This window comes from Solanum lycopersicum, chromosome 4, assembly GCF_036512215.1.
Source record: "Solanum lycopersicum chromosome 4, SLM_r2.1".
Taxonomy (NCBI): Eukaryota; Viridiplantae; Streptophyta; class Magnoliopsida; order Solanales; family Solanaceae; genus Solanum; species Solanum lycopersicum.
Window position 1 is genome coordinate 42,913,798 of NC_090803.1, and position 72,089 is coordinate 42,985,886.

Sequence of the window (72,089 nt, forward strand, 5' to 3'; positions counted from 1 at the left end):
TTTCTGTTGAGAACATGTCGTGGTTTTCTTCCCTTGAGCAAGGAGGTTTCCACATAAAGTTGTTTGATCAATTTTTACTATTAGCACTTATTTTACTGTCTGTTATTGTAACTGTACTGAGGACCTGGTCCCATCAAAACAGGTGGACGCTTACTTTTAGTTACTGTTCTTGCCAAGTCAAGGTACCTGGTACTTGGCCGATAAGTGGACACATACATTCCATCAACATATTTAGTCTCATTACTAAAAAATATCATGCATCATATCAGTCTTACTAGTTCACTTTTAATAGTTAGTGAGCCCAATAATGAGGTAGTAATTGAAATTAGAGAAAAGAAAGTGTGTGAATAAGACTTCACTTTCTTCTTCTTTTATGAACTTACAACTTGAGAAACACTGATTGAGTGCCTCAAAAAAATTTCTTATATAATGAGTTTTGGGGATAAATTTGCAAAAGGGAAGACACCTCATAGTTTTTGATTAAGGAACAGTTAAAATTAAAGATGCAAAATCTATATTAAATATACCATCGAAAGCAAACAAAAGAACCATATATACATAGGATTCATAGTTGTAAAATCTCAAAAACAGGAAATGAATTTTGATCGGCCAAACTAACAATTATTTTTGCATTTTTTTATTTTCTAGAATCACAAAAGAATAATTGAAACGACTGATGCATTACTTTATTTTAAGAATCACTTATACATGAATCAATAACATCTTATTGATTTAAATTTCAAGTATTTATAAAAGTGTAATTAATTTTTTGCAAAAATTTTACCTAAGTTGCCTAACAACATGCCATGTTTTTCCATCTTACATGGCAACATAGGACCTCCTTGCAGGCGATGATATCATCTTGATTCACTAGAGGTGTGTTGATTTCTACTCAGTTTTTCACTTTTGCATGTGAAGTAGACCTCCAGGATCATTTGGAAGAGAATAGTTGAATTTCAAAAAATAAATGCTATGTTTCAACATTATAAATATGTAATGAGAACACTCTAAAGTAACATATAAGAACTGGAAATTGTATTACTCTCTAGAATATAGAGCAAGAAGTATTTTATTAATGCATAAGAAGGAAATATACAAAGATCATGGTTAAAATTATATTACTCATTAGGTGTTTCAATCAAGATAAGATAAACTGACTTTCTACGGTAAGATTATTTGGTAAGTTTCTCCTAGATATTTCCCTGCTACAAACTAAGGAGGACAAACACTACCTCAAATAAGATAGACTCGAATATATCATAAAACATTTGAGCACATTTTCCATTTCAATATTTGAGCCAGTTATGTTGCTTTAAATTTTCACAAGATTGTATAGTTTTGCATCAATTAGTTAATAATTTAGGTACAACAATTTTCTAGGAAGATATAACATTTGAAAGATTTATAAACTAACAAACACAAATCAATTGTGATTATCAACAACAATAAAAAGGATCATGAAAAATCTTACCAATATTCACCAGTATTAACAAAATCTTGGAGGTGCAATCCAGAAGAGCAGACCGATTAAGGAAGAATTGCTTATGTGTGGTCAACTACACATCATTTGTTGATCACCAGATTTAATTAAGCCCATCAAAAACAAATAATACCATTCATATATAGCAATCACAGATGTTACATAGTTCCAAAATTCAACAGTTAACTGTCTCATTTGATTTGTTTTTTATTATCGATTTATTTTTCAAGGTTCTGATCTAATTGTAAATATATCATCCTTTTACCTTGTATTTTACTTAATTTAGAGATGTCTCTTAGTAGTTGGATCCTGCAAATTGTGTAAGATTAATTTGTACTTCACATATCTTATAGTTTAATGTCATAACAAGACAACACAAATATGCAATCTTGATAATAATGTCATTGAACCTTTGGCACGTAGAGTTTTATTATTTCATCGTACTACTCAAAATGAATGCACAAGAAAATTGAAGTAGGAATATTAAATTCTTATATTGACACAACCAACTAGGAAAAACTAAACTTAATTAAGTAGTCCATCACAAATATTTTCTGAAAGTTGCTTCAGACATCAAAGGAAGAATCCTAGCAACGAATTTTTTTTTTTTTTTGCAGTAGTCTCCTCTCCTCCTGTCGAAAGAATGAGTAGTATCTGTATAAGACCTTAACTAAGGCATTAAATTAAGAGGCATAATGACCGTAAATGATTAAACACAATTTTTGAGATAAATAATAAGTTCACATCAACTTATACGTTGATAGTTATCCTAGATACTAATGAAACAACATTAGATAAAATACTCAAGTAGCAAAGAAAGATTTGTCATGACAGTGAAAGAGCATTGTACCTTAACTTCTAGCATTTTGTTTTTGTTAGGTTAAGCAAAATATAAATGGAAAAAGAGAAGAAAAAATGGAAAAGTGAGGGAACCAATTTTGGAGCGAAAATGAAAAGTTATTTGCAAAGTGCAAATGAAAAGTCATTTCTCTCGTATTGGTAGAAAAAAGAAATTTTGTTGTCCTTATATAAGAAAACACTTACTATGCTTCTTAAAGGGTTAAGAAGAAGGTGCCCCCTCACGTCGTCACTGTCACTCATCCGACCTTGGATTTGGATTTGAATTTGACAAATAATGTGATTGATGGATAATTTTTTGGACAAAATTTATTTAATCGATTCTGTCAATCAATTTCTTTTCTCTTATAAACTAATACAAAATGTTAGTTAAATAACAGCATTAATTTGGGCACAACGGAATTAAATTTGAAATTCGTGCGCAACGGCAATAACTATCTGATTTCTGAAAAGTCATTATTTTTTCCCAAAAGATACATCTTTCCAAAAAGTTGTTATTTCTCCCAAAAGACAGAACTTTCTGAAAAAAAACAGGTTTGAACAGAATTTCCTGAACAGACATGTTTCTTGCTGAAAATGGTTATAAAAGAGAGTCATTTTTCAGTTTTTAGAACACTGGAAAAAAAATTCTTTCTGCATACATTTTCTCTCATAAACAAAATTATCGATCGACTGAGATAGTATGTGGCTTGTTATTTTCTTACGTTCACTGAAGTTATTGAAGTTTAAGGTACCGCTACTTCTTGAACAGGTTAATCCATTTTATCTTGGGAGAAATTAATTCATAACCTCGGGTACAGTGAGGAGATCAAACTTCTTAAGGAGACAGTATTTTCTATGGACTCGAATTATCTTTTCTGTCTATTTCATCTTCTTATTGTTTCTGTATTTTTGGCTAACATTAATGCATGATTAATTAAGAAACTTAATATGTTTTTGTATTTGAGGTTTCTGGAGATTAAAACCTTTATGGTTTTCTACTCTGTTTGAATTTCTAAATTCATTTGATTAACAATTAAAAGAACATACAAACTTTATCGTTAAAACAGAAATAGTCTGTGTAAAGATTTATTCTTTACTGTTAGTATTTCACATATTAAAATTATCTGCTATTTGTGACAGAAAAATGACTAATTCAAGTCAAGTAAATGTTGGAACAATGAGTGTTGCAACAGTAATTGCTGCAACAACATCGCTTGCACACAATCTTTCAACTGCTTCCTTAGCGCTGGCTGAGAAGCCTGCAAAGTTTTGTGGAGTCAACTTCAAGAGATGGCAGCAAAATATGTTCTTCTATCTCACTTTGTTGAGTCTACAGAGGTTCATTAATGAGAATGTTCCTGTTATGTTGGATGAAACTCCACTTGAACAATGATTCTTGGTAACAGAAGCATGGACACACTCAGATTTTTCGTGTAAAAATTATATTTTGAGTGGCCTGCAAGATGATCTGTACAATGTGTATAATAATGTCAAAACCTCAAAGAACTTTGGGATGCTTTAGAAAAGAAGTACAAAAAAAAGGATGCCAGTATGAAGAAGTTCATTGTGGCAAAGTTTCTGGACTATAACATGATATATAGTAAGACCGTCTTCACCCCAAGTTCAAGAACTGCATGTCATAACTCATGATCTCCTTGTTGAAGGTATAAAATTATATAATACCTATGTTAGAAATATTAAGTTTTTTCTTAATACTCACATAATCTTTAATATAGGATTGATTGTGAATGATGTCTTTCAAGTGGCTGCTATTATTGAGAAGTTATCTCCATTGTCGAAGGACTTCAAAAACTACTTGAAACATAAAGTCAGGGAGATGATTGTTGAAGATCTCATAGTAAGGTTGAGAATCAAAGAGGATGATAAGGCTGAATAAAAGAGATCACGTGGTAATTCAGCAAAATCTGGAGTAAATATTACTGAGGAAAATCCCACAAAATTAAAGAAAAGAAAAAAAATCATCTGGTCCAAAAAGCAATCCTCCTAAGAAGAAATTCAATGGAAGTTGCTTCAATTGTGTCAAATGTGGTCATGGGGATACTTAATGCCGGGGTCCCAAGAAGGACAAGAAGAAGGAGGATCAAGTAAACTTTGTTGAATTCAAAGGAGAAATGGATGATCTCTGTGCATTTCTTTCAGAAAGTAAATTGGTTGGAAATCTAAGAGAATGGTGGATAGATTTTGGTGCCTCATGTCATGTTTGTGTCATCAAAGAATTATTTTCATCATATACTACAACACCTAAAGATGAGAAGTTGTTTATGGAAAACTCTGATACTGTAAAGGTGAAAGGAACTGGCAAGGTCCTATTAAATATGACATAAGGCAAGGTGGTGACTTTGAACAGGATCTTGTATGTTCTGAAATTGCGAAAGAATTTAGTTTCTATTCTAGTTCTGACTAAGAATTAATTCAAATATGTATTTGTTTTTTATAAAGTGATAGTGAATAAGAATGAAATGTATGTAGGAAAAGGCTACCTTAGTGATGACATTTTAAAACACAATGTAATTGCAGTTGATATGAATAAAGATTCTGCTTATTCTTACTTGTTGAGTCTAAATGTTTATGAAACGTTGGGGACACATTAATAACAAAACCTTGAAAAAACTTATTAACATAAATATTTTGCCAAAATTTGAGTGCAATAAATAAAAATGTCAAATTTGCGTTGAATCTAATTATGCTAAGCATCCTTATAAATCTGTTGAAACGAATTCAAATCCTTTAGAAATGATTCACACTGATATTTGTGACGTGAAGTCAACACCATCACGTGGTGGGAATAAGTATTTCATAAGTTTTGTTGATGATTGCACTAGATATTGTTATGTGTATTTTCTAAATTGTAAAGATGAAGCAACATATGCATTTAGGCAATATAAAACTGAAGTTGAAAATCAGTTGGATAGAAAGATCAAAATGATCAGAATTGATAGAGGTGGAGAATATGAATCTCCATTTGCAGAAATATGTTTGGAAAATGAAATAATCCATCAAACTGCTGCTCCTTACACTCCTCAATCTAATCGAATTGCGGAAAGGAAAAATCAAACTTTAAAGGAAATGATGAATGACTTACTTATAACTTCAGGTTTACCACAAAACTTGTGGGAGGGGGGGGAGCTATTCTTACAGCAAATCGAATACTTAATAGAGTACCTCACACAAAGACAGATGTTATTCCATTTGAGAAATGGAAAGGTAGAAAACCCAACTTAAAATATTTCAAAGTGTGGGGGTGTCTAGCCAAAGTCCAGGATCCTTTACCTAAGAGGGTAAAAATAGGGCGAAAACACTGAAAATTTTTCTTCTCTCTGCATACATTTTCTATTGTGATCGACTGAGTCAGTGTGTGGATTGCTATTGTTCTTATGTTCGCTGAAGTTATTGACGTATGAAGTATCACTATATTTTTTTAACATATTAATCTGTGTTATCTTGGGAGAAATTAATTTGTAACTTCGGGCACAGTGAGGGAATTAAATTTCTTAAGGAGACACAATAGTTTATGTGGACTCAGATTATTTTTTTCTATATATTTCATCTTCTTATTATTTCTGTATTTTTTTACTAATCTTAAAACAGGTATTAACAGGTTTCAACAATGTGCTCCCTTAGATTACGCACCTTACCATCCAACTAACAAAGTAAAACCAAAATCACCTTACCATGACAAGAAAATAAAAATAAAACCAAAATCACCTTACCATCCAACTAAGAAAGAAACAAGAATTTTGCTCAAATTATAACTTGTATTTTTCTATATAGAACCCAAAAAAATGAAGCATTCATCGGTAGCTAGTTCAAATAGGGTAATTTGGAGATTGGGTTTGAAAGATTTGATTAATCGATGTCAAAATTTAATGGGGTTCAGTGTTTGAATTTGAGGATAGTAACAATGGAGGGTTATTCCTAGAGGATTGAGCCACAACATCATTTATTGCATTGATTTATGTGGAAAACTCTTAAGTCATTGAATAGAAATTGAAATCAACTTTAGGAGAGGAAGCAGACGACCTTTTTAGTAATACTTGCAGATTCTTCGAAGCTACTGTGGCGAAGAGAGAGTGGAAAGATGGAGATTCTTCAGGAACGAACACATACCAAAAAATCTCAATGATTTTTAATATATTTTATAGTTACATTTTTGCCCTCATATGATCGGTTTAATTTCTCTTTTGTCCGGGCCGTCCTCATCATCACATTTCTGTATAGACATAATACAACATGACCCTTAACTTGACTTCAACGGACAATCATGCCCTCCAACTTTGAGTGTGTATAAATAGGCACTTCAACTTGTATAATGTAATCTAATGAAAGAAGTTATTTTCTATTCATGAATATATAAGGTATTTATACAATTACAAGAATCCTATAAAAGGAAATCAATCAAAATAAATAAAAGAAAATATTACACATTAACTCTTATTATTATATTCTATAATCACTCTGTTATTTGATACCATACTATGTAACACTCCCCCTCAAGTTGGAGCATAGATATTGATCATGCCCAGCTTTTCACAAAGATAACTAACTCGAGTTCCATTCAATGTCTTGATGAACAAATTAGCTAATTGCTCTCCTATTTTCACGTAACCAGTGGAAATAAATTTTTTCTGAATCTTCTCACGAATAAAATGACAATCAACCTCAATGTGTTTAGTCATTTCATGATACACCGGATTTGAGGTTATATGAAGAGCAGCCTGATTGTCACACCAGAGTTTTGATGGTGTATAGTGCTTCACTCTAGTTTCAGATAATAGGTGATGTATCCACATAATCTCACACGTAAACTGTGACATAGCTTTATATTCAGATTCAGCACTAGATCAAGATACAACACTTTCTTTCTCAATTTTCCAGATACTAGGTTCTCTCCAACAAATACACAATAGCTTGTTGTAGATATTTTATCAATCTAGGATTCCACCCAATCAGCATCAGCAAAACACTCCACACGAGTATGACCATGATTGTCATACAATATGCCACATTTGAAAGATTCTTTCAAGTAACAAAGAATTTGTTCTAAAGCTTCTCAATGTTTGACTGTAGGCATTGACATAGATTGGCTACTGCAAAGGCAATACTCAGACGAGTCACAATGAGGTAGTTTAACTTCCCAACTAGCCTCTTATATCTCTGAGGATCATCAAAATGATCACTATCATCTTTCATGAGATGCACATTAGGGACCATTGAAGTAGTACAAGGTTTGGCAGCAAATTTTTCCAATGTCTACAAGCAGGTCAAGAATATAGTTTCTCTGAGATAGAAAAATCTTCTTCTTGCTTATATTTACTTATACTCCTAATAAATACTTCAAATGACCCAAGTTCTTCATATGAAATCTAGTATGCAGGAAAGACTAGAGAGAAGAGATCCCCGAATAATCACTTGCTATGATGACAATGTCATCAATATATACATCAAGTACGATAGTGCCAGCTACAAGTGTCGGTGGAATACAAAATGATCACGTTTGCTAATTTTTAGTCCAAACTCTTGAACTACCTCACTGAACTATCCAAACTAAGCTCAAAGACTCTGCTTCAAGCCATACAGAGACTTCTTCAAGTGACAAACTTTTCTATACTCCCCCTGAGCAATAAAATCGGGTGATTCCTCCATATACACTTCCTCTTTAAGATCACCATGAAGAAATGTATTCTTGATATCAAACTGATGTAAAGGACAATTCTCATAAGCATATAGGGAAATGAATAGCCAACAGAATTTAGTTTGTCCATAGGAAAGAAGGTCTCTAGCTAATCCACCCCATAAATCTAAGCATAGCCTTTAGCCACAAGTCTAGCTACGACACAATCTGGATTGACTTTTAACTGTGAAGACCCACTTACATACCACTAATTTCTTTCCCTTTGATAAATCCACCAAATCTCACGTGTGATTTTCCTCTATTGCATGTATTTCTTCAAGCATTACCTCAGACTATCCAGAATGATGCAAGGCCTCCTTGATTGTTTTGGGTACTGATATAGAGTCTAGAAAGACAATCAAAGATCTAGATGCAAACAATAAGTGGTTATAAGAAACAAAATTAGCAAGAAGATATGTGGATTTGCAAGTACGTGTACCTTTGCAAAGAGAAACACGGAGGTCAAAGTTTTCTGAAGAATCAGATAGTAGAACATATGATAATGAAAGAACTGGCACAGGGTATGTTTCATTGGTCTCTCTCTGCCTTGAGTAAAGTTAAACAATTGGAGGTTTTTCTAGCATAGACGAAGCAGGTTCTAAAGGCAAAATATTCGATTGGTGCTCAAAAGAAAAACTGGGATATGGAGGAACATCATTTAATTGTTCTTTCAAAGCATCAGTAACTTGATAGAATAATCACTCAAGTTTTGCCTCCAGTATAGTAGAAACGGGAGGTGCATACAAAAATGGGGTACTCTTTGAAAATACCACATCAATTGACACTAATTATTTTCCAAGTTCAGTAGAATAACATCAATATCTCTTCTGAAGTTGAGAATAACCAAGGAAAACATATTCCAATGCTTTGGGATCCAACTTGGTAATAGATGGTCAAACATCTCGAACATAACATGCACTTCCAAAAATCTTAGGTTCCACCAGAAAGAGAGACTTGTTCGATAAAAGAACACTATAAAGCATGTTACCAACAAGAAAATTAGATAGCATCCGATTAATCAAAAACAAGTTGTAGAGACTAAATTTGTCCAAAATGTTTCGAAACCTTCATTTGGAATAAAAGTGCTTGATCTGTCTCAAGTAAATGCGTATTCTTCATCTCAGCAATTCCATTTTGAGATGGTGTATCAACACATGAAGACTATGGAGAATAAAATAGTCTCAAATATGACTGAAACAATTTTGACATGTATTCTTTGGCATTATCACTCCTTAGCATACATATCGAAGTAGTGAATTAATTTTTGACTTAATCATAGAAGGCACAAAAGTGAGTGAACACTTCAGAATGACTCTTTATTAGATAATGTCATGTCATTCTATAAAAATCTTCCACAAAAGAAACAAAATACTTATCCCCAATTTTGAAAGCAACAAGTCAGGGTTCCCAAACATCAGAATAAACAAATTCAAAAGCTAATCTAACCCATTTATTAATCGTTGGACCTACCAATATTTGATGGTGTTTTACAAATCGTCACGACTCACAATCTAAGGAAGAACCATTTTAAATTGGAGACAAAGAATTTGTACATAGGTAATGAAGGATGTCCTAGCCGACAATGTGCTTCGAATGGAAACACAACACAGAAGTAGGTACCAAATTGCGTCTCCTATTCATCAAGAATATAAAGATAATCAAATATATGCCCCTTACCAATTACTTGATTTGTTGTAAGATCTCTAAACAATAATGATCGGGAAAGAATGAGATACAACAACTAAGGTCTCTAGTAATTCTACTGACATATATCAAATTAAAGGCCAAATTTGGTAGACTTAATACATATGACAAGGTGATAGTTGAGGTTGGATTAACTGTCCCTGATCCCACAACGTTACAAGTTGCACCATCAGCTACTGTTACATGAGAAAGTGGTTTATGTGATCGAAAGCTAGAAAACATATTAGAATTACCTGACATGTGATTTGTGGCACCTGAATTAATCACTCATTTATTCGATGAGAAGAAAAGACATGTTTTCCTTGACTCCGAAAATGTAGTAACTGAAATGGGTAAGTGATTTTTGAAAATGAGAGAATTTTGTATACTCATCATTCGAAACAAGAATTGTATTCTCAGTCATTTTTTATATAAATATATATGTGTAATTCATGACAGAAAACAAAAATAGTTCAACAAGTCTAACCCACTGGTTCCTCTCAAATAAGTGTACCAAAAGAAACACACAATGTTTTGTGGAATCAACAAACTAGAAATATCAAGCAGCAAACCAAATAATATTCAACCATATAAGAGAGTTGATACATGAAACAAAAGCAACAAATGATCTATAACCAAAATGTCTAAATTTGACAGAACAGCGGTTGTTTAAACAATTCTCGAACCCAAATTTTTGAGACTCACAACAACAAAAGACGAAAACCCGAAAGAGAATATAAAGTACAAAGCTTGAAATATACATTCAACACTAGAAGAATACCAGTTAGTGTCGTGATTCATGAGAATATGATAGAGTAGTAACCCAAAAAATAGATATAATGGACCAAACACCAAGAGTGGAAGAAAGAAATGAGGTGCAAGTGGTGCATAAGGTTCACTTGTTGCCGCTTAGACCAGAGATGTCCTTTCCGACCAAAAAATCTCCCTCTATCTCTTCTTATGCTGGTGAGATAAATTTGTCACTCCTAATAAGTGACCCAACCCTTTCATAGGCTGCCAGGAAAAGAATCAAACTTCTAAAGAAATTTGAGTTCTAGGCTCTGATACCAAGTAATCTAATGAAAGAAATTATTGTCTATTCATGAATATACAAGGCATTTATACAATTACATGAATCCTATAAAAGGAAATCAATCAAAACAAATAAAAGAAAATATTCTACAATAACTCTTATTATTCTATAATTGTCACGACCTGCAAGTACACCCTAGAAGTTAGGGTGTCCTTGTGTCGCCACACGGCAAATGAGATTTCAAGAAGTCTCATCTAAGTCTCTCGTATCATTTATTTCATAATAAACATACTAAAATGAATAAGAATTTAAAACTTTCTTCATACACGAAGAGCTCTTTCATAAACATTACACAAGCGAAAGACTTTCATTTAAAATTAAATCTTTACAACTTTAGAGTATACAACACTTGGGACAAATGACACGACCCAAAACGGGCCGTGAGTGGCACCCACAATTATCCTCCTATGTGAGTGAACAAACCAATCTAAACCCCAACATTTCAAACATAATAAATTGAAAAACAATGCGGAAGACTTAAAACTCATTAACAGAATCAATAATCAACTTCTAAAACTCAAACTTATCATTATCCCCAAAATCTGGAAGTCATCATTACAAGAACATCTATCCTCAAATTACTAAAGCTAAGAGTATCTAAGAAACTAAACATAAATAATAGCTAGTCTATGCCAGAACTTCAAGGCATCACGACATGAAGAACAAGATCCAGTCCAAGCTAGAAGCTTTAGCTCACCCTGAAATCTAGTGTGATGAAGACAAGCTAGAGTTACGGTTGGGTTGAAGACGACGATACGTTCGCTGCACTCCACAATGAACAAAAAGAAAACATACAAGTAGGGGTCAATACAAAACACGAGTACAGAGTAGATATCATCGGCCAACTCAAAATAGAAAACAGTATATATCGGATAATATCATAAAATCAACTACAATACTCAACATGCGGCATTTACCATAACCCTTGGTCATAACACCAAGCACATCAATGAGGACGCAAGCCTCCATACCATACTCATTTGGGAATTAGGTTCATTAAGTTGAGTAATTAACATATTTCAAGATTCGTTCTCTTTTATTCCTCTTGTGTCGGAACGTGACACTCCGATCCCCTAATACTACTTGTCGGTTCATGACACCCGATCCCCTAATACTACGTATCGGTTCGTGACACCCGATCCCCTAATACTACGTGTCGATTCGTGACACCCGATCTCCTAATTTTACGTGTCGGTTTGTGACACCCGATCCCCTAATTCTACGTGTCGGTTCGTGACACCCGCTCCACTAATCTCATTCTATTAATTCATCAAGGCATCATCAATCTCATTACTTTAGTTCATCAAGCCTTATCTTATACCAAGGCATCATCAATAACAAGGTAAATTTAGGATTAGAGATTCAATAGCCTCATCATGCTTATTCATCACATTTATATAATCACATTCATGCAAGCATACAATTAAGCATATAGAAGGGTTTACAACACTACCCAAGACATATCATCCGCTATTAAGAGTTTACTACGAATAGCATAAAAACCATAACCTACCTCCACTGAAGATTAGTGATCAAGCAAGCAAATTCCCCAAAGCTTCGTTTTTCCTCTCTCTCGATCAATCGTTCTCCCTCTCTCTGTTCTTTCTATTTTTCTTATTCAAACCCTTTTTCTTTTACCCTAATTAGCATATAATTAAGTATAAAAGATGATGAATTAACCCAGTAATTAATTTAAGGTTATCTCCTTTAACCCTCAAGAAATTGGGTTATTAATATTCAACCATTAACTTTATAATTATAAGTAGGAATAGTCCAAAACTCCCCTTAAAACATTTAACTTAAATCCGACCCAGCCTGGGATTACGCAGTTTGTGACGGTCTGTAAAGACTGTGACGGTCCGTCCTTCACGTACGTCACAGAGTTCATAGACTAAATTTCTGTGGAAGATGTGTGACGGTTAGTCGTGCCCACGACGGTCCGTCCTGCCATTCCGTTACGAAGTTCAGAGAGTCGATTTCAGTACTCAAATTTCATAATTCTAGTGTTTTAAAATGAGACCCCCACGACGGTCCATAGTGCCCATGACGGCTCGTCGTGGGGTCCGTCGACTTAGCCAGTTTTTCCAGAAATAAATCTGCTGCTCAAAACGACTAAACAGGTCGTTACAATAGATACCAATTTACCCATCGTTCGTCCCCAAACGATCACAAGAAGAAAAAACAAGGGCGAAAGGGAGTACCTGAATCTGTAAACAGGTGTGGGTATCTTTCTCGCATATCAGCCTCCTTCTCCCAAGTGGACTCTTCAACTGGTCGATTCTTCCATTGAACTTTGATGGATGCAATCTCCCTTGATCTCAACTTGCGAATTTCTCTATCTAGAATGGCAACAGGCTCCTCCTCATAAGTCAAATTCTTATCGAGAAGAACCGAATCCCAACGAATGATGTAGTTTCCATCCCCATGGTATCTTTTCAACATAGACACATGAAATACCGGATGCGCTCCTGACACTCCTGGGGACAAGGCTAATTCATAAGCCACCTCCCCTACTCGCTTAAGTACTTCAAATGGTCCAATATACCTTGGGCTTAGCTTACCTCTTTTCCCAAACCGCATCACCCCTTTCATGGATGAAACCTTCAGCAAGACTTGCTCACCCTCCATGAACTCCAAGTCTCTAACCTTTCGATCTTCATATTCCTTTTGCCTGCTTTGAGCCGCTAAAAGCTTTTCTTGAATAGATTTCACCTTCTCTAATGAATCCCTCAAAAGATCAGTACCCCAAGGTCTAACCTCAAATGCATCAAACCAACCAATGGGAGACCTACATCTTCTCCCATACAATGCCTCGAATGGAGCCTTATCAATACTTGAGTGATAGCTATTATTGTATGAAAACTCCGCTAAGGGTAAGAAGTTATCCCAATGACCACCAATTTCTATCACACATGCACGAAGCATATCCTCCAACACTTGAATCGTTCGCTCAGACTGGCCATCGGTCTGAGGGTGAAATGCAGTACTAAGGTCCAACCTAGTACCTAATTCAGCATGCAATGTTCTCCAAAACTTAGAAGTAAACTGCGTACCTCTATCTGATATGATGGAGAGTGGAACTCCATGCAATCGAACGATTTCTGAGATATAGATTTTGGCTAACTTCTCTGCATTGTAAGTTACCTTGACCGGAATGAAATGAGCAGACTTAGTTAATCTGTCCACAATTACCCAAATAGAGTCAAACTTCCCCAATGTCTTTGGAAGACCAACCACGAAGTCCATTGCAATTCTCTCCCACTTCCATTCAGGAATGGGCATTCTTTGAAGTGTCCCTCCAGGCCTCTGGTGTTCGTACTTTACTTGCTGACAATTTGGACATTTGGCAACAAAATCAACAATGTCGCGCTTCATTCTGCTCCACCAAAAGTGTTGCTTTAGGTCACGGTACATCTTGGTTGCACCAGGATGTATAGAATATCCAGAACTATGAGCCTTTGTAAGAATAGTGTGGATCAAATCATCAACACGGGGCACACATACCCTTCCCTTAATCCTCAAAACACCTTCCTCATCCATTATTGCTTCTTTAGCCTCTACTCGCAACACCATATCCTGAATTCGGCTTAGTTTCTCATCATCAAACTGTTTTCCCTTGATCTTGTCAAGAAAAGAAGATCTCGCCTCCACACTGGCCAAAAATCCTCCCTTCTCATTTACTTCTAACCTCATAAAGTCGTTAGCCAGAGTCTGAACCTCTCTAGCCAATGGGCGTCTAGAAACTTGTAAGTGATCTAGACTTCCCATGCTCCCTTCCTTTCTACTTAAGGCGTCTGCCACAACATTAGCCTTTCCTGGATGATACAAGATAGTAACATCATAATCCTTCAGTAGTTCCATCCACCTCCTCTGTCTCAAGTTCAAATCCCTCTGAGTAAAGACATACTGTAGGCTACGATGATCTGTGTATACTTCATACTTAACTCCATATAGATAGTGACTCCATTGCTTTAAGGCAAACACTACCACAGCCAATTCGAAATCATGGGTCGGATAATTACGTTTGTGCTGCCTTGAAGCATAAGCAATTACATTCTTCTCTTGCATTAGTACTGCACCCAAGACCGAATAGGATGCATCACAATAGACAATGAAATTCTTACCTTCCACTAGCAAGGTAAGGATTGGTGCGGTAGTCAACAAAGTCTTGAGCTTCTGAAAGCTTTCTTCACACTCGTCCGACCATACAAATGGAACATTCTGTTTAGTCAAGTTCGTCAATTGGGAAGCAATGGAAGAGAATCCCTTGACAAATCGACGGTAATAGCTAGCTAAACCAACAAAGCTCCTTATTTCTAACATATTAGTAGGTCTTACCCAATTCTTAACTGTCTCAATCTTCGAAGGATCCACCATCACTCCATCCTTAGAAACTACGTGCCCTAAGAAGGACACTGAATCTATCCAAAACTCACACTTAAAGAATTTGGCATAAAGCCTTCTCTCCCTCAACATTTCCAATACAATTCTAAAGTGCTCCTCATGTTCCTTCTTGTTCTTTGAGTATACCAATATATCATCAATAAATATGATCACAAAGAGATCCAGATATGGCTTAAAAATACCATTCATCAAGCTCATGAAGGCAGCAGGGGCATTCGTAAGCCCAAAAGACATTACTAAGAACACATAATGCCCATACCTAGTCCGAAAAGCAGTCTTGGGCACATCTGCTGCCCGTATTTTCAATTGATGATAACCAGATCTCAAGTCGATTTTTGAGAAGTTACAAGCACCTTGTAACTGATCGAACAAATCATCAATGCGAGGAAGAGGATACTTGTTCTTAACCGTTACCTTATTTAGTTGTCTGTAGTCTATACACATCCGAAAGCTTCCATCCTTCTTCTTCACAAACAAAACAGGAGCACCCCAAGGGGATGCACTTGGTCTAATGAAGCCTTTGCTCAACAACTCTTGAAGTTGGGCCTTTAACTCCCTTAACTCAGCGGGAGCCATTCTATAAGGGGGTATAGAAATGGGGAGAGTACCCAGTTCAAGATCGATGCAGAAGTCAATATCTCTATCCGGTGGCATAATAGAAAGGTCTGCACGAAACACATCTAAAAACTCGCGGACTATCAAAACCGACTCAATTGAAGGTACTTGGGTAGTATTATCCCGGAGGTGTGCCAAGAAAGCTAAACAACCCTTACTAACCATTCTCTTAGCACGAAGAAAGGAGACGATACGAACCGGATTGGAAGTGTAGTCACCCTCCCACTCTTGAAGTTGGGCCTTTAACTCCCTTAACCCAGCGGGAGCCATTCTATAAGGGGGTATAGAAATGGGGCGAGTACCCGGTTCAAGATCGATGTAGAAGTCAATATCTCTATCCGGTGGCATACTAGGAAGGTCTGCACGAAACACATCTAAAAACTCGCGGACTATCAAAACCGACTCAATTGAAGGTACTTGGGTAGTATTATCCTGGAGGTGTGCCAAGAAAGCTAAACAACCCTTACTAACCATTCTCTTAGCACGAAGAAAGGAGACTATACGAACTGGATTGGAAGTGTAGTCACCCTTCCACACTAACGGATCTGTCCCAGGCTTGGCTAACGTCATAGTTTTAGCATTACAATCCAAGATTGCAAAATTTGGAGAGAGCCAAGTCATACCCAGAATTACATCGAAGTCAACCATTTCTAAGATAACCAAGTCTACATGAGTATTACTCCCCACAAAAGTCACAAGACAAGACCTATACACCTTTTCAACTATCACAGACTCACCCACCGGAGTAGAAACACGAATAGGCATGTCAAGCAATTCACAATGTAAATTAAGACCATTAGCAAATGCGGAAGATACATATGAAAATGTAGAGCCAGGGTCAAATAATATAGAAGCCATACAATCACAAACCAAAAGATTACCTGTGATAACAGCATCTGATGTCTCCGCTTCCGACCGCCTTGGAAAGCGTAACAATGGGCCCTATCACCAGTCTTTCCGTTGCCTCTAACAGGTTGCTCCGTACTAGTTCCCATTTGTCCGTCACCCCGGCCGTTTTGGTGACCACCATTACCTCGGCCACCACGTCCTCCAGAATAACGGCCTCTACCATGACCACCTCTACCTCTAGCTATTAGGGGTCTATAACTCTGTTTTGGACAATTCCTCCTAATATGTCCAGTCTCCCCACATCCATAACACTCTATAGAGTCAAGCATAGGTCTCTCAGAGAAGTGTTGATCGGTCTGAGGTGGACCCCCAACTACAGTCTGTAGTGAAGACTGAATTGGTCGGACTGAGTAACCTCCTGAACCCTGTCCTATAGAGTAAGAACCATTAAATTCACCTCCCTTTCGAAACCTTTTTGATGTCGATGCCATGGTGAAGTCATCTGGTTTCACTCCTTCCACCTCTATCACGAAGTCTACTACTTCTTGAATGGATTTTGCCGTAGCCGCTACCTGTAAAGCTGAAATCTGCAATTCTGACCTCAACCCCTTCACAAAATGGCGAATCCGCTCTTGTGGACTGAAACAAAGTTGGGTGGCATACCTGGATAATGCACGAAACTTAGCCTCATAGGCAGAAATCGACATCCTGCCTTGCTCTAGGCTCATGAACTCATCTTTTTTCCTATCCCTCAAAGTCCGGGGGATATACTTCTCCATAAACAAGCTAGAGAATGATGCCCAATTCAAAGGTGGTGCCTCTGTTGGTTGACACTCAACATGTGACCGCCACCACATTTTGGCGTTCCCTTGAAACTGATAAGTCACAAACTCAACACCAAACCGTTCTACTATACCCATCTTGTGTAGTAGCTCATGACAGTCAACCAGAAAATCATAGGCATCCTCAGCTTCAGCACCCTTGAAGACTGGAGGTTTCAATTTCAAGAACTTACTGAAAAGTTCATGCTGATCATTTGTCATCATAGGCCCTGCAGTCAGACGAGGAAACGTGCCTATTTCCAATGAGGCATCCATGCGGGGAGCCACAGTAGCTGCATGTTGTGCCTCCGGAACCTGAGGTGCTGGTGCAGAAAACACTAGAGGTATCTGGCCCTGATCAGATAACCCGCTAAGATAAGCAAGAACCTGATTGATCATCTCTGGGGTAGGTTAGGGTGGCAATCCCTCATTCTGTACTTGTTCATTCTCCCCTTCCTCACCCTCTCTTACCACTTCCCCTGTCGGTGGAGGAGTCACCGCCCTAGTATCAGATGGGCTAGGTGCTTGTCCTCTTCCTCTAGAGGACGTCCTCCCACGACCTCTTCCACGGCCCCTTGCCACTACTCCTCTTCGAGCTACAGCCCCAGTGGCTGGCTCAGACGCTTCTTGTCTTGCCAGTGTTGGTGTTGGCGCAGTCATTGCTCTAGTTCTAACCATCTGCGAAATAGAGTGAAGATGGTCAGATACCAATTTGTATCACCTAGATACCAATTGGACCTAAGTAATAGCACGAAAGAAAGAAAGAAAGAATAGAATTTTCCTAAAGTCTTATAGCCTCTCAAAGAAAAGTAAAGGTGTCCCCCTACCTATCCTTAAGACTCTACTAGACTCGTTCTTGTGTGATGAGACCAACGATCCTAATGCTCTGATACTAAGTTTGTCACGACCCAAAACGGGCCGTGAGTGGCACCCACATTTATCCTCCTATGTGAGAGAACCAACCAATCTAAACCCCAACATTTCAAACATAATAAATAGAAAAATAATGCGGAAGACTTAAAACTCATTAACATAATCAATAATCAACTTCTAAAACTCAAACTTATCATTATCCCCAAAATCTGGAAGTCATCATCACAAGAACATCTATCCTCAAATTACTAAAGCTAAGAGTATCTAAGAAACTAAACATAAATAATAGCTAGTCTATGCCAGAACGTCAAGGAATCAAGACATGAAGAAGAAGATCCAGTCTAAGCTAGAAGCTTTAGCTCACCCTGAAATCTGGTGTGATGAAGACTGGCTAGAGTTGCGGTTGGGTTGAAAACGACGGTACGTTTGCTGCACTCCACAATGAACAAAAAGAAAACATACAAGTAGGGGTCAGTACAAAACACGAGTACTGAGTAGATATCATCGGCCAACTCAAAATAGAAAACAGTATATATCAGATAATATCATAAAATCAACTACAATACTCAACATGCGGCATTTACCATAACCCTTGGTCACAACACCAAGCACATCAATGAGGACGCAAGCCTTTATACCATACTCATTCGAGAATTAGGTTCATTAAGTTGAGTAATTAACATATTTAAAGATTCATTCTCTTTTATTCCTCTTGTGTCAGAACGTGACACTCCGATCCCCTAATACTACGTGTCGGTTCGTGACACCCGATCCCCTAATACTACGTGTCGATTTGTGACACCCGATCCCCTAATACTACGTGTCGGTTCGTGACACCTGATCCCCTAATTCTACGTGTCGGTTCGTGACACCCGATCCCCTAATTCTACGTGTCGGTTCGTGACACCCGATCCCCTAATTCAACGTGTCGGTTCGTGACACCCGCTCCACTAATCTCATTCTATTAATTCATCAAGCCTTCTCTTATACCAAGGCATCATCAATCTCATTACTTTAGTTCATCAACCCTTCTCTTATACCAAGGCATCATCAATAACAAGGTAAATTTAGGATTAGAGATTCAATAGCCTCATCATGCTTATTCATCACATTTATATAATCACATTCATGCAAGCATACAATTAAGCATATAGAAGGGTTTACAACACTACCCTAGACATATCATTCGCTATTAAGAGTTTACTACGAATAGCATAAAAACCATAACCTACCTCCACTGAAGATTAGTGATCAAGCAAGCAAATTCCCCAAAGCTTCATTTTTCCTCTCTCTCGATCAATCGTTCTCCCTCTCTCTGTTCTTTCTGTTTTTCTTATTCAAACCCTTTTTCTTTTACCATAATTAGAATATAATTAACTATAAAAGATGATGAATTAACCCAGTAATTAATTTAAGGTTATCTCCTTTAACCCTCAAGAAATTGGGTTATTAATATTCAACCATTAACTTTATAATTATAAGCAGAAATAGTCCAAAACGCTCCTTAAAACATTTAACAGAAATCCGACCCAGCCTGGGATTACGCAGTCTGTGACAGTCCGTCACGACTGTGACGGTCCGTCCTGCACGTCCGTCACAGAGTTCAGAGACTAAATTTCTGTAGAAGATGTGTGACGATCCGTCGTGCCCACGACAGTCCGTCTTGCCATTCCGTTACGAAGTTCAGAGAGTCGATTTCAATACTCAAATTTCAGAATTCTGAGTGTTTTGGAACGAGACCCCCACGATGGTCTTTCGTGCCCATGACGGTTCGTCGTGGGGTCCGTCAACTTAGCCAGTTTTTCCAGAAATAAATCTGCTGCTCAAAACGACTAAATAGGTCCCATACAAGACAATAAAATAAAGACTATGACATAAGGGACATGTGGATATTGTCCTTGAATCGATGAGGACTCACCAATACTTCATATTCAAGCCTTACAAACCTATTCATCCTCCATGGCACATCAAGACTTTCAATTCCCTACACATTAGTCAAAAAGGGAAAAGAAGGGGTTAGCACATTAGATGTACTAAGTATGAAAGCCATGCAAAAACCATGAAAAGGGGACATTTAGTAAATAGCGTGCTTTTCATGAATTTCGATTAAAACATCATACTATAAGCATAAGAACAACATTTAAAAATTTAGAAACACATAAGATAACAATAAACCAAATATCATAATTTCAGAGTCACTGTACAGTAACTCCAACTCACTGTTACAGTGAATTCCTTCATTGTACACTGAAGTTGCTTATCTTCACTTTAGACGTCTTCTAGTATGTAATCATCCCACTTAAAGTTATCCTAATACTCACTTAAGCAACACAAAGAGAGATCGCCCATACAACCTCTTTAAGCATGCCTAAATGATCCTCAAGACTACTTATAATGAGTAACTATACTTACAAGACATGAAACATATTAACATATAGATAATATGACATTTTCTCATCAAAGGATATCAAAATACTTACTTAAGTAGATCAAGACGATAGCGTCCATGAGTAACCTTTTCAAGACTACCTAAATAATCCTTAAGACTTTCTAAGTTTGGATCATGTCCACATAAAAAATCATCTTCCCTAACTAGAGTCATTCTTCAGACTCATCTAGGTAAGATAAGAAGTGACCATTCCTATTCCCCCTTCATGCCTTAACTAGACAACCCTTAACTACTCTACATAAGTACTTATTCATTTTACATACTTTCTTAACTTAATTAATTACATTCATTAGTTCATTTAATACGCATTCATCACATAAAGTACATTCAAGTAATGATCTTGGACAAGACCTAAGGACTCCAACTAACACCTTCAAAGTCTATTGTGCAATGTCTAGATAGTGTCCCATACCACAACCTAAACTTCATAGAACTTCTCTAATGCTAGTAAGTATCCCATATGATAAGAATAGGCAATAACCAACATAGACATGATAGCAAAGCATGGAATTCAGAGTTCTATCCTACTTCAATGAGGTTATTCTACTTGCCAACGGTAGAACTTAGACACATCCCATGTAGGAACATGGTTAAGGAATATGAAGGGTATGCTTTGTTAACTAGTCTCATTCTTGACTAGAACTACTTCCCTTACCATACTCACTTGGTGCTAGCCTTTTTTATCATAGGTAATTCACATTAAAGGTTCATACAATTGGGTTTCATATCTAGTTCATCACCCAATAACATTTACCCTACTAAATTGGTCCTCTTAGGGGTACCTTCCAATGGCGACAAGAAGCTCATGATGACTTTTCTAAGGTTTGCTATGATGTCGTTCCATCCAATAAACCTTAAGTCCATCATTCCTTTACGTGAAGGATACCGTTACGGCTTTCAACTTCAACATCCATAACCTTACCACTAGGTTCAAGGTTTCACATAAGAGACCCACTTAACATCATTCAAGGTCACATATCTTTCATACATTCAAGACTTAGAGACTTTATCATCCTAAGTCAAGACATCACATATTCACTTTCATACATACATCAAGCAAGGGACACAAGTCAACCAAGACAAAACGCAACATACTTCACTCTAACACATATTACATGTCATTCTTAAGTCACTTAGGAATAACCATTATCATCTTTAATTCATACTATATACTAGCATATCATCATCAATATAATCATTATAGATTCATATAGTCAAGTAGGAACAACCATGCATCAACCCTAAGACTATACATACAAGCACATAGTCATAGTCTATATTATTTACTAACATACATAGAAAGAACACATATTTCACATTACTTAATATATAGATATACATGCTAATACTTCACATAAATTAACTACACAAATCATCATAATACTTCAAGTAGTGCCGACAAGGTCATGATCATCATATTGCATAATGTAACGCCGACAAGGTCACAACAATTCACATAGCACCGCCACCATAAGTGGAACATACCAATAACAACATAATTGAAGTCTAATTAAAATAAAATAAAAGGAATTAGTGCACCATACCCCCACTCCATCTTACCACTTCGATTTCAAAGCTAATTCATCCAATTCGATACCATAAGGCCCTTACCTATGGCCATGAACATCAATTCAATACATAAACCAAAATACTCAATGAATCTAAGTCAATTCAATATATATTTATCAATATAAAACCAATTAGACATCAATTGAATACAATTCTTACTTTATTTAATAGTCCATAGAAATCTATACTAGAATTCATAAGCATTAAGTCAATATCAATTCAATAGGTTTAATAGTCAAAAGATCTAAGAATATTCAATACTCAATTGATAAAATTGAAACATCCTATAAAACAATTAATCCTAATCCATACATGAATCAAAAGCCCATAACAAACAGATGAATTCATTAATATCAAAGCATGATCATATTACCCATATTTTAGTCAAATTGAGAGATTTGTGAAGGTCAAGGTTTCATGGATAATTTCATTGGAAAACACCAATTAAACATCAATATTATCATATCTTAGTGTTTGAAAATGTTTCATGCAAGAACCCAAGACTTACAGTAGATATTGGACTTTTCATCTTTTTGAAATCTTTGAGAATCATCTTTGAAATTGACTCTAAGGTGATAGAAACCCTTATATGAAGAACTCTCATACCTTATTAGAATAACCCAATGAAAATTGAAGAATGAACTCCATTGAAGAACCATCTTCAAGCTCTATCTTCACCTTGAACTCTCATAGAGGTTTTTGAAGAAACTTTGAGAGGGAATGTGTTTTGATTTAGGTATTAGGGTTATAATGAGAGTTTAATGAATTATATACTCTTAAAATACTCATAATCACTCAAAACAAACGTCCTCACATTTTATAAGACTTGGGTGAATTTACAACTTCACCCCTCAACTTAACAGAAATTTAGCAGGAAACACACAGCACCATTGTCGCCAGCATCGATGGTTCGTGGTCTCACCCATGCCCCGTCGATGGGGTCTCATGGGTTGCTCCTGCAACTCCTCAACCTTCAACCTTTCAGGATCCATCGACGGGTCGTCGCCTGGTCGACTGGACGTCGTTTGGATCGTCGATTGGCACTGTCTGGCAGTGTTGAGCTCCAAGTTGGGGTCCTCCTTTAGGGCCCCTTTGTGGGTACTATGTGGAGTCGTACCTGGACGTTTACAACCCAAATATGATCGTATACAAGTTTAGGACCTACCACATGAGTTTTATCCATAACAAACACGTAAAACTCGACGAAACATGTATAGACACACAAGGTCATATCAAGGCAAACCTTTTGAACGTCATGGACGTTCTTGGACGTTTGACCTCCAAACTTCACGAAACTTGACACACTGCCTATATATACACTATAAGAACTCATTTAAGGACCTTATAACTGCATGAATCACACATAAACACGTAAAACTACATATGAGGCACATAGGTCACTTAGTCGTTGAACGTCTCGATCGTCCCTTGACGTTTGACTTCCAATGCACCTAAACTCTTAGACACTGATCAAACCCATATTATAAACCATTTTAGGACCTTAGACCATCACAACAGTCATGTTTGGCTCTAGCTTCACCTAAATCATTTTCGGGGTCTTACAATAATATTCTACAATCACTCTATGATTTGTTACCATATTCTATAATATATATAACTGAGCAAGTAAACACATGTGTCCTGCATGGTATAATACATGTAGAACGCCACGTAGGACACAAAATTTTCATGTAGGGTGTCATGTAGGACAAATGTGTCTATTTGCTCAATTTTTTACAAGTTTATGTGTCTACTTGTGCACAACCAAAGTTAAAGGTCATAGTTATCAGGTGACGTCAAGTTAAGGGTCATGTTTATGTAATATATATATATATATATATATATATATATATATATATATATATATATATATATATGTTATTTATTTTAATTTATGTGATATAAATCGAATTAAGAGAGTCAACTAAATTTTTAAATATTTTTTGTTACTTTTCAAATAATATTTATGGTACATGTGATATTTTGTAAGTTAATCAACTTTTTAATATATATTTTAATATTTTAAGTTGTTAATAATGGCACATATGCAATTTTAGAGTTAAATCAATTTTTTAAAAATATTTAATGTTCTTAATAATTGTGATTTATGGTATTCTTAGTTAACATAATTTTCAAATAATATATGTTACTTCTCCAATCTCAATTCATATCACACTGGAGATATTTTGAAAGTTAAACAAAAAAACAAGTTATTAATTATTGTGATTTATAGTACTATTTATTTATAATTTTTTAATACAAAAATATCAAAAAAAATGTAGAAATATTAAATATTGTAATCATAGAATTGTTTTGTTCATTTTAAATACATAACATATTAAAAAATTAAACAAAGAAATACAAGATATCATATTTAAGAAATTTGAGGCGAAAAGAAAATCGATTAGTTGACCAACTAACTCTAAGCACCTCAAACAATCAATTTTAAATAGAGGAAGTTAAGGAGAAGGGCTAACTGATCAATTGATCGGCTGCTCTTAAGCATTCACTCTTATATAGAGTAATAAAAAATTCAGTATGTCTTTTTAATTATTTAAAGTCGTTAATTATTGTGATTTTTAGTGATTTTAAATAATATAATTTTTAAATAATATATGTTATTTCCTCTGTTCCAATTTATTTCACATATGTGAAATTTTGAGAATTAATCAAGTTTTTATTATGTTTTTAAACATTTTTAAGTTGTGATTTATAGTACTTTCAACATAACTTTCAAATGATATATGTTACTCACTCTGTCCCAATGTCACGACCCAAAACGGGTCGTGAGTGGCACCCACATTTATCCTCCTATGTGAGCGAACCAACCAATCTAAACCCCAACATTTCAAACATAATAAATAGAAAAACAATGCGGAAGACTTAAAACTCATTAACAGAATCAATAATCAACTTCTAAAACTCAAACTTATCATTATCCCCAAATTTGAAAGTCATCATCACAAGAACATCTATCCTCAAATTACTAAAGCTAAGAGTATCTAAGAAACTAAACGTAATTAATAGCTAGTCTATGCCAGAACTTCAAGGAATCAAGACATGAAGAAGAAGATCCAGTCCAAGCTAGAAGCTTTAGCTCACCCTGAAATTTGGTGTAATGAAGACTGGCTAGAGTTGCGGTTGGGTTGAAGACGACGGTACGTTTGCTGCACTCCACAATGAACAAAAAGAAAACATACAAGTAGGGGTCAGTACAAAACACGAGTACTGAGTAGATATCATCGGCCAACTCAAAATAGAAAACAATATATATCGGATAATATCATAAAATCAACTACAATACTCAACATGCGGCATTTACCATAACCCTTGGTCACACACCAAGCACATTAATGAGGACGCAAGCCTCCATACCATACTCATTTGGGAATTAGGTTCATTAAGTTGAGTAATTAACATATTTCAAGATTCATTCACTTTTATTCCTCTTGTGTCGGCACGTGACACTCCGATCCCCTAATACTACGTGTCGGTTCGTGACACCCAATCCCCTAATACTACGTGTCGGTTCGTGACACCTGATCCCCTAATACTACGTGTCGGTTCATGACACCCGATTCCCTAATTCTACGTGTCGGTTCGTGACACCCGATCCCCTAATTCTACGTATCGGTTCGTGACACCCGCTCCACTAATCTCATTCTATTAATTCATCAAGTCTTCTCTTATACCAAGGCATCATCAATCTCATTATTTTAGTTCATCAAACCTTCTCTTATACCAAGGCATCATCAATAACAAGGTAGATTTAGGATTAGAGGTTCAATAGCCTCATCATGCTTATTCATCACATTTATATAATCACATTCATGCAAGCATACAATTAAGCATATAGAAGGGTTTACAACACTACCCTAGACATATCATTCGCTATTAAGAGTTTACTACGAATAGCATAAAAACCATAACCTACCTCCACTGAAGATTAGTGATCAAGCAAGCAAATTCCCCAAAGCTTCGTTTTTCCTCTCTCTCGATCAATCGTTCTCCCTCTCTCTGTTCTTTCTGTTTTTCTTATTCAAACCCTTTTTCTTTTACCCTAATTAGCATATAATTAAGTATAAAAGATGATGAATTAACCCAGTAATTAATTTAAGGTTATCTCCTTTAACCCTCAAGAAATTGGGTTATTAATATTCAACCATTAACTTTATAATTATAAGCAGGAATAGTCCAAAACGCCCCTTAAAACATTTAACAGAAATCCGACCCAGCCTAGGATTACGCAGTCTGTGACGGTCCGTCCTGCACGTCCGTCACAGAGTTCAGAGACTAAATTTCTGTGGAAGATGTGTGACGGTCCGTCGTGCCCACGATGGTCCGTCCTGCCATTCTGTTACGAAGTTCAGAGAGTCGATTTCAGTACTCAAATTTCAGAATTCTAAGTGTTTTGGAACGAGACCCCCACGACGGTCCGTCGTGCCCATGACGGTTCGTCGTGGGGTCCGTCGACTTAGCCTGTTTTTCCAGAAATAAATCTGTTGTTCAAAACGACTAAACAGGTCATTACACCCAACTTATGCGGTACATATGAAATTTTGAACTAAACCAAAATTTTAATATGCTTCTTAAAATATTATTAATTGTTAATTATTGCAACTTATAGTACTCGTGATGAACATAATTTTAAAATAATACTCCTCCTGTCCCATTTTATGTGACACTTTTCATTTTTTGAGAGTCAAACAGCTTAACTTTGACCAGGCATTTGCGTATGGGATCTTCAATGTTTTTGAAACGAAAGTTATATATTTGTAAACTACGTAACGAGTACTATAATTCACAATAATTGATAATTCATAATATTAAAAGGATCTATGAAAAATTTATAATCAAAGATATTTGAATCTCAAAATGTGAAAAGTGTCATATAAAATATAACGGAGGGAGTATATGTTATTTTCCATTTCGAGATTTGTGTGACACTTGTCAATTTCATGAGTTCATCAATTTTTAAATACTTTGAATTTTTATCTATAATACTTTTAACGTAATTTTCAAACAATATATGATACCTCCTTAATTCCTATTTACGTGATATATGTGTAGTTTTGAAAGTTCATCACATTTGTGTATGTTTTCAAACATAATAAGTTGTTAATACAATGTGGGTAAACTTTTGAAAGTTAACCAATTTCATAATGTTTTAAGTTGGTTTTAAATATTATTTCGTAAATAGATAACATGTAAAATATTAAAATAAAAATAAATTAAAATTGATAAAATATGAAATATAAATAGAAGAAATTGAGGAGAAGAGCAAACCAATCCATTGACTGGGGCTAATCCTAAGCTTCTCAACATTAGCTTCTATAACATAGTTAAAGGAAAAATTATTTTGGTTAGAATGATATTTTATCTATGTTATTTTAACTTTTTGAATATTTTTATTCTTTTAATTTTAGTATATTTTAACTAAAAAATGAAAAAAAAAATAGTTTATTCTAAAATAAAAAATATGTATAATTGTTTTTATATTTTTGATCAAAATCTGATTAAAAAAAGCATTAGTCTATAATTAAGTATAAATAATATAAAATTCTCAACTTGTTTTTTTTTTTTTCCTCAACTTGTTTGAATATTTCAATTTGGGTGATACTTAAATTTGACAATATTTTTATATTATTCCTCTACTCTCAATTGTTTATTTCCACTACACACCAATACACATTCCCGATCGCATCTCATCAAAAAGTCAAAAGTCAACACTTGTAATTCACCACATCATTTTTCCTACGTGTCATATTCTAATTAGCCCACTCTTTGACAGAGACCAATCATGTAGTGAACGTGGACACATCAAATGTGATCCTACCAGCCCAAAGATCTATTTTCCTGTAATAAAATATACTATCCATCCTAAACTCAATTTATATTATTTATCTTACTCCTTTTGTTTCGATTAATCCGAAAGATTTAAGATTCTTAAATTAAAACAAATCTATAATTATTTAATGATTTATAGGCATATATCTTTTAAAGAAGTAAATTATCCATTATTGAAATTTATTTTATTTTTTATATAAATTATAAATATATAAATTTTACTTTTAGAATTATTAATCACATAAACAATTATTATTATTTTATATGACAAATTTCAAAAAGATTTCTTTCTCCACTTCCATACCAAATCAAATTAATAAATATAATATATAATATTAGTATATAGTATGTTTAAATTGAAAAGAAGGCGTAATCAGTAATTGTGGTGCAAAGTACAATAACTTTAGCATAGTGTACATCTCATATTGCGTGGAAATAGCAAAATTTGTCCTGGCAATATTTATTTTCAAATATTCCTATAAGTATGCAACTAAAGTGTGAAAACTTTGGTGCTTCAGTTTCAACTTGCTTCAGCAATGGCGATGAAGAAATATCTAATTCTCTCCATTTTTCTACTCAATCTCATCTTCTTCAGAACTGCTTTCTCTTCTGTTGTTGAAGAAGAAGAGGATCTCAGTTTCCTTGAAGAAGAGGATTCCGATGCTCATTCAGATTCCAATCCATATGGTGACCACCACGATTTTGAGAACTACGAAGATCTCGAGGACGATTCTTCCGATCACGGAGAAGACTCGTATGAGCCGCCAGCAGTGGATGAGAAGGATGTGGCTGTATTGAAGGAAGGGAATTTTAGTGAATTTATTTCGAAGAATAAGTATGTTATGGTTGAGTTCTATGCGCCGTGGTGTGGTCATTGTCAGGCACTTGCACCGGAGTATGCTGCAGCCGCGACTGAGCTGAAAGGAGAGAATGTGATGCTTGCTAAAGTAGATGCTACTGAGGAAGCTGAACTTGCTCAAAAGTATGATGTGCAAGGGTATCCCACTGTTTTCTTCCTCATTGATGGTGTTCACAAGACCTATAATGGTGAAAGGAATAAGTAAGTTGTATTTTTCACTTGGTTGACTTTGTGTGTTGGCATTTTTCATCAGTTGCAATTTCTTCTTCTATATTTATTGATCTTGCTAGTGGCTTGTGTTTTTTAGTTTTGTAAATATGTCTAGCAGAGAGATTTCTGGTGAGATTAGATCTTAGACTTTTCTGATCCCTAGTTTCATCTGCAATTTCATCAGAATTATTGGTGATGTGTAATAATTTGAAACCTATTAATTTTCTGTATGGTCAAAATGTTGATTAATCTCATAACATGTTTTCCTTAGAATCTTGAAGAGAAATTTCTTGCCCTATATAATTTACTCATTTCCTCTCGGATTTGATGTACATGTAACTCGACTCAATGTAACATGTCCTTTACCATATTGTAGTTGCTTTTAAATCACCTGATTGTGTAAATAATGTTTAAAAGTATAAAAGTTGAACTCTTTCCTTCTATACCATGTGTATTCCTATTTTCATATCCATTTTACTTTGTCATATTCCAAAGTAGATTTTCATTTCTTTCATTGCAGGGATGCTATTATTTCATGGATAAAAAAGAAGACCGGGCCTGTTCTATCCAATATAACGACTGTAGAGGAGGCAGAACAAATCTTGAAAGATGAGAAAAAAGTAGTGTTGGGTTATTTGAATGATTTGGTGGTAATTCCTCTATCCAGGCTAATGGTTTTCTTTTCCATATTGGGCTGTCATTGGACTTGAGTGCAATTCTGATTTTGGTGATTAATTAGTTTTACTTCCCTTCGCCAAGCTAAAATGGCATGGTACTATATGAACCATCAATTTCTCATAGATGGCAAGAGAAGTAAATTGGAGGAATTTTCTGTTGTCTCATCATATTCAACTGCTACATATTCTTACTACTAGATGTACCACCAGTTATGTAGGTGGATATGATTTTCTTAAATTTGATTGGTTTGGGGATTCAAAACCTTGCTGAAGGGACAAAACATTATTTATACCACAGAGTAAAAAAGAATATATATGGAAGCCAGATTTAGTGATATTTGTCAGGTAATACGGTGATAAACAAAGTTGGGATGGCAGTTACAATTTTATGGGTAATAAATATAGTCTGATGAGAAATACCATAGCTAGAGGGGAACTATAATTTATATTACGTTAGGATAAAAATGGAACACCAGCAAAATCAAAAAGGATATATGGCTGTTGAGATCTTGTTTTCCAGAACGTGTAGCATTATAATTTTGTTTAATTACATCTTTTCAGGGTGATAAAAGTGAAGAGCTTGCTGCAGCTGCTGCACTAGAAGATGATGTCAACTTCTATCAGACTGCCAATCCAGATGTGGCAAAACTCTTCCATATTGATTCTCAAGCCCAACGTCCAGCTCTTGTCATAATTAAGAAAGAAGCCGAGAATATCAACCACTTTGGTTAGTCTGGTTAATGCAATTATATATGCATTAACCATTTCATTAGAGAAGTATTTACCATGTCATACTTTCTTGCAGATGGTGAATTCACCAAGTCAGCAATAGCTAAGTTTGTTTTTGAGAACAAGCTTCCTCTTGTCACCAATTTTACTCGGGAAAGTGCCTCAGAGATATTTGAAAATCCCATTACGAAGCAGGTGATCAATTGAACTAACAATAGCATGCTGATCTTGGGTGATTTTTCTTTCTTCTGTTTACATGTTCTCTTTCTTGTTCGCAGTTGATACTTTTTGCCACTTCGAAAGATTCAGAAAAATTCTTACCAATATTTCAAGAAGCTGTGAAAGCTTTTAAAGGAAAGGTGATAATCTTATTTCTGCTTATAGATATACAGTATTATGGGTATTAATAAATGCCTCGTGCTTAGAAGAATATTTATGAATCATAGGTCTTTCTGCCTTTATTGAGTGAAGCCAGTCTCTTTATGAAGCATAGGTTTTTCTGCCTGTATAGTGTGCTTTTGCCAACTCTCTGACTCGAGATCATTTGTTTTTTTTTAAAACCTTTCCTTGTAGCTTATCTGTGTGTTTGTTGAAATCGACAACGAAGATGTTGGAAAACCAGTTTCAGAGTACTTTGGTGTTAGCGGTGATGCCCCAAGAGTAAGATATTTGTAGTACTGATCGTCGCATATATTCTGTTTTCGAACTTCCTAGAATCCAACTTGAGATTTGGTGCAGGTTCTCGCATATACAGGAAATGAGGATGGGAGGAAGTTTATACTGGAAGGTGAAATAACCTTGGATGGTGTCAAGGTTTGTTGACTGCTAACTTTAGAATCAAACTTTTCAATAAACCATGTGTAACGAGGATGTACTTCCCCCAGTGTTAAATTACATGGAATGTGTTTATGAATCCTTTTGTACCTAAGGTTTTCTTTTAAATTAAACCTTGAATGTTGGCTTCTCAAAAGAATAGCAAAATCATTAAATGGTGCGGTTTGGAGGGGAGTAACTAGACGGTGTGAATCGAAGATTGGAGCAATAGGTCTTTCCTTGTAAAAGTCACATAGAGTAAAACGATTCATCGAATTAAAAGTTTGAGTATGATGTTAGCCTGGATGAGTTAGCCAATTTATTTGAAAGAATGTCTTTTTAGCCAATGAGATCTTAGTAGGTGTGGTAAATCTTTGCATTAATTGGTGGGGCACAATGGAATTCAGTTTTGGAGTTTTGGGTTTAGCAAATGAAATCTTGTCCATTTTGAAAAGTTTGAGATTAGGACATTGATTTATAGTCTTACAGCGGTAATTTTGGTTTCACATTTGCATTATATTAGCAAAGGTTCTTTCAGCTAATGTTTACCTTTCTGTCTTAACGTGTATACGTGTTTCATATGTTTTGCAGTCATTTGGGGAGAAGTTTTTGGAAGACAATTTAAAGCCTTTCTACAAATCTGATCCAATTCCTGAGACTGTAAGTGTTTTGGGTCGTTCCATTATTTGCCAATGTTATTTAAATATCAAAATGCACATGCTCCAACAGCCAACATTAAGCATCAGATTATGGTTTTTTTTCTTATATCCTTTGATCATATGCAGAATGATGGGGATGTCAAAATTGTGGTTGGCAATAACTTTGACGAAATTGTTTTGGATGAATCAAAAGATGTTCTTCTTGAGGTACTAGTTAATCTTGTTCTAAATGAATGCATGTCTTAATCAGTGATGCGAATAATTGGATGAACAGCATCCAGATTTTTAGAGTTGTTCTGGTCGTCTAATTGATGATTTGCATTTGTGATTCAATACAGTTATATGCTCCTTGGTGTGGACATTGTCAATCACTAGAACCCATATACAACAAGCTTGGCAAGCATTTAAGAGGCATTGACTCCCTTGTTATTGCCAAGATGGATGGTACAACAAACGAGCATCCCAGAGCCAAGGTACTTTTCACCACTTGATCTTTTGACTATGCTAGCGTATTATAATTTCCAGCAAGGGATGTGTCAGATTCTATATCCTAGTTTCTTTAGTTAATTAGATATGTTTGTGGGATACCTATATTGCATTCTTTTGTGTATACCAACATTTATATGTAATAAAGGAAATGTCTGAAAAGCTAAGGATTTGTTGAAGGCCTAAGTAATAAAAATATCCCGCAAACCGCTTAAACTTTTGAAATAGACGGTCACATTATTAAAAATAGAACCAAAGCATATAGAGGTCATGCAAGTACTTCATTAGATATATCTGTAACTGCAAGCTCTAAATAGTGTAGTTATGTTATGCTTGTTGGCAGATACAAAGTCTGGCTCAGTCACTACCATCTATATTAGTGCACTAGATGTTATACTCTTGTTTGTTAAACAATTAATTAGCTAAGGGAAATCTTCTTGTGTGACAAACAGACTGTAAACTCTCTTCTGCTAACTTTGGTTTCTAATTTAAGTTACTGTGCTTGTGCATTGTACTAGAATTGTGTAGTTGTTTCATATTTAGTTGTGTTACCAACGTCCAAAACAGTGGGTAGGAGGAGAGTGTGGCCTTCATTTTTTATTTCTCATGATAGCTCAGGCTTTTTAAAAGATTGTATTATGTGAAAATACACGCAAGAGTATCTAGAATGTCGTTACCTACATATATGTTGAAGCAGAACTTGAATGAGGAAAACAGACTCATTTTCAGTGTGCTGTTTTGCCTCAGGTAGGGAGGCTTAGGTGGGAAAAAGAGCTAATTGTTTTATTATGTTTATTTTTCGGAAGGAACTGCGGGGAGAGGGGGTAAGTGTTCTTTGTTCAAACATTGGGTTAACGATTCATTGATTAATTGCAGTCTGATGGATTCCCAACACTTCTGTTCTTCCCAGCTGGCAACAAGAGCTTTGAACCTGTGAGTGTAACATAAATTCTTTGCCAAAATTATATTGCTATTCTTTGTTCCGTTTTGCTTCAAATGATAGCTGATGCATGTTTTAAATGATCATGCCGTTCTACAGATTACTGTTGACACAGATCGTACAGTTGTTGCCTTTTACAAATTCCTGAAAAAGCATGCATCTACCCCGTTCAAGATTCAAAAGCCAGTCTCAACACAGAGAACTACAGAGTCTGATGCCAGTTTAAGCCACGAGAGCACCACTAATGACGCTAAGGATGAACTGTGAGATATGTAGGTTCTAGCATATAAGTCAAGTTTGGCTTTAGAAGAGAATGCAAAGCATATGGTTAAATGTGGAAGTGGAATATGATCACAACATCAGCATTGAAAATTTAGGTAGAGAATAGAAAGTAGAAAGACACACCAAAAGGCTCTCTTTTGATGGTTGAATATTTTTACTTCTTTTTCTTTTTTGGTTGGCTGAAAATAAAATGTTTCGTTGAATTTGCAAATTGACATGCCTTTTTCTTTACTTTGTTTTTGTTGTGGTATTTATGGAAGCAAGTTTTGCACTAGTTTGGATTGCATATTGCAGATTTTGATGATGGTTTTGGTACACTTGTTTATATTAAACTAGTACACTTGTTTGCACTTAGCATGGTCATGAAAAACAATGGTAAATTCGCCTAAAATCGCTCTAATCACACTTCTGATTCATCTCGCTTGTCATCCTCGCCTCTCTCGCTTATACAAATAGAAATGAAATTATAAATTGTGTTTATGTTTGTATAAAGCGAGAGAAAATTGTATATATACGTGCAAATGCATATATTTTCATCCTGTACACTTGTAATTATACAATATAAATATTTCCTACTCAATTTTCTTTCTCTCTTTCTCATTTTATACATACACAAATTATATAATTAATCTTTTGTATACAAGTGCACATGTATAGCAAATTATACAACTGTTTTCTTTATATATGTATAGCAAATTATAAAACTGTTTTTTTTATATGTATAGCGAAATATACATATTTATGTTTGTTATGGAGCGTAATTATAAGATATAAAATATAAAAATGAATTTTATGTTTGTTAAATGTGAAAGTTACTCTTAAAAAAATATCAATTACAAAAATATATATCAGAAATAAATAATTTAGTAATTCATAAAAGTAAAAAACAACATATAACACCGGGATTCACCAAAAAAAAAAATGAAAACAGATGTTTAAAATTAATTGAGAAAAAAAAATGGAGAAATCATATTTGGTAAGGATTCTAATTAGATATAATTACCACTATTTAAGAAATATTTCTTTTTCTTATAACCGCATGATGCTCAATTAATTAAATAACTTAATAATTAATTTGTATAATTAATTAATAATAACTCAAATATACAAAAAAGATTCAGTTTAGTCATAAAAACTATAGTTATGTTACGTAAATACGTAAAGTCTAGCTAAAGAGGTCTATTATGTGTTACGTTATAGCTATTCATGAAATTTAAAAGGATAAAACACATACAAGTATACTAATTAAGAACCTGAATAACATGTATATAACAATAGTGTTGAGTCAGGCCCAAATAATTTTTTGTGTTCAGACGGAAAACTCACTTTACTATGTCAACTCATACTTGTATGAGACACCATTTGATTGACAAGCGGACATGGTTGGGATTCATGTGCAACATCTTTTAGTCCACTTTAAAATTATTTTTTTTGACTTTATGCCTCATCTAATGTATTTTTTGTTTCTACTTTTTTGTACTAAATGTTTTTTCTGTTCTTAGTTTATATTGTTTCTAAATAATTTTTTCTGATTATTATATAAATTTTTAGTTAATTTTGTTTATATATTTTTTCTATTTATTGTTTCTTTTTTACTAAGTAGATAATTTTTTATGATAATTATATAGATTTTTAGTTTATTCTGTTAATATTTTTTTCTATTCGTAGTTATTTATTTATATTATAGTAAATAGTTGTTTGTATTTTATTTTCAGTTTATAAAATTAAGATATAAATATTTTTTTAATCCTAAAAATTAATTTTTTTAAAAGGTATAAATAAAATTTGTAAAGTCAAAATTATACTTTTTATTTATAATTTCTTAAGAAACGTAAAAGGAAAGTAAATAAATAAATATTTATTAAATTTCACATAACTTTAGTTTTAAGAATAAAAACTAGCATATATTGACTAAAAAAATATGTATTTATATATGTATTTATGGATTTTTTCATTTTTGAATTTCACGAAAATAGTATCAAAACTTATGTAATTGTTTCACGAGTATTTGATGGTTTAAGTGCTTTTGAAAACATGAAATCGTTGAGAGAAAATAATAGAACAAATTAATTTTATACCTTCTTTATTTTTCATATTAGTAGTCTACTTGTTTATTTTACAAATTTCTTAAGAAATCATAAATAAAATTTAGCTTTACTAATTTGCACGTTTTTTAACATTATAAATTTTATTTAAACTTTCAAAAGAATTAATTATTACAAAAATAAAAAAATATAATTAATTATATCTTAATTCGTAAAATACAAAAAATATTATACAACTTATTTTAGCAATTTAAATAACTGATATTAAAATGGAAAAATAATGTCAAAAAGTATAAGTAGAATGAATCGAGCAAGAATTTTGGATTTCTTTTCTATAAATAAGATTATTAAAGATTAAAAGTGCAAAATTTAGAACAATTGATTGAAAAGAAATCAAAGAAAAAAAAGTAAAAAGTAAGAGAGAAAAAACTTTACAAGGAAAGAGAGAAAGGAAGAAAAAAAGTAAAAAGTAAGAGAGAAAAAACTTTATAAGCAAAGAGAGAAAGGATAGTTTGACCATTTTCTGAAATACAATTTGTTATTCACTTGGCAAATATAAGTTAAGTTTCATATAAGATTTGTTTGTCACATCATATATATGTCTAGTACATAATAAAAATTTCCGGTAGCTCATTTTTTAGTGAGGAGCTTGTTCTTTTGATTTGAGTACTATTAGTATAGTATAACTTGTATTTGTCGGATGTTATATAACTAATATTGTTGTATGAGGTACAACTTGTATTAGTTTTGATCAAAAATATTTTTAAATGATACACCAACTTAAATTATTCTTCTTAGCACAAAACGTCTCTCAATTATTAAAACGTGAATTGGCTATAAACGCGAAAAACAAGACAACAGATTTACGTGGTTCACCAATAAATTGGCTACGTCCACGGGGAAGAGAGGGAGCAGTTTTATTATGGAGAGGCAAAAACAGAATTACAGAATAGGGTTTGCCATAGCGTCTATATATAGTGCTAAGTTATGCCCTAACAGGCTTGGGCCTAAAATACATAATTGACAGATAATTAAGGGCTCAATTCAAGGCATTCAACAAATCTCCACCTTGACTTGAATTCTCCAAACAGATTCTTCAGACGCACTATGATAGTGCCAGGCCTCCCTGTAACGACCTGTTTAGTCGTTTTGAGCAGCAGATTTTATTTCTGGAAAAACAGGCTGAGGCGACGGACCCCACGACGGACCGTCGCAGGGTCTCGTTTCAAAACACTTAGAAAATCTGAAATTGGGTACTAAAAATTGACTCTCTGAACTTCGTGACGGAATGGCAGGACGGACCGTCACAGAGTCTTCAGTGGAAATCCAGTCTCTGATACTTGCGACGACCTGCAGGACGGACCGTCGCAGGCACGACGGGCCATCGCAGGCTGCGTAATCCCAGTCTGGGTCGGATTTCTTTATACGTTTTAAGGGACGTATTTGACTATTCCTGCTTTAATTATAAAGTTAGTGGGTTAATGTTAATAAGTCTAATTACTTGGGGGTTAAAAGAGGTAACCTTAAGTTAATTAGTGGGTTATTATTGCCATCTTTTATTCTTAATTATATGCTAATTAGGGTAAAAGAAAGAGGGTTTGAATAAAGAAAATAGAAAGAACAAGAAGAGAGAGAGAGGGTCGATCGAGAAGGGGAAACACAAAGCTTTGGAGAAAATTTGCTTGCTTGATCACTAATCTTCGGTGGAGGTAGGTTATGGTTTTTATGCTTTCATAGTAAACTCTTAATAGCGAATGATATGTATTAGGAAGTATTGTAAACCCTTCTATGTGCTTAATTGTATGCATGCATGAATGTGATTATATGATTGTGATGAAATAAGCATGATGAAGCTATTGAATCCCAAATCTTGATAAAAACCCAATCTCTTGTTAATGATGATGTCTTGGTATAAAAGAAGGCTTGATGAACTAAAGTAATGAGATTGATGATGCCTTGGTATAAGAGAAGGCTTGATGAATTGATAGAATGAGATTAGGGGATCGGGTGTCACGAACCGACACGTAGATTTAGGGGATCGGGTGTCACGAATCGACACGTATATTTAGGGGATCGAGTGTCACGAACCGACACGTAGATTTAGGGGATCGGGTGTCACGAACCGACACGTAGATTTAGGGGATCGGGTGTCACGAACCGACACGTAGAATTAGGGAATCGGGTGTCACGAACCGACACGTAGATTTAGGGGATCGGGTGTTACGAACCAACACGTAGATTTAGGGGATCGGGTGTCACGAACCGACACGTAGATTTAGGGGATCGGGTGTCACGAACCGACACGTAGATTTAGGGGATCGAGTGTCACGAATCGACACGTAGAATTAGGGGATCGGGTATCACGAACCGACACGTAGATTTAGGGGATCGGGTGTCACGAACTGACATGTAGATTTAGGGGATCGGGTGTCACGAATCGACACGTAGATTTAGGGGATCGGGTGTCACGAACCAACACGTAGAATTAGGGGATCAGGTGTCACGAACCGACACGTAGAATTAGGGGATCGGAGTGTCACGTACCGACACAAGAGGAATAAAGATAATGAATCTTGAAAGATGTTAATATACTCAATCTAATGAATCTAATTCCTAAATGAGTATGGTATTGAGGCTTGAGTCCTCATGTGTGAACTTGACGGTAATTGTTAATGATATAGTACTTGTTGTTGCTACATGTTGAGTATCATAGTTGATTTTATGATATTACTTGGTATATACTATTTTCTATTTTGAGTTGGCCGATGATATCTACTCAGTACCCGTGTTTTGTACTGACCCCTACTTTTATGTTTTCTTCTTGTTATTTGTGGAGTGCAGCGAACGTGCCGTCGTCTTCAACTCAACCGCAATTCTAGCCAGTCTTCGTCACATCGGATCTTCAGGGTGAGCTAACGCTTCTAGCTTGGACTGGATTTTCTTCCTCCTGTCTTGATGCCTTGAACTTCCGGCATGGACTAGCTTTTACTTATTTTAGCTTCTTAGAATACTCTTAGTTTAGTAATTTGATCATAGATGTTCTTGTGGTGATGACTTCCAGATTTTGGGGAATAATAGATGTTGGATTTTAGAAGTTATTGAATTGGTTTTTATTAATGAGTTAAGTCTTCCGCATTACTTTCTGTTGATATTATATTGAAATGTTAAGGTTTAGATTGGTTGGTTCGCTCACATAGGAGGGTAAGTGTGGGTGCCAGTCGCGGCCCGATTTGGGTCGTGACAAACTTGGTATCAGAGCATTAGGTTCGTTGGTCTCATCACACAAGAACGAGTCTAGTAGAGTCTTAAGGAACGGTAGGGGGACGCCTTTACTTTTCTTTGAGAGGCTATAAGACTTTAGGAAAATTCCATTCTTTCTTTCTTCTTTCGTGCTATTACTTGAATCCAATTGGTATCTAGGTGATACAAATTGGTATCTGACCATCTTCACTCTCTTTCGCAGATGGTTAGAACTAGAGCAACGACTACGCCAACACCAACACCAGCACCGGCGGGACAGGGTGCGTCTGAGCCAGCCACTGGGGCTGTAGCTCGAGGAAGAGCAGCGGCAAGAGGTCGTGTTAGAGGTCGTGGGAGGACGTCCTCTAGAGGAAGAGGACGAGCACCTAGCCCATCTGATACTAGGGCGGTGACTCCTCCACCGACTGAAGAAGTAATAAGAGAAGAGGAGGATGGGGAAAATGAACAAGTGCAGAATGAGGGATTGCCACCCCAACCTATCCCAGAGATGATCAATCAGGTTCTCGCTTATCTTAGTGGGTTGTCTGATCAAGGTCAGGCACCTCCAGTGTTTTCTGCACCAATACCTCCGGTTTCAGAGGTACAACATGCATCCACTATGGCTCCTCGTATGGATGCTTCATTGGACATAGGCACGTTTGCACGTCTGACTACTGGGCCTATAATGACAAATGATCAGCATGAACTTTTCAGTAAGTTCTTGAAATTGAAACCTCTAGTCTTCAAGGGTGCTGAATCTGAGGATGCTTACGATTTTCTGGTTGACTGTCATGAGCTACTACACAAGATGGGTATAGTAGAACGGTTTGGTGTTGAGTTCGTGAGTTATCAGTTTCAAGGGAACGCCAAAATGTGGTGGCGGTCACATGTTGAGTGTCAACCAACGGAGGCACCACCTATTACTTGGGCCTCATTCTCTAGCTTATTTATGAAGAAGTATATCCCCCGGACTTTGAGGGATAGGAAAAGGGATGAGTTCTTGAGCCTAGAGCAAGGTAGGATGTCGGTCAATGCATATGAGGCTAAGTTTCGTGCACTATCCAGATATGCCACCCAACTTTGTTTCAGTCCACAAGAGCGGATTCGTCGTTTTATGAAGGGGTTGAGGTCAGAGTTGCGGATTTCAGCCTTACAGGTAGCGGCTACGGTAAAATCCTTCCAAGAAGTGGTAGATTTCGTGGTAGAGGTGGAAGGAGTGAATCAAGATGAATTCACCATGGCATCGACATCAAAGAGGTTTCGAAAGGGAGGTGAGTTTAATAGTTCTTACTCTAGAGGACAGGGTTCAGGAGGTTACTCAGTCTGACCAATTCAGTCTTCACTACAGACTGTAGTTGGGGGTCCACCTCAGACCGGTCAACACTTCTCTGAGAGACCTATGCTTGACTCTAGAGAGTGTTATGGATGTGGGGAGACTGGACATATTAGGAGAAATTGTCCAAAACAGAGTTATAGACCCCCAATGGCTAGAGGTAGAGGTGGTCATGGTAGAGGCCGTTATTCTGGAGGACGTGGCGGTCGAGGTAATGGTGGTCACCAAAATGGTCGAGGTGATGGGCAAACTAGAGCCACTACATCACAACATGGTAGGGGCAATGGACAGACAAACGATAGGGCTCATTGTTACGCTTTCCCTGGGCGGTCTGAAGCGGAGGCATCTGATGCTGTCATCACAGGTAATCTTTTGGTTTGTGATTGCATGGCTTCTGTATTGTTTGATCCTGGATCCACATTTTCTTATGTATCTTCCTCATTTGCTAATGGTCTAAATTTACATTGTGAATTACTTGATATACCTATTCGTGTTTCTACTCCGGTGGGTGAGTCTGTGGTAGTTGAAAAGGTATATAGGTCTTGTTTGGTGAACTTTGTGGGGAGCAACACTTATGTAGATTTGGTTATCTTAGAAATGAATGATTTTGATGTAATTCTGGGTATGACTTGGCTTTCTCCGCAATTTGCGATCTTGGATTGTAATGCTAAAACGGTGACGTTAACCAAGCCTGGGACAGATCCGTTAGTGTGGGAGGGTGACTACACTTCCAATCCGGTGCGTATCATTTCCTTTCTTTGTGCTAAGAAATGGTTAGTAAAGGGTGTTTAGCTTTTTTGGCACATCTCAAGGATGACACTACCCAAGTGCCTCCGATTGAGTCGGTTTCGGTGGTCCGTGAGTTTCTGGATGTGTTCCCTGCAGATCTTCCTGGTATGCCACCAGATAGGGATATTGACTTCTGTATTGATCTTGAACCGGGTACTCGTCCCATTTCTATACCCCCTTATAGAATGGCTCCCGCGGAGTTAAGAGAGTTAAAGGCACAACTTCAAGATTTGTTGAACAAAGGCTTCATTAGACCAAGTGCATCCCCTTGGGGTGCGTCTATATATAGTGCTAAGATACGCCCTAACAGGCTTGGGCCCAAAATACATAATTGACAGATAATTAAGGGCCCAATTCAAGGCATTCAACATAAATGATACACCAGCTTAAATTATTCTTCTTAGCACAAAACGTCTCTCAATTATTTAGAAGTAAGCAAATTTCAATCTTTTATTAAAATTTGTTAAAATTAACAAGTTTTTCGTGAAACATATACCTTTCATACTACTCTCAGCAAAACTCTCTAAATCACTCCAATAAATCATTTCTCTTCATTCAAAATATATTTAAAATATTATCATGATTTTTTTAGCAACAACATTTGGCATTATGTCTTCTTATTAAATAGCAACTTTGTTCATTTGATTAAATAATTAACAGTTGATATGTTTTCTTCTTATTATATCAGTAAGAAGTGGTGTCACTCAGATATTTTTTACTTCTTATAACGAAGAACGAAAGTCGAGCATTAGAGATCAAAATTAGTTGAATCTTGATCACCTCAACTATCAATTTTTCCTGAAAAATTGTTCAATTAACAATATTTTAACTTTTGCATAATATAAACATAGTGTAAAATTAAGTTTTAACTTTATACAATTGGTAAAGGAGAAGAGTAGATCATGTTTCCTCATAGCTAATATTGTTTTTTTAACCCAAACAAATGAAACAATGGTTCAATGAATTTTAATTTCTTTTTTTTTAGCTTTTTTCAACTGGTAATAAAATTATAGAAAAAAGTTTTTAATGAGAATAATATGACTTGGATATATTTTTGTGTGGAATTCACTAATTTTTTGACAAATTTAAATAGAAGGATGGAACTTGTTAGTTTTAAATATTTTGAGGATGTTTTTTTTAAGAACGATAATTTAAGGATATAATTTAAATTTAAGGTATAATTTAAGAATGTTTTAGTCAAAAAATCGTATTATTTATTGCAATTATATTCTGATCTATGTGACCTATACTTTATTTTTGTATATTGTCCTTTTGTTGTCTTTCATGCTCTTCTCTTTCTTCTTCTTTTTTCTCCTCGGTATGTCTTTACTTATAAGAAAAAAGAAGAGAAAATACATAGCAAGCCCATTAAAGTATGTTTCTTTTTTTAAAAGGACACTTAAGGTCTTAATACACCCCTATATTAGTTAAAGTGAAATTATTGAACCGTTTTTTTAAATTTAGTTAACACTCACGTGTAAAGCGTGAAAACTAAAAAAAATATATTAAACTTTTTTTTCACAATATTTTTATTAAATATATAAATAATCTTTTATTTTAGTGTTAATTTTTTTTCTTTCTTCTCCTTCCTGAGCGCCGCCATTGTCCATTGAAGGAGACAATGGCTTCGAGGTTTTCTTTTCTTCTTCTTTTTCTTTCTCTTTCTCTTTTCGTTTTTCATTCTAATTTGATTTTGATAAAGATTATTGCAAAAGAATAATACAGTCTCTATCCATCAGTAAAGTGTTTTTTTAGTTCAGTCACCAGCAAGAAATTTCATTGACAACTAGCTGATTTTCTTTGCGATGGCGACGATAAAAGATTTATTGTTTCATCCTCAGATTTCTACTCCTCCTTCTTGGCCGACGGGGGTGAGACTGGCGGGGTGAGAAGCATCGAATAAATGATGCAACGTCGAAGAAAAAATCGTATTTCAAGTGACTTCTGATCATTTGCGAGGCTGAAATCATGTTCAAACCAACAAAACATTATCTCATCTGAGACTGAAGAGAGAATTTATGTTTTTCTAAAATACAACTCATGTTGATTTAGAGCAAAAATTAATGCTAAAATTACAAAAAAAAAAATTAATTTGATAGAGGATTTGATTTCCCATTGTAATTTTGATTTGGTGATAGACAAAATGGAAATGGTGTTGTGGCAACAAGATTGTCAGCTAAGAAGACCAAGTGAAGAAGAACAAAGGTTGAGGTTAAGCAAAATTGAAGAAGGAAATAAAAATATCTATAGAACTAAGAAATAAAAAAAATATAAATAAAAACAAAGAATAGAAAATCATATAAAAGTTGACATGTGGCACGTAGTAATTAGTGTGTGCATTCACTTTCTTTTGTTTAAGTGAGATTGATCCGAAAATGTGATATTTATATCACTTTAAATTATTCAATGGGGGTACTAGAACCCTTGTAAAGTTCATATGTCTTTCTAAAAAATGTGCTATAGTTAAATGGAGTAATTGTGTATTTTCTAAAAAAAAAAATGTTTGGAAACCAGTTCAATTACTCCTTCAATTTACAATATAAATAAAATTATAATTTATTTTTTATAATTAAATAATTACATAAGATATCAATTGTCAAATTTTAATATGAATGTAATTCGTATTTGTATCATAAGATTAATCATTTTTCATTTATAGTATTTTAAAATTTTCATCTTTCTAATTCATTTTTTTTACTTCTACTTTTGCGATCCATTAAACATAAAAATATTTATTTATTATGAATAATTTTTACTTTATTTAATAAATAAATTTAACTTTATTTTAATATTAATGTTTATTTAAATACAAAAGTTTTTTTTTTCAATTTGAAGGTGTATTTCAATTTTGAAGAGCATGTTAGGATATTTTTTTGACTCACTTTTTGCTTTTATAAATTTAATTATATTTGCATTTAGAGATTCATTTTACTAAATTAGTCTTAATAATTATATTTTGAATTTATTAATATTGTAATTATTTAAAGCTTAAAATAATATTTTAATAGACAATAAGCATATTCCTAAATGTTAAAGCTTAAAATAAAATTAAGAAGAAGAGAAAATATTGCAAGTAAGATTACAAGACTCTGATTTAATCAAATTGGGAACTTAAATCAAAGTTAAGGAAGGGCCTAATATTTATTTATTTACTTAAAATTTTATGCTGATAAGAATAAAATGCGTAGATATTGTTAATTAACAAAAAATATTCATTTAGAGCATATACTTATTGTAATACATGAAGCTTATGTATGTAGTTTTGAAATAAGTAGGTTCTTAGAAATATTAATTGAACTTTTTGCTATTTATTAAAAAAAATTACAAAAGATAAAAATCTACATTTACTATTATTCTCAATTAATTATCATTTAATTACTATTCTAATATTCATACCTTTGAAACCAACTAAAATTTTAATAATTAATTCTTCGTTATTTTGAAGTATGTATGAATTCCTAATATTTAGGATGTTAATATTTATGTTAATCGATTGAGACGAGAATTCTTTAGTTTATTTTAATAATTAAATGAGCACAATTTAATGAAATGTACGTTTTCAACATTTATATGAGGTATGTGATCTATTAAGTTATACTTATTAACTACTCATATTGATTATAATAAATCAATAATCTCATTTTTGTGTGTAGTTATAATGTACGATCATATTAATGATCATCAAAAGTGATAAAATTACAATTGTTTTAAAGGCTTAAGGTTGAACCTCATTGTTGATAAGAAGATGGATTTAACTTCTGCCGCATCAAAAGGGTAAGGCGATGGATTCATGTCTAATTGCACCAAGAGGAGGGATAAGACATGAAGTTCAAGTCTTGGTGCACCGTGATATATTAAAGATGTTGAGTTCAAGTCTCATAATTTATGGCTTAAAATCTCTTTATATGAATAAGACGTTGAGACGCACTATATTAATGATATTTTGACTATTAAAACAAAAAGTGTGCTTTTGATGAAAATCAATCATGAACCCTATTCAATTGAAAACTTTCATTTCCTAATTTGTGATGGCACCACATAAACAAACTTGGGTTCTCCTTTTGTGTGTGTGTTTGTGTATCTCCCGGATGCATGGTATTTTTTGGGTATGTATATAGTGTGTAGGTGTATTGTGTGAGTGACATAATGGGAGATATAGTGGGAGATTAAGAGGGTAATTGGGTTGTGGTGTGAAATAATGGGTTTATGGGGTAGTTAGGTTATATTTAATTTTATCATATTATTTCTTTTGTTTAGTTTTGGAAGATTATATATATATATTCACTAACTGTTAATATACTAATAATTAGGGGTGTGCATTCAGTTTTTTCTATATTATTTCGTTTGAATTTTTTGATTTTTGATTTGAAGAAGTGTAATTCAATTCGAATCAAAATAAATTTATTTTGTTTGGTTTTCTCTTTTTCGGCTCGAATAATCAATTATATCAATAATTAGAAACATAAACAAAGTTATATTTGCAATTTGAAAAAAAATCATATATATATTCTTAAATATGCTTTTTAATATAAATCACAAGTAAAACGTAAAATATAAAATACTAACGTAAAATACAATACTTAAAAATATATCAATTATAGATGTCCAAACATAAAAAATAACTAAAAAGGGACAAACTCGTTAATTCCAACTTAATTCTAACACACACAAGCACACACATATAATTTAATTTTTTTAATTTTTCAGATTTTATTTTTCTAAACTTGAAACCAAACAAAAAAACTAAACAAAGTAAATTATTAGATGTATGTTCAATAGGGTTAATTGGGCAGGACATTGAAGCCAATATTGAATTCTATATGCACTAATTTTTAAGCTTAAATAAATAAAACATAGTGAATAAAGAAGAATGATTTTTATTTCATTCAAAATGATACATTCAGAAATAAATCATTCTACCTACACTACATTTCTAATGAAATTTCAAGTTCTAATTATATTTTTGAATTCGAAAAAGTTCATATAGAGTTAATCTGAATGAAATTCAACATATTATGATTCTCTTGTGCAAGAGCGGATATCAATTTTGGCTATCAAAGTCATGGTCAGCAGTCGTAGCATCTGCTCCTGCTTCACTTAAAGGTCTTTCATTTTGAAAAGCTACTCTCATTTTATCAAAAATTAACTTAATCAAACTAATGCTCCAGTACAAGACCCCAAAGCAGCTTTAATTTCATAATATTTTATAATATTTAGAATTTGAATGTACTGTTATAATAAAGATGGACGTAAAAAATAAATTTAATCAATTTAATATTTAATTTTTTTTTATTAAACTCGTTATAAGATGCATTAGATGGTGTCTTATGTGTATTATGCCACAAAGGACATATATTTACTTATTCAACTTTATATAAGTTAAATATTTACTTATATACATTTAAAAATTTAAAGATATAAACATTAGTTGAGGTCAACTTAAGGAGCACTTTTATTCCTTTAAAACATTATACTACCAAGTATAACTATAGTTAGGATTACAACAAATCTCAAAAAAAAACTTAGGCTTTCACCCTCTCTGCCAGACCCCTCATCTTCTCATTGAGAATCATAATTAGGGGTGGACATGGTATATTATGGTATGGTATTATAAAGTTCGTTTCAATAATATTTTGATTTTTTTATTCTAAAAAAAAATTATATTATTATTATATCAAATTAATTCAGTATGGTTTGGTTTTTTAAAGTTCAATTTTGATATTTCATGGTACCACAAATTAGTAAGAGTAAAGTTTAGTTTTAGCAAACATAAATATCATATTTGTATGGCATATGCGTGCGTACACACGCGCATGCACACGTAGGCACACGTACACACATACACGCGCGCGCGCGCACACGCACGCACACACACGCACGCACGCACGCACGCACGCACGCAGCGCACACACAATCTTCGGTTTTTTAATTTTTTGTCTTCGGTGTTTTTAGTTTTTTGGATTTAATTTTTCTAAATTCGAAACAAAATTAAAAAAACAAACAAAATAAATTATAAATCCAAAAAATCAATTCAAATTAGAATTCAATTTGATTTGATTTGATTTTTCAGTTTGATCCAAATAGTGCACACCCCTACTAATAACATAAACAAAAGTTAAATGGTAATAAAAAAAAATAAAGTGTAATTAATAGATATACTAAAATCATTAGTTTATCTATTAAAATCTACATTAAAAGGAAAAGCAAATTCATTACTTTTTGAAATAATTGGGAAAAAAAAAAACTTACCAATTTTTTTTTTGTTATTTTCAAATACTTAATAATAAAGTTAATAAAATAAGGTAAAAGTCAAATATTTAATTAAGATTTTTATGAATTATTTAAACTCAAAAAATAATGTAAAACTTAAGTTCGATAAAAATTTATGTGTCTACAATATTAATCTTTTCACTTAACTAATTAATTAAAATGTTTATCCTCATTTATACACACCATAATTAACTTTAATAATGTTTATCCTCATTTATAAACTTGAATAAATTACTCCCTCAGTTTATTATTTTTATTCACTATATCATTTTAAGATGTTCAATACTTGTCTAGTTTATAATATCAATGAATAATTATAATGTTGTGTCTATTTTATCCTTGCTAATATTATTTATTTTTTAATATTTAGATGACTTATATTTAATAAAGGTGGTTTGGTAAAATTACCTAGATCACTTACAACTTTTTGCTCTCTGTGTCAAGTAGGAATATGCAAAAATTGAACCGATTGATAAATCGAACTAAAAAAAGTGTTATTGATTTATTACTATTGGCTTTATTGGGTTAACAGTTTTAAAACGGTTTTATAATAATACTAAAAAACTCATCAGTTCAATATTGATTTTTAATATTGAATTGTGTAAACGGATATAACTCATAAAGGCTATAGTAACTAGAGTCAATTCCCTAAATGGTCACCCAAGTTAAGAGAATTATCTTGAAGTATCATTTATGTTTCATTTAGGACCAAAATATCACTCAACTATCACTATTTTCCTCTAAATATACTTGTCACTTCAAAATCATCACTCTCTCCTAGTTGACATGACATGTCATTAAAATCTTTTTTCAATAATAGATTAATTTTAATTCATTGAACCCATTTAACTAAAATAATGATCATATTATTTTTAATTTTTTTTATTAGTTTATTAAGAATAAACTTTTATACATTAAATCTTTTATCATAATTAAACTTTTTATATTTTTATGTTATGAAGAATACATTTTAAAATTGTACTATAATTTTATAAACACATACATTCAAAAAAAATTAATATACAAATCACGTGAACGCTAATTTACTCAATTAATCATAGTTGTATAAAAAATCAATAATATTAAAGGTCAATTAACTATTAGAATAATAAAAATTGTGCATTTTGAAATTCATGCTTCGATATTCCTTTTTTTTTTCAAAAAAAAAAAAGAAATTGAATAATATTATACTTTTTATCCGTTAGATATACTAAATACCTTTAAAATCTCCTTAAATTCTAGTTGATTTGTCCTTTCAATAAATCATCATTTTAAAAAATAATAGACCTATTTAATTCATCAAACTTATGTCTCTACAAAACAAAATATATAAATTAAACGAGAATTTATGAAGCTTATAAGAAAAATAATTGAAAAAAATCTAGTAACCGTATATATTGTTACTATACAAAATTAAAATTCCTAACTAAATTATTTGAAAATTTTAAGCAACTTTTTTTACAAAAATATTTAAATAAATTTGTAGGTTGACAAAAAAAGTTGGTAAGAAAGCTGAGAAAATTATTATTTAACATTTTTCATTTAATTTTTATGTTTACTCTTTTGTTTTATATTATATGATATGATATTATAACATTTCAAACAACTAAACATCAATAAATAAACTAATAATTAATTAAATTTCCTATTTTAATTCAATAATATACAGATTATATGTGCTTAATATACTGATAAATAAAGATTAAAATTTTATTTTCTAGAAATATTATTCACTTACTATTTTCTTTTTAAAAAGGATATTGTAAGTATATATGGATTTCAAATCACTCAAATATAAATCTTTTTTAATTAACTTTTAATATTATTAATTCATTATACAATTTATGATTATTTGAAGTAAATTAGCTTTAATGAGTGATTTGGATATAAATATTTTTTTGAACGCATATGTTTATAAGTATTCAAAATTGATGAGATTATAGTACATTTTAAAAACGTATTCTTCATAACATAAAAAAATAAAAAGTTTAGTTATGATAAAAGATTTGAAACATGAAAATTTATTCTTAATAAATAAATAAAAAAGTTAAAAATAATGTGATCATTATTTTAGTTAAATGATTTTAGTAAATTAAATTAATCTATTATTAAAAAATACTTAATGACATGTCATGTCAACTAGGAGAGAGTGATGCTTTTAAAGTGTCAAGTATATTTGGAGGACAAGAGTGATAGTTAGGTGATATTTTGTTTCTAAATGAAGCATAAATGATATTTCAAGACAATTCTATTAACTTGGATGACCATTTAGGGAATTGACTCTAATAAGTACTACTTTACCGGTACATAAATATTTAAATATTAATCATAATACCTTACTAGTTACTTTCTATGTTCTTTAGCCTTCAATTCACATTTCGTATTAATTTTGAATTCACAATTTCACATAATACAAAGTAAAAAAATATATTTCTCTTTGAATTCACTTGTACAGTTTGTGTTTGTTTCATGTTTTCTAATATATGAGCATTGTAAAGTTACGTTATTATCTTATCGATTTAATTTATTGGAGATGTCATATATTTATAATTTTATAACCATTTAGTTATTGGTTAATTTAAAGTTGATTTTAAAAAATCTTTATTAATTTAGCGTATTTTAAATCGAAAATCTATAAAGTGAATTGTTGAATGCATAATCTTAATATCAAATGAATAATGAACAATAATAAAACGTGGCAGGTTTTGAGATTGAATATAAATATAAGTTTTGTTCTCAATCTATGTTAGAAAAAAATCAGAATTATTGATTCTAATAAATTTTGCGAAAACACGAAGTAATCAAAATTTACTGAATCAGTAAGAAAGAAGAACAAAAATTTAATTCACAAAAAAATCAAAATATGTAAAACACGTACCAAAATCTGAAAAAATTTTAACAGGAAAAATATCAAGTCTACTGAACTCACAGTGTCCCCTTAAGAAAATTATTCCCCTCTAAGATCCGAGGTTTGATTTGGAATATGACCTCGCAGGGTAAAATGATCTCAATCACCAGAGTATAGATACCAAAAACTCTAGTATCAGCGAACCACTCAACAACAGTAAAATACATGAAGTAGTTGTTGTGCATAAGAAGAAGAGATCAGAAAAATTCGTAAGAAAAAATTCTGAAGAGTAAATAGTATTTATAGGCAAGAGGAACGGGTTTCGAAAGGTTGCAACCCTTTCAGAATCCAAACGACCATTAATGAAAGTTTGCAACCTTTCAAATGATACTAACTGTTCTTGAAAGTTGTAGCCTTTCAGAACAATCATTTTCAAAACAGCGGAAAATTTAAATTAAACAGGGAAGTTTTAAAATTAAATTGGTCGCGCGCGGATCCGAGTCGGGTCGGGTTAATCAACTAAAAAGTTGAAACGTTTCGTTTAATTTCAACTAAATAACTGAAAATGTTTCTGTTATCAACAACGTTTCGTTTAATTTCAACTAAATAACTAAAAATGTTTCTGTTATCAACTAATTAATTAAAAGTATTTAATCTAATTAATTAATTAAATAATTAATTAATTAAATAATTAAATAATTAAATAATTAAAACAAACTTTATCCAAAAAATAATCTCTCAATCGATCATTTTTAAAGCCGAAGTCGAGACGAGCGGGCAACGACGACAACGTCGTGAGGGGGTCTCTCTTTCCAACCTTTTTAACAATTAAAAGGAGTGTTTGTATATTTAAACTCTCATATTTTTCGTTCCACCACCGATGAGGGACAATTGCCTTTTCTTTAAAGCATAAGAGGACTTTTCACGTTTCCAACTCTTCAAGTTCTCAACTTTTCAAGTTTCTCTCTTTCCCTCTATTTGTCATCAATTTTTGCTACATACTCAACATTCCCCCACATTGAAGGGGAATGATTATAACATAGGAATGCACAGACAAGTATGTACTTTACAGGCAAGGATTAACTGCATCAAGATAAGTAGGTTTCCCCTTTGACTTTCCATAGTGAACATATATCGTATATACTCGGTCAATCGGTATGCCATATATTTGAACAGTCAAGCTTTGGTGTATAACTAGACAATCATATGTCAAGCAATTAGCCTTTTACTGTTTATGGTTCTTACGGTTGTGTTCGTTTCAGCCATGAACACATCATGGTTTCATCAGTGTATAGAGAATAGGCTTTTGAGAAAAAAATTTCTTTGAAGCAGCTTTCACTTCACACTCACATAGGTGGTTTGTAACGTATCATCTCGTAGATACACTATTTGGTCAAATTTGTCAAACTTAGCAAATCATTAAAAACTTTAAGCTTATTACCTCATTAACAAGCCTTAAAGTCTTAACCTTGTTCCTCAACATTGTTTTCATTATGAGAATGGATTGAGTTAATTGACAATGTCGAATCATCAACCACAACTTTGTTTTTCTCCTAAATTTAGATCTTGATATCTCTAGTCTGCTAGATAGAGTTACCGTCATGTTGACTTAACCTAAGCCGTAAACTCATTCCCTTAGATGATCTTTCAACTGCCTCTCTCACTAGGCCTTTCGTTAGTGGATCTGACATATTATTGCTTGACTTTACATAGTCAATTGTGGTAATTCCACTAGAGATCAATTGTCTTACGGTGTTATGTCTCTGTCGTATGACTTTCCGTTATACATAGCGCTCTCTGCCCTTTCTAATATTGCTTGACTATCGCAATGTATGCGAATAGGTCCAACGGGTTTGGGCCAGAATGGTATATCCTCTAAGAAATTCTAGACCCATTCAGCTTCTTCACCAGACTTATCCAAAGCAATGAATTCAGATTTCATTGTGGAGCAAGTAATACATGTCTGTTTGGACGATTTCCATGAGACCGCTCCTCTACCAAGTATGAACACATAACCACTTGTGGATTTTATTTCATTATACCCGATGATCCAATTTGCATCACTATATCCTTCAATCATAGCAGGATATTTATTATAATGCAACTCATAGTGTTGTGTATATCTAAGATATCCCAACACACGTTTCATTGCCACCTAGTGAGTTTGATTCGGGGAACTTCTAAACCACCTCAGTTTGCTAATCGCACATGCTATATCTGGTCGCGTACAATTCATTATATACATCAAACTTCTCAATACTCTGAAATATTCCAATTGAGAGTCACTTTGACTTTCATTCTTTTGAAATTTACAACTTAAATCAATTGGAGTTTTTACAATATTGAAATTCAAATACTTGAACTTATCAAATATTTTTTTAATATAATGAGATTGAGATAATGCTAGTCCCTAAGGATTTCTATTAATCCTGACCCTGAGATTAAATCATCAACTCCTAAGTGCTTTATATCAAACTTGCTGGACAACATGCGCTTAGTAACATTTATATTGTCAATATCTTTACTCATTATTAACATGTCATCAACATACAAACAAACAATGGCTTCATGATTCATAACGTTTTTAATATAAACACACTTATCACATTCGTTAATCTTGAATTCATTTGTCAACATTGTTTGGTCAAATTTAGCATGTCATTGTTTGGATGTTTGCTTGAGTCCATAAAGTGATTTCACAAGTCTGCACATTTTCTTTTCTTTACTAGGAGCAATAAACCCTTCAGGTTGTTCCATGTAAATTTCTTCCTCCAACTCTCCATTTAAGAAGGCTGTCTTTACATCCATTTGGTGGATTTTAAGATCATGCACTGCTGCTAGTGCTATTAACATCCTAATTGATGTTATTCTAGTTACCGGAGAGTATGTGTCAAACTAGTCCAGTTGTACCCTCTGACTACCACTCTAGACTTATATTTGTCAATAGTCCCATCAAGTTTCATTATACTTTTAAAGATCCACTTTGATCCTTATTTCCTGGAGGAAGATCAGTCAATTTCCAAGTATGATTACTTAAAATTGATTCGATCTCACTATTGATTGCTTCTTTCCAATAAGTTGACTCAGATAAAAACATAGCTGCTTTAAATGTTTGAGGCTCATTTTCAAGCAATAGTGCCACACAATCTGGTTCAAAAGAAGCAGGTTTTCGTTGGCAAGTATTACGCCTAAGATCCTCACTAGTTAGTGTATGTTCCGTTGATTCTTCTCGTGGTCGTATAGATCTTTCACTTGTCGACTCACATTCAATTTTATACGGATAAATGTTTTCAAAAAACTCTTCTTTATCTGATTCAATTATCATATTAATATGAATCTCAAGATTATCAGATTTGTGAACCAAAAAACTACAGGCCTTACTTTTCACAACATATCCAATAAATACACAATCTACTATTTTGAATAAAATTTTAACCCTCTTTGATAAAGGATCCTCTGCCTTGTCTAAACACCCCCACACTTTGAAATATTTCAAGTTAAGTTTCCTTCCTTTCCACAAATCATATGGAATTGATTGTGTTTTTCGATGGGGTACCCTATTAAGTATCTTATTAGCCGTAAGGATGGATTCCTCCCAAAGGTTTCGTGGTGAACCAGAATTGATCATCAAAGCATTTATCATTTCCTTTACGTTCTGTTCTTCCGTTCCATCAAACCATTTGACTGTGGTGTATAAGGTACAGTAGTTTTATAAAATAAAATATTACCATATTCCAAACATATCTCTACAAAAGGAGATTCATATTCTCCACCCCTATCACTCTGAATCTTTTTTTTTCATTAGATTCAATTGGTTCTCCACTTCATTTTTATATTGCTCAAATGCAACAATTGCTTCATTCTTACTATTATCGAAATATACATAACAAAATCGAATGCACTCGTCAATAAAAGTATAAAATAATTTTTTCACCACAAGATGGTATCGACTTCAAATCACATATATCCGTGTGAATTAAGTCTAAAGTTTTGAAATTTCTTTCAACAAACTTATAATGATATTTAACAAACTTACTTTCCATACAAATTTCACATTTCGATTTATCACATTTTAAAATCAGGCAATACTTCTATAGTAATTAATTTTCGCAAGGCTTTGTAATTTACATGTCCAAAACATGTATGTCATACATCATTTGACTCCAATAAGTAACAGAAGCAGAATTCTTATTAATACTTTCAACAACCATTACATTCAGTTTGAAAAGACTCTCATTGAGGTAGCCCTTTCCTATGAACATTTCATTCTTACTTATTACAACTTTATCACTAACTAGGATACACTTAAACCCGTTCTTAACGAGTAGTACAACAGAACATGCAAAACACTGTTCGAAGTAAACACCTTGCTGGAAGTTATTTTCAACCTTACTTTCCCAGTTCCTGCAATCTTGTTGTTGCTGTGTTTCCCATGAACAAATCTTCATCGTACTCAAAAGGAGTGTATGTTGCAAAGGCTTCTTTTGCAGAGCAAATGTATTGAGTGACACTTGAGTCGAGAAACCACTCCTTCGAATTTCTAACTAAGTTACACTCCGAGATTATTGCACACAAGTCATCTGCATCTTCCATCTTTTCCACGATGTTTGCTTGAGTTTTGCCTTTGCCTTTGTCTTTGTCTTTTATTAGAGCACGACAATCAGAAGACCTATGACCAACCTTGCCACAATTGTAAGAATTGCCTTTGAATTTCTTCTTGGCCTATTCTGACTTCTGCCCGTTGGACTTCTTTCTCTTTTTGTCTTTGGTAGGAGCTTTTCCAACAATATTTACTCCAATGATTGTTGAGCTCTTACTAGACTTTTTTCGGCGTTTTTATTATCTCCCTCAATCTTGAGCCGAATCACAAGATCTTCAAGATTCATTTCTTTACGCTTGTGCTTCACATAATTCTTGAAATCATTTCACGAAGGAGGAAAATTATCAATCGCTGTAGCCACTTTAAAAGCTTCATTTACTACCATATCTTCAACAATCAGATCATGGAAAATAAGTTGAAGTTTCTGCACTTGTGATCCAACAGTTTTACCATATAACATTTTTTAGTCTAAAAATTTTGCGACTATAAATTTTTTCAAGCATGCATCTTCTGTATTATATTTCTTCTCAAGTGCATCCCACAATTCTTTTGAAATTGTTATTACACTATAGAAATTATATAAGTCGTCCTCTAAAGTACTCAAAATGTAGCCTTTACATAGGAAGTCTGCTTGTTTTCATGCTTCAATAATAATGAATTTTTCTCTGTCTGGCATATCAGCAGCAGTCACTGGAGTTTCTTCACTAGTAAATTTCTGCAGACCAAGAGTGGTGTGCAAGAAAAATACCCATTACTGCCATTCTTTGAAATTCACACCAGTGAATTTATCCAATTTCTCTACTTGTGGTACAACAGTTTGGTTGGTGCAACAACAACCACTGTAACACCGTTGTTTGCCATTTCTGATAAACAAATGTCTAGTCTTAGTAAACAATAAATTATAATTTCAGACTTCAAGGAGTATAAAATCACAAAGATTTTAGTCTCCATGAGAAACACAAATTAATAATATTATAGTAATTTCCTTAAGATTGTTGTCAATCTGTGTTAGAAAAAAATCAGAATTCCTGATTCTAATAAATTTTGCAGAAACACGAAATAACCAAAAGTTAATGAATCAGTAAGAAAGAAAAACATAAATTTAATTTTAAAAAAAACTAAAATCTGTAAAACACGTACCAGAATTAGAAAAAATTTTAACAGAAAAAAGATCAAGTTCACTGAACTCACAGTGTCCCCTTAAGAAATTATTCCCCTCTAGTATCCGAGGTTCGATTTGGAATATGACCTCCCAGGGTAAAATAATATCAATCACCAGAGTATAGATACCAAAAACTCTAGTGTCAGCGAATCACTCAACATCAGTAAAATACACGAAGTAATTGTTGTGCAGAAGAAAAAGAAGAGATCAGAAAAATTTGTAAGGGACATCTCTGAAGAGTGAATGATACTTATAGGCAAGTGGAACAGGTTCCAAAAGGCTGCAACCCTTTCATAATCCACACAACCATTAATGAATGTTTGCAACCTTTCAAATTGTATTGACTATTCCTGAAAGTTGCAATCTTTCAGAACAGTCATTTCCAAAACGATGAAATATCTTTTTAAATAAAACAGATCGCGCGCAGATTCGAGTCGGATTGGGTTAATGTCACGATCCAAATCGGGCCGTGAGTGGCATCCACATTTATCCTCCTATGTGAGCGAACCAACCAATCTAAACCCCATCATTTCAAACATAATGAACTAAATACATTGCGGAAGACTTAAAAACTCATTAACAAAATAAATCAATTAACTTCTAAAACTCAAACATTTATTATTATCCCCAAAATCTGGAAGTCATCATCACAAGGACATCTATCCTCAAAATACTAAAGCTAAGAGTATCTAGAAAGCTAGCATAAACAAAAAGTTAGTCTATGCTGGAACTTCAAGGAATCGAGACATGAAGAAGAAGATCCAGTCCAAGCTAGAAGCGTTAGCTCACCCTGAAATCCAGTGTAATGAAGACTGTCTAGAGTTGCGGTTGGGTTGAAGACAACGACACGTTTGCTGCACTCCACAAATAACAAGGAAAGAAACATACAAGTAGGGGTCAGTACAAAACACGGGTACTGAGTAGATATCATCGCCCAACTCAAAATAGAAAACAATATATAACAAGTAATAATATAAAATCAACTACATTACTCAACATGTAGCAACAACAAGTACTATGATCGTTAATAAGTACCGCCAAGTTCACACATGAGGACTCAAGCCTCAATACCATACTCATTTGGGAATTAGGTTCATTAGATTGAGCATATTAACATCTTTCAAGATTCATCACCTTTATTCTTGTGTCGGTACGTGACACTCCGCTCCCCTACTACTATGTGTCGGAACGTGACACTCCGATCCCCTAGTTCTATGTGTCGGTTCGTGACACCCAATCCCCTAATTCTACGTGTCAGTTCGTGACACCCGATCCCCTAATTCTACATGTCGGTTCGTGACACCCGATCCCCTAATTCTACGTGTCGGTTCGTGACACCCGATTCCTTAATTCTACGTGTCGGTTCGTGACACCCGATCCCCTAATTCTATGTGTCGGTTCGTGACACCCGCTCCACTAATCTCATTCTATTAATTCATCAAGCCTTCTTTTATACCAAGGCATCATCAATCTCATTACTTTACTTCATCAAGCCATCTTTTATACCAAGGCATCATCAATCTCATTACTTTAGTTCATCAAGCCTTCTTTTATACCAAGGCATCATCATTAACAAGGGGTCTTCAAGATTTGGGATTCAATAGCTTCATCATGCTTATTTCATCACAATTATATAATAACATTCATGCAAGCATGCAATTAAGCATATAGAAGACTTTACAATACAACCCAACACATATCATTCGCTATTAAGAGTTAACTACGAATAGTATAAAAACCATAACCTACCTCCACTGAAGAATTTTGGTCAAGCAAGCAATTTTCCAAAGCTTTGTTCTTCTTCCCGTTTTTCCTCTTTCTCGTTCGATCCCCTCTTTCCCTCTTTTTTTGTTCTTTTCTTTTTCTTATTCAAAACCTATTTCTTTTACCCTAATTAGCATATAATTAAGCATAAAAGATGGTGAATTAACCCATTAATTAATTCAAGGTTATCTCTTTTAACCCTCAAGTAGTTAAATTATTAACATTAACCCACTAAATTTATAATTATAGCAGGAATAGTCCAAAACGTCCCTTAAAACATTTAAAGAAATCCGACCTCGCCTGGGATTACGCAGCCTGTGACGGGCCGTCGTGCCTGTGATGGTCCGTCCTGCTGCTTCATCACAGAGTTCAGAGACTCACTTTTTATTTAAGACCCTGTGACGGATCGTCATGCCTGTGACGGTCCGTCCTGCACTATCGTCACGAAGTTCAGAGAGTTGATTTCAGTATCCAATTTTAAGAATTCTAAGTATTTCGGAACGAGACACCCTCGACGGTCCGTCGTGCCCATGACGGTTCGTCGTGGGTTCCGTTGTCTCAGCCAGTTTTTCCAGAAATAAAATCTGCTGCTCAAACGACTAAATAGGTCGTTACAATAGATACCAATTTACCCATCGTTCGTCCCCGAACAATCATAAGAAGAAAAACAAGGGCAAAAAGGAGTACCTGAATCTGTAAACAGGTGTGGTTATTTTTCTTGCATATCTGCCTCCTTCTCCCAAGTGGCTTCTTTAACGGGTCGTTTCTTCCATTGAACTTTGATGGATGCAATCTCCCTTGATCTCAACTTGCAAATTTCTCTATCTAGAATGGCAACAGGTTCCTCCTCATAAGACAAATTCTCATCAAGCAAAATGGAATCCCAACGGATGATGTAGTTTCCATCCCCATGGTATCTTTTCAACATAGACACATGAAATACCGGATGCACTCCTGACAGTGCTGGGGGCATGGCTAATTCATAAGCCACCTCCCCTACTCGCTTAAGTACTTCAAATGTTCCAATATACCTTGGGTTTAGTTTACCTCTTTTTCCAAACCGCATCACCCCCTTCGTGGGAGAAACCTTCAACAAGACTTGCTCACCCTCCATAAACTCCATGTCTCTAACCTTTCGATCCGCATATTCTTTCTGCCTGCTTTGAGCCGCTAAAAGCTTTTCTTGAATAGATTTCACTTTCTCTAATGAATCCCTCAAAAGGTCAATACCCCAAGGTCTAACCTCAAATGCAACAAACCAACCAATGGGAGACCTACATCTCCTCCCATACAATGCTTCGAATGGAGCCATATCAATACTTGAGTGATAGCTATTATTGTATGAAAACTCCGCTAAGGGTAAGAAGTTATCCCAATGACCACCAATTTCTATCACACATGCACGAAGCATATCCTCCAACACTTGAATCGTTCGCTCAGACTGGCCATCGGTCTGAGGGTGAAATGCAGTACTAAGGTCCAACCTAGTACCTAATTCAGCATGCAATGTTCTCCAAAACTTAGAAGTAAACTGCGTACCTCTATCTGATATGATGGAGAGTGGAACTCCATGCAATCGAACGATTTCTGAGATATAGATTTTGGCTAACTTCTCTGCATTGTAAGTTACCTTGACCGGAATGAAATGAGCAGACTTAGTTAATCTGTCCACAATTACCCAAATAGAGTCAAACTTCCCCAATGTCTTTGGAAGACCAACCACGAAGTCCATTGCAATTCTCTCCCACTTCCATTCAGGAATGGGCATTCTTTGAAGTGTTCCTCCAGGCCTCTGGTGTTCATACTTTACTTGCTGACAATTCGGACATTTGGCAACAAGCTCCACAATGTCATGCTTCATTCTACTCCACCAAAAATGTTGCTTTAGGTCACGGTACATCTTGGTTGCACCAGGATGTATAGAATATCCGGAACTATGAGCCTCTGTAAGAATAGTGTGGATCAAATCATCAACACGGGGCGCACATACCCTTCCCTTAATTCTCAAAACACCTTCCTCATCCATTATTGCTTCTTTAGCCTCTCCTCGCAACACTTTATCTCGGATCCGGATTAATTTCTCATCATTAAACTGCTTTCCCTTAATCTGGTCAAGAAAAGAAGATCCCGCCTCCACACAAGCCAACAATCCTCCCTTCTTATTTACTTCTAACCTCATGAAGTCGTTAGCCAGAGTCTGAACCTCTCTAGCCAATGAACGTCTAGAAACTTGCAAGTGAGCTAGACTTCCCATGCTCCCTGTCTTTCTACTTAAGGCGTCTGCCACAACATTAGCCTTTCCCGGATGATACAAGATAGTGATATAGTAGTCCTTCAGTAGTTCCATCAATCTCCTCTGTCTCAAATTCAAATCTTTTTGAGTAAAGCATACTGTAGGCTACGATGATCCGTGTATACTTCACACTTAACTCCATATAGATAGTGTCTCCATTGCTTTAAGGCAAACACTACCGCAGCCAATTCTAAATCATGGGTCGGATAATTACGTTCGTGCACCTTTAATTGCCTTGAAGCATAAGTAATTACGTTCTTTTCTTGCATTAGCACTGCACCCAAACCCGAATAGGATGCATCACAATAGACAATGAAATTCTTACCTTCCACTAGCAGGGTAAGGATTGGTGCAGTAGTCAACAAGGTCTTGAGTTTCTGAAAGCTTTCCTCACATTCGTCCGACCATACAAATGGAACATTCTGTTTAGTCAAGTTCGTCAATTTGGAAGAAATGGAAGAGAATCCCTTTACAAATCGACGGTAGTAGCTAGCTAGACCAACAAAGCTCCTTATTTCTGACACATTAGTAGGTCTTACCCAATTCTTCACTGTCTCAATCTTAGAAGGATCCACCATCACCCCGTCCTTAGAAACCACATGCCCCAAGAAGGACACTGCATCCAGCCAAAACTCACACTTGGAGAATTTGGCATAAAGCTTTTTCTCCCTCAACATTTCCAATACCATTCTCAAATGCTCCTCATGTTCCTTCTTGCTCTTTGAGTATACCAATATATCATCAATAAATACGATCACAAAGAGATCCAGATATGGCTTAAAATTCCCGTTCATCAAGCTCATGAAAGCAGCAGGGGCATTCGTAAGACCAAAAGACATTACTACAAATTCGTAATGCCCATACCTAGTTCGAAAAGCAGTCTTTGGCACATCCGTTGCCCTTATTTTCAATTGATGATAATCGGATCTCAAGTCAATCTTAGAGAAGACACAAGCACCTTGTAACTGATCGAACAAGTCATCTATGCGAGGAATGGGATACTTGTTCTTAATAGTTACCTTGTTCAACTGCCGATAGTCTATGCACATCCGAAAACTCCCATCCTTCTTCTTCACAAATAACACCGGAGCACCCCAAAGGGATGCATTTGGTCTAATGAAACCTTTACTTAACAACTCTTGAAGTTGGGCCTTTAACTCTCTTAACTCCGCGGGAGCCATTCTATAAGGGGGTATAGAAATGGGGCGAGTACCCGGTTCAAGATCAATGCAGAAGTCAATATCTCTATCCGGTGGCATACCCGGAAGGTCTGTGGGAAACACATCTAAAAACTCACGAACTATCGGGACCGACTCAATTGGAGGTACTTGGGTAGTATCATCCCTGAGATGTGCCAAGAACGCTAAACAACCCTTACTAACCATTTTCTTAGCACGAAGAAAGGAAATGATACGCACCGGATTTGGAAGTGTAGTCACCCTCCCACACTAACGGATCTGTCCCAGGCTTGGCTAACGTCACAGTTTTAGCATTACAATCCAAGATTGCAAAATTCGGAGAAAGCCAAGTCATACCCAGAATCACATCAAAATCCACCATTTCTAAGATAACCAAGTCTACATAAGTATTGCTCCCCACAAAAGTTACTAAACAAGACCTATATACTTTTTCAACTATCACAGACTCACCCACCAGAGTAGACACACGAATAGGTATGTCAAGCAATTCACAATGTAAATTAAGACCATTAGCAAATGCGGAAGATACATATGAAAATGTAGATCTAGGGTCAAATAATACAGAAGCCATACAATCACAAACCAAAAGATTACCTGTGATAACAACATCTGATGTCTCCACTTCCGACCGCCCAGGGAAAGCGTAACAATGGGACCTATCACCTACTTTCCCGTTGCCTCTACCATGTTGCGCTGCAGTAGTTCCCATTTGTCCGTCACCCCGACCATTTTGATGACCACCATTACCTCGGCCACCACGTCCTCCAGAATAACGGCCTCTACCATGACTAGCTATTAGGGGTCTATAATTCTGTTTTGGACAATTCCTCCTAAGGTGTCCAGTCTCCCCACATCCATAACACTCTCTGGAGTCAAGCATGGGTCTCTCAGAGAAGTGTTGACCGGTCTGAGGTGGACCCCCAACTACAGTCTGTAGTGAAGACTGAATTGGTCGGACTGAGTAACCTCCTGAACCTTGTCTTCTAGAGTAAGAGTCATTAAACTCACCTCCCTTTCGAAACCTTTTTGATGTCGATGCCATGGTGAAGTCATCTGGCTTCACTCCTTCCACCTCTATCACGAAGTCTACCACTTCTTGAAAGGATTTTGCCGTAGCCGCTACCTGTAAGGCTGAAATCCGCAGTTCTGACCTCAACCCCTTCACAAAATGGCGAATTCGCTCTTGTGGACTGAAACAAAGTTGGGTGGCATACCGGGACAATGCACGAAACTTAGCCTCATATGCAGTAACCGACATCCTACCTTGCTCTAGGCTCAAAAACTCATCTCTTTTCCTATCCCTCAAAGTCCGGGGAATATACTTCTCCATAGACAAGCTAGAGAATGATGCCCAAGTCATAGGTGGTGCCTCTGCTGGTTGACACTCAACATGTGACCGCCACCACATTTTGGCGTTCCCTTGAAACTGATAAGTCACAAACTCAACACCAAACCTTTCTACTATACCGATCTTGTGTAGTAGCTCATGACAGTCAACCAGAAAATCATAGGCATCCTCAGATTCAGCACCCTTGAAGACTGGAGGTTTCAATTTCAAGAACTTACTGAAAAGTTCATGTTGATCATTTGTCATTATAGGCGCTGTTGTCAGACGAGGAAACATGCCTATTTCCAATGGAACATCCATGCGGAGAGCCGCAATAGCCACATGTTGTACCTCCGGAGCCTGAGGTGCTGGTGTAGAAAACACTGGAGGCATTTGACCTTGATCAGATAACCCACTAAGATAAGCAAGAACCTGATTGATCATCTCTGGGGTAGGCGGGGGAGGAAATCCCTCATTCTGTACTTGTTCAGTTTCCCCTTCCTCACCCTCTCTTACTACTTCTTCAGTCGGTGGAGGAGTCACTGCCCTAGTATCAGATCGGCTAGGTGCTCGTCCTTTTCCTCTAGAGGACGTCCTCCCACGACCTCTACCACGGCCTCTTGCCGCTTCTCTTCCTAGAGCTACAGCCCCTGTGGCTGGCTCAGACGCTTCTTGTCTTGTCGATGTTGGTGTTGGCGCAGTCGTTGCTCTAGTTCTAACCATCTGCGAAATAGAGTGAATATGGTCAGATACCAATTTGTATCACCTAGATACCAATTGGACCCAAGTAATAGCACGAAAGAAAGAAAGAAAGAATGGAATTTTCCTAAAGTCTTATAGCCTCTTAAAGAAAAGTAAAGGTGTACCCCTACCGTTCCTTAAGACCCTACTAGATTCGTTCTTGTGTGATGAGACCAACGAACCTAATGCGCTGATACCAAGTTTGTCACGACCCAAATCGGGCCGTGAGTGGCACCCACATTTATCCTCATATGTGAGCGAACCAACCAATCTAAACCCCTCATTTCAAACATAATGAACTAAATACATTGCGGAAGACTTAAAAACTCATTAACAAAATAAATCAATTAACTTCTAAAACTCAAACATTTATTATTATCCCCAAAATCTGGAAGTCATCATCACAAGAACATCTATCCTCAAATTACTAAAGCTAAGAGTATCTAGAAAGCTAGAATAAACAAAAAGTTAGTCCATGCCGGAACTTCAAGGCATCGAGACATGAAGAAGAAGATCCAGTCCAAGCTAGAAGCGTTAGCTCACCCTGAAATCCGGTGTAATGAAGACTGGCTAGAGTTGCGGTTGAGTTGAAGACGACGGCACGTTTGCTGCACTCTACAAATAACAAGGAAAGAAACATACAAGTAGGGGTCAGTACAAAACACGGGTACTGAGTAGATATCATCAGCCAACTCAAAATAGAAAACAATATATATCAAGTAATAATATAAAATCAACTACATTACTCAACATGTAGCAACAACAAGTACTATGATCGTTAGTAAGTACCGCCAAGTTCACACATGAGGACTCAAGCCTCAATACCATACTCATTTGGGAATTAGGTTCATTAGATTGAGCATATTAACATCTTTCAAGATTCATCACCTTTATTCTTGTATCGATACGTGACACTCCGCTCCCCTACTACTATGTGTCGAAACGTGACACTCCGATCCCCTTGTTCTACATGTCGGTTCGTGACACTCGATCCCCTAATTCTACGTGTCGGTTCGTGACACCCGATCCCCTAATTCTACGTGTTGGTTCGTGACACCCGATCCCCTAATTCTACGTGTCGGTTCGTAACACCCGATCCCCTAATTCTACGTGTCGGTTCGTGACACCCGATCCCCTAATTCTACGTGTCAGTTCATGACACCCGATCCCTTAATTCTACGTGTCGGTTCGTGACACCCGCTCCACTAATCTCATTCTATTAATTCATCAAGCCTTCTTTTATACCAAGGCATCATCAATCTCATTAATTTACTTCATCAAGCCTTCTTTTATACCAAGGCATCATCAATCTCATTACTTTAGTTCATCAAGCCTTCTTTTATACCAAGGCATCATCATTAACAAGGGGTCTTCAAGATTTGGGATTCAATAGCTTCATCATGCTTATTTTATCACAATTATATAATCACATTCATGCAAGCATACAATTAAGCATATAGAAGACTTTACAATACAACCCAACACATATCATTCGCTATTAAGAGTTAACTACGAATAGAATAAAAACCCTAACCTACCTCCACTGAAGAATTTTGATCAAGCAAACAATTTTCCAAAGCTTTGTTCTTCTTCCCGTTTCTCCTCTTTCTCGTTCGATCCCCTCTTTCCCTCTCTTTCTGTTCTTTTCTTTTTCTTATTCAAACCCTCTTTCTTTTACCCTAATTAGCATATAATTAAGTATAAAAGATGGTGAATTAACCCATTAATTAATTCAAGGTTATCTCTTTTAACCCTCAAGTAGTTAAATTATTAACATTAACCCACTAAATTTATAATTATAGCAGGAATAGTCCAAAACGTCCTTTAAAACATTTAAAGAAATCCGACCTCGCCTGGGATTACGTAGCCTGTGACGGGCCGTCGTGCCTGCGACGGTCCTTCCTGCTGCTCCGTCACATAGTTCAGAGACTTACTTTTTATTTAAGACCCTGTGACGGCCCGTCATGCCTGTGATGGTCCGTCCTGCACTTTCGTCACGAAGTTCAGAGAGTCAATTTCAGTACCCAATTTTCAGAATTCTAAGTATTTTGGAACGAGACACCCTCGACGGTCCGTCGTGCCCATGACGGTCCATCGTGGGTTCCGTTGTCTCAGCCAGTTTTTCCAGAAATAAAATCTGCTGCTCAAACGACTAAACAGGTCGTTACAGTTAATCAACTAAAAAGTTGAAATATTTCGGTTAATTTCAATTAAATAATTGAAAACATTTTTATTATCAACTAATTAATTGAAAGCACTTAATCAATTAATTAAACAAAAGAGAAAAGGTTCAAATATGCTATTGATTTTTTCAGATTAGGCTCATTTGTGCCATCTGTTAAAATTTTGACTCATTTATGTCATTATCGTTAAAGAAAGTCTCATCCATGCCATTATTTTTTAACAGTGGTTTTGCAAAACCATTTTTGACATGCGGCAAATTATAATTTGGCCACGTTATCAATTTTTTTAATTAAAAAAATTTTAAAAAATTGGTTCAATATTATTCAGAATTTTGATTTTTTTATTTAAAAAATTGATGATGTGGGCAATTATAATTCGTCCACATCATCCATTTTTTAAATAAATAATAATAATAATTCTGAAAAAAATTTATTTTTTAAAACTATTTTTTTATTTAAAAATTGATGACGTGATCGAATTATAATTTGACACGTTTCAAAAATGGTTTTGCAAAACCATTTTTAATATAATAGCATGAATGAGCCTTTTCTAGAACAATAATGGCCTATATGAGCCAAACTTTTAACGAGTTGCATAAATGAGCCCTTTTTGAAAGTTTGATTGAATATTTGAGCCTTTTCCCTTAAATAAATAATTAATTAAATAATTAAAACTAACTTTGTCCTTGTCCAAAAGAAAATCTCTCAATCATTTTTCGAAGTCGAAGTCGAGACAAGCGACGACGGCGCGAGGGTGGTCCCTCTTTCCAACCCTTTTAACAACTAGTAGGATGTAACTATATTTAAGCTCTCCTATTTCTCTTTCCACGACCGATGAGGGACAAATGCCTTTCTCTTAAAGCATAAGATGACTTTTCAAGTTTCCAACTCTTCAAGTTCTCAACTTTTCAAGTTCTTCTCTTTCTGTCTATTTCCCATCAATTCTTTCTACATACTTAACAAATTTAGTGTTTACTCTTATCATGTTTGTTCTTTTGCAGCTCTGATTTGGGAGAATGGGATTGTAGAGTTGTGTGTTTGGGTCTCATTCTGTTGAGTTATCCGACTAACAGAATACTTTGGATTTAAGTTGTTGGTCTTTTACTTACATTTTTTCTCCATCTCCATCAACAACTTTGTTTGTGTGTTTGCAGATTAAAGGTTTTAAGCAAATTCTGATGTAATTAGTTTCTAAATTTTGATCAACCCTAATTGTTAATCTGAGACAATTACCGTCACATTCATATGTTCCTCCAGATCAATAGAGTGCTTCACTTTGGATTTTCTAAACCCTACCTCTGTCACTCTCTTCTCTTCAGATCATTAACCATAAAATCCAAAGATGATGATGATGAAATTTAATATTATCCACAGAGTTAGTCAGGTAATTTGATCGGAGTAGAAAAATTTTTAACCTAGAGATTACAAACGCTTGTAAGAAACATAAGTATTTCAGTTTTCTTTATTTTTATAAAACTTCTATTAAGGATTCATTGGGAGAAAACTATAAGTTCTCTGGCCTTTCCTCATTCACATTTGTCTTTGTACCAATGGATCTCATGAATTTAAACAAACAATAGGATTTGGTTCTCATTCCTTATATAATCTATATCCAAATGTTAAAGTCAAATAGATTTCTTTTCTTTCAGGATATTCACTAAAAAGGTGGTTGAATTTGGAATAGAGGGGAGTTGGAAGCATTACATATGTATTTTGCTCGATTTGTTTTTTCAAATTTACAGTAATTTTGCAGGTTCGACATTTTACACTTCAACACAAATGATTGATTGTTCTATGGTTTTCAGGCAAATGAAGCGTTGTCTTCAAATTTGGAAGATGGGCACTATTAATTACCTAGAGGCGCTAAAGCTGCAACACAAACTAGCATCTGATAGAAAACCTCTTAATATCTTATAATTTCTACAATAGCCACCGACATATATAGTTGGCTAAAGGGAAACAATTCATAATCTAATCATTCCTTATTCAGATCTCAAGTCTATGGGGGCACAACTTCACTATACACAAAGAGGAGGTGACAATACTTCTCATGGTCCTCACCAAGCAATCTTGTATCCCATAATTTTGTTGAGAGATATTGGTTTAGGGGCTAGAAAGTATGTAGAGAAACTTGAGCTAACCATGATTGAATTGGCATCTATATATGGTGTGAAAGCACAGGCTGGACAAAAATGTGAAACTAGGGTTTGGGTTGAGGACAGAAAGATCCGGGATCACATCTCATGGATTAGTATTCAACATGGATATTGACTTAAACTACTTTAAGCATATCGTACCTTGTGGGATTGTAGATAAAGATGTTACGTTTTTGCATAAAGAGGCAGATGTAGATCTTACTGCTGATGAAGTGATACAGGAGCAATTGATCAATTGTTTTGTAAAAGCACAATAATGTCATTTCGAAATATTAGTCAGCATTATAATGTTGACATCTAGACAATTAGATTATCATTCTAGACGAGCTAGGGACGATTTCAGAAGCAGATTTCTTCAATACCATAGATACACATTGACTATAGATGCTTCATTTTTTAAAAGAAATCAAACTTTTCATTCCATTTCAAGAAAAAACTTACTGAACCAACTGGCTACTACATATCACTTTCAGTACGAAAGTGAAAATAGAAAAAGTAATACATTAAGCCTTATCACCTCTAATATGTCTAGCCAATTACATATCCTTAGGCATAATTGTAAATCTTTTAGCATGAATTGCACACAAATTGGTATCCTCAAAGAGACCTACCAAGTACACCTCAGCAGCCTCTTGAAGTGCAGCAACAACACTGCTCTAGAACCTCAAATCTATTAAAATCCTATGCAATTTGTCTAACCAATCTTTGAAAAGGTAGCTTTAGGATCAAAAGCTTAGTGCTCTTCTGATACTTATGGATCTCAGAAGATCCGCTGTTCCTGGACAGAAACGGTGAGGCTTCTTGATCCTCCAGTCGCCGGCGTTGACTTCCTTACAGCTTTGGTAGCCAAGTGCTTCCTTGGTGACTTTCCTCCAGTGGATTTTCTTGCTGTTTGCTTTGTTCTTGCCATTGCTTTAGATCTTCTAGTCTAGAGAGAGAAAGCTCGAGAGAAAAGTTGTGTGTTAATGGTGATTGTGTTATAGGATGAGAGATGTGTATATATGGAGAGAGATTGGAGTAAAGTGGAGGGAGAGATTGAAATTTAGTGGAAAAATTATTGGTTGCACGAATATTAACAGTTGATTGTGTTCAAATGAACGGTGATTATTTGGTTTCAGATAGGTGACACGGATAATGATTCATGTGCTTCTTCCCTTTCTAATTTTTACAACACATTGTTTGGATGGTTGTTGCGTTGTATATTGTTTAGGACATCTCCAACCTTATACTTTATTTTACTTTTTAAATATAGAGTTTTTTATTTTTTCAGACAATTTACTCTAAACTCAATTTTTATTTTACTCTCTAAAAAAATTCATTCTCTATCTTCAATATTATAGTATTATTTCTAGTTTTTTTTTTAATTTTATTTTATAGTATAGATCTTTTTTTCTTTTTTCCAAATAATCAATTTATATAATTTTTATGTGAAATAAATTTTATTTTTAAAAATTATTTATTTATTTAATACAAAATTATATTTTACTCTAAACTTCTAAATAACATAAAATTATAAGCAAGTGTTATATAATATACAAATTAATGAAAATTCAAATAAAAAGTGAAATCATTAATGAAATAAAATTAAATTAATATTACATAAATACTTAACGTTCCAAATTATTATGTTGCTATCACAAATGTTCTATTAATAAATTACGGAGTTTAAAATGAGTATTTTGTCGTTACTTTTTTATGTCTAGAAATCATAAATTTTCATATACTACCGTTTATGTCGTTGCAGTTGGAGCCTCTACAACATCTTGAATTGGTGCATTAAGATCATGTTCATCCTCGATTATCATGTTCTGTAGTATAATACATGTAGTCATTATATCATGTTGCACATTCATTCTCCAAAAACGTAGTTGCCCTGCAATGATTACGAAATGTGATATCAAACTCTGAATGCACTTTCAACATTTTTCGGCATGATTCTTGTTTCATCGTGAAATATTTCTTCTTTTGGGAATGTGGATCACAAATAGTTTGGACAATTGGAGACCATTTAATTTTGTGTATTTTTTATAATGAAAACTAATAATAAAAAATCAAACTATGTTAAAGGGATGAAAATTAAAAAAAATCAAAACATTGTTAATTCGAGATGAAAGTAATATATATTAAATAATATATTTTCAAAATATTATATTACATTTAAAAAGAATTATTAATATTAGATATTTAATTAATGATCTTATATAGAAAATAATATGTTAATTTGATATAATAAAAATAATAACGAAAAAGTGAAACAGAGAGTTTGAATAATAGTTCTCCAAATAACTGGAGAATAACTAGTGAAATGGAGGATGATTAGGTCATCTCCAACCCAATCTTCTATTTTACTCTACACATATATAGTTCTTTATTTTTTCAGACAACCAACTCCAACCCAATTCTCTATTTTACTCTCTAATTTTTTTCTCTCTCCTCAATATTATATTATTATTTTTAGTTCATTCTTATTTTCTTATTTCATAATATAAATCCTTTATTTCTTTTTTCCCAAATAATTATCTTATATAATATTTAATGTGATATAAAATTATATTTTATCTTAAATTTTTAAATAACATTAATTGCAAGAAAATATTAATACATAAATTAGGGGGCAAATTAAAATAAAAGTGACATGCAATTACATAAACACTCAATTTTCAAAATCATCACGTTGCTCCCATAATGCTCTATAGTGCATTACGGAGATAAAAATGATCATTTTTGTCCTTAATATTTTTATGTCTAGCTAAACATTGTTCAAACCGGAGATTTTCATCTACTACCACTTCTATAGTTGGAGTTGGAGCATCTTCAACATCTTGAATTGGTGCATTGAGAAACTATTAGTGATCCAAATGTTCGTGATTACATACAACGAGAACAATAACGAATACTTGAAAAAAAAATCAACAATCACAACTGCAGTCACAACAATTTTCGAAATCATATCCTAATTTTTTTCGAATAAAACGACCTACCGTATTACTAAATTATTATTGTGATTAATTAATTATTATGTTATGCATTGTATTTTATCTTGTTTTTAAATTATTATGTTATGTGTTTTATTGTTGTCTTGTATTTAAATATATGTTATGTATTATATTGTTGTCTTGTATTTAAATTATCATATCATGTATTGTATTTTCAAATTAAAATTTTCATCATGCCATTTTAATTTTTTGTATTCTTTAAAATAAAAATTATTGATAAAATAAAATTTTATTGATGATGAAGAAAAATGAAAATACTATTAATTTGAAATCAAAATAGTATATATTAAAAAACAATTATTAAAATATTATATTACATTTAAAAAAGAATTGTGAATAATAGATATTAATAATGTAATTATGTATAAAATAATATGTTAATTAAAAGTAACAGAAATAACAATATAATAATGAAAAAGTGAAATAGAGAGTATGAATAGTAGTTATCCAAATTTGGAGAACTACTATATTCACCTTTATAAATGGAGAATAGAGGGTGATTTAGAGCTGAGTTGGAGTGCCCATTCTCTATTTTACTGTTCAAATATAGAGAATAGAGAGTAAAATAGAGGTGGGTTGGAAATGGTCTTAGAGAGTTCATTCTCTATCTTACTCTCCAAATATAGAAAATGGAAAGTAAGATAGAAGTGAGTTCCAAATTTTCCAGACAGCCAACTTCAATCTAATTATCTATTTGACTATTAAATAAAGAATCTTAGGCCTCATTTATTTGCATTAAATGGGGATCTGAATCTTAATCATTCTGATTCAGCTCAGTAAGTGTGTTTGATTTTTAGATCTGAATCTTAATCTTTAGGATTCATTCCATTAAGTCCATCTATTTATTTTTGTTTTTTTTTTTAAAAACATCTTAATGGATCTTAATGAGTCTAAATGAATCAAATGAGTCTTAATACCATTCAAACTCTATTAAAATAACCTCTTTTGGACAAGTTTTAAGTTTTTTCCTCTCATTTTCCAACCAAATACCATTTTACTTTCTTTTGAATAAGTAAGTCTTCATAATATTTTACAAGTATTTATATAATATGTTTAATATATACAATATTATTTGGTTAATTGATATTTATAAAGAACTCTTCTTGTCACAATTCTTTTGTTGTCAAAAGTTCTATAGAAGAAGTTATCTTTGTTTTTGAGAAAAAATTGTTTGAGAAAATAAATAAATCGACTTTTCTAGGAATGGGTAATCTTATTCTTGAATTTTTTTGGGGAAAAATGCATAAGTACCTTTGACTATAATCGAAATTCT

General features: G+C 34.2%; 1 protein-coding gene and 2 pseudogenes across 1 annotated transcript; 2 read left to right on the forward strand and 1 right to left on the reverse strand.

Moving 5' to 3' along the window:
• The first annotated feature begins 28,266 nt into the window (after positions 1–28,266).
• Positions 28,267–34,081, forward strand: LOC101257163 (protein disulfide isomerase-like 1-4). Its single transcript, XM_004237492.5, has 12 exons — positions 28,267–29,275; positions 29,805–29,934; positions 30,523–30,688; positions 30,767–30,885; positions 30,969–31,049; positions 31,264–31,350; positions 31,429–31,503; positions 32,095–32,163; positions 32,289–32,369; positions 32,501–32,635; positions 33,525–33,581; positions 33,688–34,081. The coding sequence occupies exons 1-12, from the start codon at positions 28,752–28,754 to the stop codon at positions 33,853–33,855; spliced, it is 1,692 nt and encodes a 563-aa protein (XP_004237540.1). The 5' UTR covers positions 28,267–28,751; the 3' UTR covers positions 33,856–34,081.
• A 33,377-nt stretch (positions 34,082–67,458) lies between these two features.
• LOC101257557 (octanoyltransferase LIP2, mitochondrial-like) lies at positions 67,459–68,077 on the forward strand (annotated as a pseudogene).
• Positions 68,078–68,323: 246 nt separating this feature from the next.
• LOC101256868 (histone H3.2-like) lies at positions 68,324–69,252 on the reverse strand (annotated as a pseudogene).
• Positions 69,253–72,089: the final 2,837 nt, after the last annotated feature.

Excerpts from the sequence above, each read along its gene's own strand:
- LOC101257163 (XM_004237492.5), top strand. The coding sequence starts at position 28,752 with ATGGCGATGAAGAAATATCTAATTCTCTCCATTTTTCTACTCAATCTC. Across the intron at positions 31,504-32,094 it reads TAACCTTGGATGGTGTCAAG|TCATTTGGGGAGAAGTTTTT; the intron begins GTTTGTTGACTG and ends TATGTTTTGCAG. Across the intron at positions 32,370-32,500 it reads CAAAAGATGTTCTTCTTGAG|TTATATGCTCCTTGGTGTGG; the intron begins GTACTAGTTAAT and ends GATTCAATACAG.